The 63,365-nt window shown below is 36.2% G+C and overlaps 2 protein-coding genes across 2 annotated transcripts; both read right to left on the bottom strand.

The window, feature by feature from the left end:
* Positions 1 to 20,539: 20,539 nt before the first annotated feature.
* Positions 20,540 to 21,155, bottom strand: LOC123533339 (dynein light chain 2, cytoplasmic). Its single transcript, XM_045314985.2, has one exon. The coding sequence runs from the start codon at positions 21,149 to 21,151 to the stop codon at positions 20,882 to 20,884; it is 270 nt and encodes an 89-aa protein (XP_045170920.1). The 5' UTR covers positions 21,152 to 21,155; the 3' UTR covers positions 20,540 to 20,881.
* Positions 21,156 to 27,919: 6,764 nt separating this feature from the next.
* Positions 27,920 to 54,498, bottom strand: LOC128559585 (uncharacterized). Its single transcript, XM_053551726.1, has 12 exons — positions 54,394 to 54,498; positions 52,685 to 52,811; positions 46,259 to 46,530; positions 34,787 to 34,930; positions 34,179 to 34,309; positions 33,398 to 33,533; positions 32,412 to 32,566; positions 31,581 to 31,731; positions 30,517 to 30,651; positions 29,973 to 30,152; positions 28,678 to 28,785; positions 27,920 to 28,137 (listed from the first exon to the last, which is right to left on the bottom strand). Exons 1-12 carry the CDS (start codon positions 54,394 to 54,396, stop codon positions 27,994 to 27,996), a joined length of 1,686 nt encoding a protein of 561 aa, XP_053407701.1. The 5' UTR covers positions 54,397 to 54,498; the 3' UTR covers positions 27,920 to 27,993.
* Positions 54,499 to 63,365: the final 8,867 nt, after the last annotated feature.

Here is a 63,365-nt window from a genome sequence, read left to right as displayed (position 1 = left end):
GCATATATACCAGTTATAGTCTTATAATTCAAGAAAATCTGGGCACAGACAAAACAAACTAACAAGGACTGGGTTACTCGCTGCAATATTCAAACAGAATCAAAAGCCTGGTTACTGTTTCTGATCCCAGAATGAGTAAATTTATGGCATTTCCTTTGAAAGCAAAATAAAGCCTCTGTCTAGATTTGACTTAGAGACCTAGTTTTAACCCCAAGCTACTCACATGTAAACTTAACCTAGAGTTCCTTGAACTAGTTTTGACCAATTTTTTCATGAGTGTGTGAAGACAGTGTTAATCTTCAGACATACAGAGCTATCAATGCATTATACTGTATCAACAGCAAAGAATGAGACAGACAGGTCACATGAAGATTGGATTCAAAGGCGGTTACTGATATGAAAAATTTCTACTGATGTTCTTTACAACCCTTTAAGAAACATGATGTTTAAATTGAGAAGAAAATATCACTCGGTATTCATACAGATTCAGCTCTAAAATCTAGCACTTTTGGACATGGATTGTGAATTTCACAACAAAATTACAGCATCGACACATCTGTATTTCTGAAGATTAACACTGTCCCATTCAATATAGCATAGGAAAACACTATCATCAACAATGAACTTTTTTGCTACACATTAAAGTATTAAATCAAAGTTTAAATTTCCAATACACATTCGTCATGGCCCCCCAGTCTGGAGTAGTTTTTTAATCCTTCTGCACAGAAATGTAGTCCTGAAAAACACAGACAAAACAACTGTTACTGACATCAGAAATGATACAAAATGTACACAGTATAAACAGATACATTTGGAATTCAACAAGTCAAAGCAGGAATGGCTTCAACTTGGGGACTTCAAAAATTCAAAGAACTACTTCATACGGTACACCGACCGTGAATACTTCAGTACAGGGTTGACACCTAAATATTACCAAATTTTAAAATTTGACATCAAAATCTTGTAATTTAGGGTCTTTCGAGAACAAGCCATTCTCATCGCAAACAAAATTATATACCGCAGAAATATTTCAAACATTAGACCTACTTTGCAGATAAATTGGCTCGGAAACTGGAATTTTGAAGGAAAAAGGCATATAACAAAAGTAGCCTTTCTTCTGAAAATTTCAATCAGATTTTCATAAAATCAACTGTGATGTCACAAGTTTATCTTATACAATGTTTTATGTAATTTTAAGCCTATTTCTTTTGTAAATTGAAGTATCAAGATGAGCATTTACTTAAAAACATGCAATTTTAAGTAAAAAAATCACAATTTGCCCTCCACAATTGCAGAAAAATGGACATTTTAATAACTTAAAGACCAGACTCCACAAGCAAAGACAAATATTTGATTATATCATACACAGTTACATCCATACATCACAGCCCATGTCAAAATGAACTAGATTGTAACAGAAGTGACAAATCATACCCCACAATCCGGCCTTGTTATGTCAAAGTTGAACTTGCTTGACCTTTGACCTATTGACCTTAAATCAATAGGGGTTATTTGCTAGTCATTATTAACATCCCTATGAAATTTCATGATCCTCGGCAACAGCGTTTTCAAGTCATTGTCCGGAAAAGGTTACAATGTTCCAGGTCACTCTGAAATTTGACCTTTGAACTCAAAATCAAAAGGGGTCATCTGCTGGTCATGACCAACCTCCCTATTACAGTTCGTGATCCTAGGCCCAAACGATCTGAAGTTATCATCCGAAAACCGTTTAACTGTTCCGGGACACTGTATAATTGACCTCTGACCTACTGACCTCAAAATCAATAGGGGTCATTTGCTGGTCAAGTACAAGTTCCTTGCCAATTTTCATGATCCCTCAAATTATCATCCAGAAACCGTTTAAATGCTTCGGGTCATTGTGACCTTGACCTTTGACCTACTGACCTCAAAGTCGAACTTGACCTGTATTTTGTCATGTTACACATGTGTACCAAAATTTATGATCCTAGGCCCAAGCATTCTCAGTAATCATCCGGGAAACGTTTAACTGTCCCAGGTTATTGTATACTTGACCTTTGACTTACTAAACTCAAAGTCAAACTTGTCCTGTATTTTCTGATATTACACCGGTGTACAAAAATTTATCATCCAGAAACCGTTTAACTGTGCAGAGTCACTGTGATCTTGACATTTGACCTACTGACCCCAAAGACGTACTTTACCTGTATTTTCTGATGTTACACCTGTGTACCAAAAATCATTTAAATCTGTCATGCCTTTCATGAGTTAATGTCCGGAAACCATGAAAACCAAGACCGACCGACAAGCTCACTCCTATATACCCCCAAACTTTGTCCAGAAAGAATACGCCTGTTTAACTAAATCATTGAAATTATGGCAGATTGTTAAAAAAAGCAAAAACATTGGCGTAAAATAGGCTTTAATTTTTTCTTCACTACAATTCAATGAAGACAAAACGAGTTAGTAAATCTAGTTCTAACATGTTCACTAAAATTATGTCACAGCTGACACGTAATTATGTCTAAATACACTCCACCTCTAATATGATCAAATGCTTTTTAATCTTTCCTGTGATATTTTTTAACCTTTACGGGTTCGTTTTCTTAGTTTTATAACAATCTTACTCTTCACTTTGATAAAAACATTGCACGGCCATAATTTTAAGATTGATTGATTTATAGATACTACCCATTTTATACGAAATAAGAAACAAATCAATAAATTAGAAACCAGAGAAAAACAAACTTACACAAAGTATGCAAAGCAAACTGAAAAAAAAATGGGGATCGAAATCCCGACGAACAGGTACAATACAAATACATAATGTACCGTAACCGCTCGGCTAACGAGGAATCACTGACTAAATCGTAAACTTAGTGTAATGGCTTAATTTTATGTTATTATTTTGTTTTCACTTCTAAACGCCATAATACTGTGCGGTACTAAAAAGCTTTGATAATGTGGCAATTGATTTCAATAAGTCTAGGGGTGTTCAAAGATAATCCGTCATAGATCCATTGTAAAGCAAATATTGGAAAATAAATAGTGTCGATTGTATGATTGTATGAGGTCAACTGCCACATTATCAAAGTTTATTAGTAGCTATGGTGAGCGATGTTTGTGTTCTTTTATAAAGTTGGCTAATGGTACTTGTTCCGTTCCGTTCCGTTCCGCAAAGTACCATTAGCCATAAAGTTTTATTAATGGAATGGTCCGTATTTAGGTAGTGCTATTTGGTATATACGATAGTTACGGAATCCTGTTCGTGCCACTTAAATTGTCGCTTCGCCAACACGCGACAACGCGATAATTATCGCGTTGTCGCTTGCCCGGGAAACATATTTTACATGCGAGATTTAACAATCTCGCGAGGTTAAGAGGGCGACATTATCGTCTTTAATTTGGGTCGCTTGCCCTTTTAAACCTCGCATCTTTGAAATTGAAATCCAATAGACATAGTTGCGGAATTAGTAAAACCTCGCATTGTCGCATTGTCGCACTGTCGCTTGGGGTTATATTTCTGGACAATTGATCGATATAATTCTTCTTGGGTATTATTTATCAATACACCAAAAACAATTTTTTAATGACAGTCTCTGCTGGGCTGAACACCACTAAATCCGACTGTATTTATATTTCACATAAAATAAGTTTTCGACATTTTCTAGCATATCAGATTTTCAGGAGGACTTATCGCTATTAATATTGAACGTTTGTGACAAAAAAGACAACATCTGTTCGTCCGTATGTACTTTAATTTAGGGAAAAATACGGATCCTGTTCGTCCCACTTAAATTGTCGCTTCGCCAACACGCGACATACGCGATATTTATCGCGTTGTCCCCTTGTCCGAAAAAATACTTACATGCGAGATTTAAACAATCCTCGCGAGGTTAAGAGGGCGACAATTATCGTCTTATTGGGTCGCTTGCCCTTTTTAAACCTCGCATCGTGAAATTGAAATCAATAGACATAGTTGCGAGAATTAGTAAAACCTCGCATTGTCGCATTGTCGCACTGTCTTGGGTTTTATATTTCTGGACAATTGATCGATATAAATCTTCTTGGGTATTATTTTATCAATACACCGAAAAAAATTTCTAATGACGTCTTGCTGGTGAACCCACTAAATCCGACTGTACTATATTTCACAAAAAATAAAGTTTTCGCCCATTTTCTAGCATATCAGATTTTCAGAGGACTTATCGCTTTTATAATATCTGAACGTTTGTGACAAAAAAGACACATCTGTTCGTCCGTATGTACGAAATTTTAGGGTAAAAGCTGTATTTCTGTACTTTCCATACGGAAAAGTTCGTGTTTTTCATTAACTTCAATAAAATTTGTAGAATGTTCCAAGAAACAGCTATTTTAATGAATATTTTTATAAAAAAATTAACATGGTCTCTAAACAGATACGAAATTTTTATAGCTTTTTACCCCCAAAAGGGTTTTTCGTCGGGGGACCGTCTAAAAGTGTCCCATTTTTGGTGAAAATATGCATATTTCTTCATATACTAAATAGGGGGTGGGCCCTTTGCAGGAAGTTTATATCTTCATAACTTGATGTCTGATTTTAATAAATGCAAAGAGCAAGCCAGTACTCGAGGAAAAAGGTTTCAGTCAGGTTCGACCCGGTCGGCTAGGGGTCAAAGTCATGGGTCAAAGTTTCGGTAATATTCTCAAATATGACGTTTTCGCAGCAGTCAAGGCAGTCTGAAAACAAATACAATTTTCACTAAGTCCAAAAAAACACCATTGGAACAATTTCTCTCGGCTCCCCCGGCGGGCCAGCTTAGTCTTGGTCTGCCCCTACTGCTATATAAAAAGTTGGTAATTTTCTGATACCTGTCCGAGGCTCTGTTTGGCATCATATTGACTTGTAAGTAGCTTAGAATCTACCAACATATCTATATATGGTATAGGTAGGTACCCAGGATGTAGAGATCGATCACCCAAACCCAACGGCTATCCGAGGTACTGTACTTGGGCTCAATCGATAGCCAGGAAACTTTATCGAAACCTTTCGTCGTGTCAAAATAAGCAGTTTTTCAAAGTTCGAACACTGCCTGGTGACCTTTTTACAACCTGTCCTGACTCTTCGGGCTACATAGGTACCTGAACGTGGTCTCAATTTTTTAGCTAGGACTATACTTACACGAGCATGTCTAATATATGTACTATGTCATGGTCACAGGGGTTCAGACCGGGTCTAAAGCCGTACAGACATGATCAAATTGTATTTCCTAATTTTTCAACACTCCCCCGGTACCTTATAGGACCTGCCATGCCCTTTATGTGTATGTCAAATACTCAAATTAATATTATTCGATAAAAAGGACCCTATACCTATCTTATGATATAACATAGTAGTATATACCGGGTCACAGGGCATCCAACCGGGTTGAAAACCGTCAATATGATAAAAAAAATGCTGTTTGACTCCAACTTTCCCTCCATAATTTTATTATATGTCTGACCTCAGATGGTATCCAGTATCCCCAAATTGGATTTTGAACAGTAGCTATGATCCATTCGATTCAATCATATGTAGAAAGGGTAAAAGTGATGAAAAGAGGCTCGAACGGGTTTCTAAACTGTTCGTTAGGTCAAAAAACTGATGTTTCATTGTTTTTGCTGTAGTTGATTTCCATATTTATCTCTGTGACTCTAGGGGTTATCCTTGCACCTTCGACCTACCTTAAAATTTTTAGATTTTGTTATTTAGGTACTTTATTAAGTACCATTTATGTGTTAAAGGGGGCTGTTTGCCTTCTCATCAGATGAAATATCAATCAAATAGGCCCTTTTTTATGAATTATTTCTTTCCCGGAAAATCCTTTTTTTCATTTCTGTACCCATGTGCGCGTGAAGTTATCAGCCTAGCAGTCTAGCGGCCTAGTAGCCTATACATTATCTTGTCCACTTTTTTAAGTCACTGGCGCATAAAGAGTTGTATAAAAAAATCTTTGGATTTAGTTCGGGCTGCACGACTGTTATCTTTTGTTTCAAATAATAATTATTTAGAACATGTATAGGGTTAGCTTTGTAAAACCCAAATTGATAATGGGCCGACCATTAGAATTTCTTGGAGTGTTTTTTTTTTTTTTTTTTTTTTTTACATTTGATATTTTCACTGTCAATATACTAGTATATCTCAAAATATTTTCGATAATTAGGGAAATCATGTAATTAAAAGAGTTTAAGTTATGAATTTCTTTATTTCACTTTCCTTTTTTTGTCCTTTGTTTATTCAATGAAGTGTTTACCTTATTTTTAGGCTTGTTGTATTTCTGCAGGAGAGGGTTTGGGCGGGGGGTTTGGTGGGGAGGGGGGGGGGGGGGGGGGGGGGCGGGTGCGGTACAGGGCCTGAATATTTGTAATTTCTAGATGGTTTAAACCCACTGATAATATGGTTGTCGGTTACTCTGTTTTCTTGTTTGCAAGCTTTTTTATAGTCGCACTGGATATCCCTCCAGAAGACTGTTCAAAATGTTGCTGGGAAAATTTAGTGCAAGCCCACTTCCATTCCAGAATTATGTTAGGCAAATTGCGTGTATTTAAATTTATATATATGCTCAATAATTCTATCTTGGCTGCACAATCGGGATTCTAGAATTTGAGGAAAAACCCTAATAAAAAATATGGACATGTATAAAGTGTGGCCCGTTAATTTTTCGACACACCGTTAATCGTTAAATCTTTTAAAAATGGCATACTGTTCTGGAACTACATGTTTTGCTTTTCAATGGTGCTACACTATACTACGTTATTGATTGAATATTTCAGGGTTGAGCTCGACGCGGTATGCGGGGACAGAACTTGAATTATTTAAGGTCCTTATTACGGAGTTTGTTCAGGTAATGGACATTCGCGTGTCTTGCAACCCTGTATGTAGATGAAAAATGGGTTCTGAACCCAAAAACGAAACCCCTTAGTTTTAAGTTGAAAAATACTTTGCATATCTTTTTATATGGGGGTTTTGTTTAGGACACTTTTTTTAGATTAAGTTATTCGAGCTCGTGCGCTCGAGAAAAGATGTCTTTGCTCTCGAGATAAACTGTCGTGCGATCGAAATAAGATTTTGCACTCGAGATACGATTTTGAGCGCCAGAGATAAGATGCCAATCTAGCGTTCGAGATATATTTTTTGAAAAAAAATAGGTATGAGGGTCTCTAGATCGATCACCGGGTTTTCACCGCTCGACAGATATTATTTACTACAACATGTTCTAGCAAGTCACGGCCACCAGCGGCCATCACTTTTTACAATCATAGTGTCAACAGTTCCTGAAATATCTTTTTTCGTTAAATTGTTTTGAAAGGCATTTAGAGAAAAAAAGTCATAGCGACCATGTTTTTACCATATCAATGTGCCAAAAACAGTCGATGTATAAAATTTGGGAGCGGTCGAATGAGTTCTCTCCTCACTGTAGAGAACTACTTCTGCCGCTAAATGCGCCTTGCTAACTTCCGGCGAATTTCTCAAATTCATCACTGTGTAGAAATACCTTTTCACGTTACCGTAAAGATGGCTTCTAAGAAATTTCATCGGCTAATTTCTTTCAGCTCGCTGATAACCTGGCTCCGCTTTGAATGCTAAGTGGTTTAAAAATTATGATGAAACAATGATAAAGTTACCTGGGGGAACGCTTTTCAATGTTATTGCGTTACATACATCACAAAACGAAAGGGAAGAAGTAAGCCACCATATAATATACTGTATGTTATTTGTTTATATGTTTTGTTATTAAATACGTTGTCCGCAAAGCGGGGCAATATACGTTAGTTTAAAAAGGGAGGAAGAAGAAGAAAAATTTAAAGAAACATTTTTTCGGGATGTGTGTCGAGGGGTGTTAGGGGGGTGGCGGAGTGTGTTATGTCTCGGTTGGTTGGGGTTGGGGTTTTTTGTACGGCAGAGGTGATGGAAAGATAAGGCACAAGAAATGAAGAAATTTGGGTTTCGGATGGGGAGGTTTAATTTGTATGTTGAGGGTTACGTGCATTGTTGCACTGCTTAAATCTTCGACAAATCACAATCCAACTATAGTCCGGTAGAAGTTGAATGAACCCTTTGTAATAGGGTATATACAAGGTATTTTTGCGTTTCTGTTCTTTTGACTTCAGTAAATGAGAATCCACCGGATGAATCTTTGGGAAAGCTTTTTATTTAAGAAATTTCGAAATGGCCGCCATCGTCAAATGTCAATACTATTTACACTTGCAAAAAATATGAAATCTTTGTAGTGGGGTTTATTAAAAGTTCTGTTGCTTTATGCTGTTCATTAGATTGGGCATTCACAGTATCACAGTATCGCATGACTTTCGCTCGGAGATCCTTGGGCTTTTTCCCTATTTATGAAACATCAGAACCATTAACATTATGTATTTCATTTGTTGTTAGTAATGATAAAGGTGCTGTTGTATTTGCAATATCATTTTTGTATATAACAAGCACTTGTAATAAAATTAGTTAGAGAAAAGAAACAAAATTTAAATATGTAACAAAACAGATAGGTACAGCAGAATCACCACCAACAACAACATTCTAAACTTAAAAATGAAAAAATATGAAACAGACAAGCGCAATATGAATATGTACTTTAAACAAGAAACTTTGTTTAAACTGTAAACTCATGTTTTGACCTGTTGTTATATCCGTAACCAGACACATGTATATACGTTACCAAATTCAAATTACATGAACTTGAATTACACAGAATTGAATAATTACCGATGCCGCTTTGTGATGTTTTCGATATCATAACACTACTTTTAAAGCAAGAAATGATATCCAATCATTAGGAAAAATGTCAAGAAAAATAAGGAGACAATTAACATTCTTTTGTCCGCCCCTACCTAGTAAAATTTAATGGTTACCGGTATGTCTGCAACATGAATTAGTGTTTCCCAATGAAAAATGCTTTTATTAAATCATCCCTCTTACTGTATTTTACAAAATCAAATTGAACCTAGTCATGTATCCAACGTAATTGGAATTCAAAATTTAAGCACTTTGTACTTCTCAAATTCTTTATGAAGAACAATCTAAATCCGGAAAGCCCTCCTCGTCTATGTACAGTTCAGCTCGGTCTGTCTGCAACCGATGGGCCACTGTGCCTTTTAATTAGCTCTTTATGTCCTATTTCACTGTTCCAGTGTAAACCCTTTTAAACCATATAAACTGGAGACTCACTGCACCAAAGAGATAACTTTTTAATAGCTGCCAAAATTTACTTTTGGCTTCATAATGTTATCAGTTACGGTTACTTTCGAATCCCACATGTGACAGATTTTTAAAAGATTTTGTAATAAATTTATGTTTTAAGAAATATCTATGAAAACTAACACTGAATTATGAATAGCAGGTTGACTTTTCCTATATTTACATAATTTTTAGTTTGTGACATTATAGGAAACACCCAAAACGACCGCTGTACCATTTACATTACTCCTTATACCCAAAATGCAGTTTGGCTATATGTCATAGTATTATCATGATATCTGGACAATGACAACAGAACTAAAAGCATATTATAGATGTTAGATAATGTTATTTTCAGTTTTACAAAATTCAAGTCCCTTTTAACTTTTACTCTCAGTTAGTTACAACTGGATCATGATAGTTGGTAAGGCTGAAGATGAGGGAAAGAAAAAAAAACTAACAGAAGTAAACAATGCTGTGACCTTAATTGAAAGTTACACATTTTTGTTTCGGTTAGAACACATATTATAAAACATTTTTTTTTTATGCTAGTTTGAAATTTGGTCAATATTTTAAACTCCCAAAACTGCATATCTTTGTTTAAATTTAATTACGCAAATTTAGAACAACGTGCTTTCTCTAACATATTGCAATTTCAGTAATACGAAACAAAGTTAATATTTCATAATATAAATTATAGTCAATAAGTTAAGAAAGTCACTTTTGAAAATGAGAGATTAGATGTGGAATGAGTAAAAACCTCAAATTTACTAGATACTTTGTATGTTGAAATTCAGAAAATAGTTTTAAGACATTTTCAAATTTTATAGTACTGCCAAACATTAAATTTGTAAAGTGGATAGAAAAAATAGCTTTGTTTTATATTATTGCCCCAAATTTTGCTAAATTCAGACTAAAATGGATGTTCCTGCTTTTTTTAAAGTATAAAGGAGTATACTCAAGATACGGGGTAAGGCTATTATATTCAAGTTCATCTTTGAGGTTATCATCTTGAAGTAAACAATTATTACATGTAATAACATTTGAAATCGTTTGAATATGATCTTTTTGATGTAAAAACTTATGAGAGGGCACAGCAAAAACTGAATTGTGTGCAACTTTTGTGTATGAGGGTTTAATTTTAAAGTAACCTTTGACCTACACACATCTTCATCATTTTACTCAATTTAATCAAAGAATGACAATTCAATTCCATATTTTCCCTCCTGCTCTAAAGGAGCAAATGCAGACATTAACTGTTATGCAAAAGTTTTTCAGAAAACAACATCTTAGCAATGAATAAAAATTTCAACTCGACATTCGTACATTTTTAACTGTTTAGAAATTATATCATGGAAGTACTTCACCAGTCTCCTGTCATTTAATATCATTCATGCTTATTCACATGAATAAAATTAGTCTTTTAAGTTGTTTTAATGAAAATTTATTCATGTTTCAGACTTAATGGGTGTGCAGATTACAAGAAGTCCTACCTATGTAGATGTAGATGTTAAGGGTATGTCACTGTGAAATTCTGGTAAAAAAATATTACGTTACCGTTACGTTATGTAAATTTCTAATGGCCAGGGCAACTTGATTATAAGTTAAATACTTTCTAAAAAAAGGGAATGTCTCATATAAATATATATAAGAGAAACCCAAACCATTAAAATTCCATACCGCATCTAGCATGTAGCAAATACATAGTTGATGAATTTTTGATGCGCTTTTCAAACAAAGAAAAGATCTTTGTACTTTTCAATAGTTTAACTAAACTTTTGTTAAACTGCATAGCTTCTAAGTGTTTTTCACGTTTTAATTACGAAAAGTTCTGTAACTGGCCTCTTGCTTAAATTATTCAAAAAGGAAAAGAAAAGGTAAGAAACCAGTCGTGTTATGTATGCTACATGGCTAATTTTTGCGAAAAGCATTGACATTTTCAATTTATTTTACACAGTAAAACCATACTTGCGGGAAACGTTAGAAAATGACACGAAGTTTTCACATTGTTATCTTTTTACATAATTTATTTATCTTGAAATGAATTAAAGGTTTTATATTTGTAACATATTTTTATGGTTTTTGCATAAATGGAACACAGGTAAAATGTAGTAAAGCATTTTTAAAACTAAGAAAATTAATTTTACTTATTTTGATCAGATTATGATTGAAACACTCTGTCTCAGATGAAACGTCTTTAGAATTAAGGTATTGCAAGTGAAAACATTTTGAAACTATCGTGATGTAAATTCTACAGTACCTTATTATGAAAGGTCATTTATCATCAAATAAAGAGTTCTAAAGAAATATCACCATATTTTCCTTACATTTTTTATATCAGCTGAATCTTTGAAATTTCAGTTCATGTTAATGTTTTTTAGATCATATTTACAATGAAAGACAGAGAACTGCAAAAAAACCCCTGTATATACCCTACTGAAAGGGTTCGGTCTTTTTTCTCTGTTATTTTACTGGACTACTAAAGTTTTTCTCCGGGCATAAAATTACAAAGGACCTACTTTTTGGGGTGTGTGAGTCAGGAGGGTGCAAAGTGCAGTTTGGTTTTTAGTGGCGGCGGTGACTGGTGGTGTTTGTTTGTTTGTGTGGGGGGGAAAAAGGGACTAAAATGTATTTTGAGGAGGTGGTGTGGATTGTCACACTGCGCCAAAACGTCTTTTTATTACCTATCTATATCGAAGTTAAAAGTCAATACCTTGAATAGTTTTGAAGTTGTGATCTGGAAACAAAATACAAAGACGCTTTTGCCATTTGAACTAAGTTTGTGATATTGAAAATTTGACTACCAATCATGTTCATGGGCTCTGTAATCATCTCATCGCCTCCTATTCATATGGGGAGTTTGAAGTCAATATTTTTAACGGTTTTTGAAGTTATGCTCTGGACTCGAATATTTAAAAGATCTGACCTCTTGGGCGGTAACTCGGGCAGCCTCGTTATGCCCGATGCGTAGGTGCCCTCGGGACGGATATTTCTATCCGGGTTGTAAAAACATGACAGATATTATTATTCTGGTGATTTCACCGGTTGGGAAAAACTCCATCTCTGTCAGTAAATGACGTATTATGAACTACATCTGTACAGAAGATTTGTTTTGTAATAATATGTTTTACGTAAAAATCAAATACCTTGATAGTTTTTCGTTGTTCCCTTTTAACATATTTCTCTTTCAAAAAATGTCCCTTTTTCGGAAAAAACATAACGTTTACTGCAGATTGATAAAACTAAATCGGAAATTAATTCGTTGTTTTCGTGTTTGTAACGTCATGACGTACTTCTTGTTTATTGACGTAAGTTCAGCGCTTTGTTAATACGCTACTATAAGAAAAAAGTGGGTATAAAATATCTGTTTGAATTTTTTTTTCTACTATCTGTTGTGTGTAGCATGCAAGAAAAAGATTCAATCACTGGTGGTAGGTGCAATGGAAATTCCGGCTTTTTAGGTAACTGATTAAGCGGTAACTCGGCAAGAGCTCGTTATCGCCAGAAACACTTACCCTGGAGCCGGATATTCCCATCTGCACTACTAACAGTGAAAGAATTTTTATAATATGAACAAACGCAATCGAATTGATTAAAATAATAAAATAAAAAATAAATGAAGTTAGCAGTTTAAATGTTAAAACGTGAAAGTTCATTGTTATCACTACCCCCGTTTATTTATACTAAATTCTTACCGTTTTTTAGTGCTGTTTTAAAACGACTTGAGCGGTCACGTTCGGGAGACCCGGGGTTCTAAATTTTTGCGTAAAAGTTTGGAAACGGCACCCATCTATCATATCTTTACCCCAGTTCATTCTATCATCCGGATTTGTTTCAAGTAAAAATTGAAAATGACAGAGATTTTTGCATTTTATATCCAGTTTTTAATATTCACGTTATTCGAATTTGAAAAAAAAAGATACACATACTGATAAAAACGGTGGAAGTTTCCATCTGAGTGTTCATATTCATACGGTCAAATGCTAGATGGCGCTTGACCTTACGGTTCAACAAGTTGCAGCAGATGAGATTTTTGTATGTTTGTTATTGTTATTCAATGTCTTGTCATTCATATTCTAAAAGTCATTATTGTTATTCTATATTTCGTTATTCTTATTGTATCTTTGATATTGTTATTCAATGTCGTGTCTTTCATATTCGAAGTCTTACCAAATTTTTATTTTTATATGTCGTTATTCTTATTGTATGTTCGTTATTCTTATGGTAAACGCCATTATTGTTATTCTATATTTCGTTATTCTTATTGTTTTCTTTGATATTTTATTTAATGTCGTGTCATTCATATTCTAATATTACCCTTGTTATTGTTTTATGTCGTTATTCTTATTTTATGTTCGTTTTATTTGATAAAAGTCATCATTGTTGTTCAATATCTGACGTTTTTATTTACAAACGTGTTTATTCTTATTTTTTGTTATGTGATTGTATTTGTATAGCGTCGCTGTGCTATTTATATCGCGGGAAATCGCACATACAATAAAATTCAAGCTTTTAAAACAATAATGAATATACAACAACCATAACGTCTTTTACAATAAAAATTGTAAAAGTTTTTAGTAAAGTAATGTTATCAATGTTTTTTGCCATTCTAGGTGCCCCTAAATGCTTTGCTTTCTTTTTTTTAAATTTTAGTCCAGTTTTTCCTAAGTACAGTTTTTTTCTTTAATTTTATCAAACTACCCTTACCTTTTGACCAAATTTATGTATTTGATTTGATATCACCCTTTCATAAATTTAAATAGACAGTTAGGGTAAAGAAAAGGGGTAATCAGCGACGTCTGGGGGAACGCCAAAAGTTGCTCGCAACGTCGCGACATTACGTTCTATAAAGCTGTTGGAAAGAGCGATGAGGAGGGCGATACACCGGGGCATTTTTTTTTTTATTCTCGGCTGGTAATCTTGGTGGTTAAGCACTATATATTTCTGTGTATGTGCAAGTCTTTTCTATATGACAATGGGGGACATTTAAAGTTTTTAAAGGCATTTAAAATTCTATATATTTTGAAGACTGCTGATGTGTATAAATTTTATTTATCATTCAGATATTTTATAACATTTCTGTATTACATACAACCATAGAATTTACCAAGCGCATTGTCATAATAAACATGAAAAATTATGGAAACATTTGATGTTTGTGTTCTGTTTTTGTATTGTAGGTAGTAATTAAAAACTGACAATTTAACTGTTATTGTTTCCGAATTCGGAAATCCCTACCGGTATTAACTTGCTAACATTTGTTACTGACAACATTCAAAAAAGTAACAAAAGCGATATTCCAGTTGTCGATGTTCAAAAACGAAAACTTTAGTCTGACTGGTTCAATCTTTCTTACATTTTGTCTGAGTTTGTTTAGATGCAGTAGTTTCAAAAGATAAATTATAGCAAAACAAGTATTTGGCGGTAGCTCAACCCGAATAGTTACATTTCACATGCAGAATACTATTTTAAGATATATGCAACCAAAATCTTGAAGCACTTAATGAGATACATGCGACACAAACTTTTAAGTACATTTTCGACTACGTCAAGGGCCAAACACTGGTTCTGATTGTGTGAGATCAAATTAAAAATTTTATTAAACTCTCTTTTGTTACAATGATAAAATCCCCTTACCCGGGGAAAAACATATTTTGATATCAAAACATTTCAACCTTTCCTCTCTTTTGTATACAATGATAAAATCCATTACCTGGAAAGACATATTTGACTACAAAAACCCTTTTCAAACCTTTTTTGCACGTGACAAGCGAAGTGACTGTCAGGTCATGTGACCGCGCTGATATTAACCCGAGAGCAGAATGTCATCCGAAGCGAAATTATAATATACTCAAATGGAAGTGCTGATAACCCCCTGGGGGGTTTGATGATCTTGGTCAATACTTTCTGGATATGCCCGACACTAATTCGGACTGACGGACAGACGGACGGGTGGGCTAGGGCAATACTAATTGCCCCACCCAAACACAACATGGATGGAGGGTGGGGGAGGGGAGGGGGGAACCATAAAAGAAATTCATTCATATTGTAACATTCCCCTATGCAAAAGAAATTCAGTTACCGCCAGTTGCACCTTAATTTACTTAATAACACATCTTCTTAAAATATGTCCTAACATTTCATGCGAGAGAATACAATTACGGCTTTCTATTTACCGCGGAATAGCCTACAATCTTCTAAGTAAGTAACTTGAAAATTTCCACATATATTCACGTGATAAAGACAACTATGAAATGTAATGATTTGTAAATACAAGAATGAAAGTATGTTTCAGAAAGTTTTTAGATTTTTTAAGCGGGATGGCTAATATCTATTTGCAACAGCATTCGCCGTTTTAGCAATAAGACGTTTGCGTAACGTCAGAAAAAAGCGGGAAAATGCGCAACGCCAAACGCCGTCCATATCGCCATTTGAGACTTTATCATTTTTTTTTAGACTTCGTAGCTCGCAAATAAAGACGGTAGTCAAGGACTTTATGCGTTTTTTTTTTTGCTGAAAAATGCCTTTTAAGTAATTGGTTTTTTTTTAACTCTATGGACCAATAAATGCATGCTGCCAATTTATACAAAGAACGTCACTTCCGTAGAGTTCAGATTTGGAACAACACATGCTGAGATTTATGGCTACAACTTTATTAAACGAAAATGGGTCAGACTCAAAACTTATCAGTTAAAAACTCGTGTGCAAATCAATGCCGCTATGGGCTAAACAATTTCTGGTAAAGTGTATTTCATTGATTTGTCAAATGATTTTCTTATGGTTTTTATGTCAGAAAAATGCAGAGAAAAAGGGGGATAGGGGAAATTTATGACAAAACTGCAAAAACGAAATCGGTGACCCCTATTTTTGTTTGCTCATTTTACAGTAAAATAAATTTTTTAAGATATTATTAGTTTTTGACGTCATTTGCGTAAAAAGTGTGATTTGACCTTTCAATAATAATTGTAATCGTTTGAGGTCAACCCTTTTTCTGTTATTTACGTATGTTATCAACGATGCAACTTGTTTTTGAAATCCCGCTCATTAACCTTAGTCTTTTTGGCAGTATCCAGATTGTACATCGGGTGAAGGTCAACTTTTGCTGTTATTACGTATGTATCAACGATGCAACTTGTTTTTGAAAATCCGCTCATTACACCTTAGTCTTTTGGCAGTATCCAGAATTGATTTTCAAAATTTAGTAATGCTTTCAAGTATCCAAATTTTATTTCTTTATATGTCGAGCAAAAACAATATTATCTCCCGCTTTTAAATGGCACGGTATTGTTTCTGCCCGCTCCAGTTTTGTGCGTTTTACACAGGGATATTCTTGAGAGGCATTTTACGCGTTCATGTGTTTGCTGCAACGTTCTTTTACGACATTTCCGTATTTTGTTGTTTTGACGTTACGTCATTGTATTATTTAAGAAATGAAATGATTTTTTTCGGTGTTCATGCGAAATGAACGACAGAATAGGATCGGCAAATCCATGTTTAATTTGCCCATCTTTCTGTCGTTCATTCGTATGAACACCGAAAAAAAATAGTTTTATTTCTTTATTTACACTATATTTCATTTCCATTTGTAGACAAGATAATATTATAAGTGCACATATTTTGTGGCATTTAACATTAAAATCGCTTCCCCGGCATTTGTTTACCAGACGGAACAACCGCGACGTCATCTAAGAACATTCTCCCTGACTATACGCGGACTTCGATAACGAAAACGCGACCAAAAACGATGAAGATAACGCGATACACGATAACGGAAATGGTGAAAACGCGTATCACCATGTAGTATCGTATTATCGCGTTATCATCATCGTTTTTGTCGCGTTTTCGTTTTCGTAGTTGGTGATTTTGCGTTTTCAAAATTTGTACTACCAAGTATCGCATTTTCAGATCAACACATTCAAAGGCGATGGCCCTAACGGAATTCTATATTATTAGTAAGCGTTCGCGTGGTTATTGTATGATTTATAAGGTTCAGAATTCAAATTGCTTGAGCGCTAGGCTTTAAAAGTTTTATTCATTTTTACCGTTTGAACGTTAATTTCTGCATTAACCATCGGATATGGCGATTCATTCGATGACAGGTTGAGCAACGCTGTGCGATAAACAGCCCTGCGTTGATTTAAGTCTATGTTTGCTTATATTTTCTCTGACGTGCCAATGACTTCAATAAGTGTACAAAATAATGTATAGGCTGCTAGGCCGCCAACTTCACGCTGCTATGCCGCCGGGCTGCTAGACCGCCAACTTCACGTGCTAAGCTGCTAACTTATTTCCTGTGACTCATTTTGTGTTTTTGTTCTTATTTTGTAGCTTACGACATTTATCTACATTATATTGTAATTATAATGATATGTCTGCAGCACGGACTTAAAAAATATAAAACCCCACCAGAATTTGATTTTGTCCCCATGATTTTTGTATATATTCAATCAGGGGTCAAGGTCACTTCGTTGAGGGTCCAAATTTATTCATCACTCATTTGTTTTTTAAAGTTTGTGCCTAGCCTCCAATAATATATTTTTATTTTCACCAAAACTTTATTTTTTCGCATTTTTTTAAAGGTTTTTTTAAATACCCACCCCAAAAAACATTACCCTCCCCCCCCACCCCCCAGAATATTTGTTTAGGGTAGATATTTTATTTTTGAAGGGCAGTTCCGTCGATGAAATAGAAATTTAAACTCGTTTTCTTGCAAGAAAAAAAGAACAACAACAAAAATCGGAGACAAAAAATATTTTTTTCGAAAATATTCAACAAGGTACACTTTAATATAAAAAATGTTTTCCGATTTTTTCCCCGGAAATCCAAAATTTAATCCATTGATTGAGACCCTGTTAAAGTACTTGGGTGAGCCATATGTGTCAGGGGGAGGTAGTACATGGAAGTACGGTATTGTTATAATGACACTAGGTTAGATTTTAACCTGTTCGAGACTCTTAATCCCGGGTATCTACCTATACCTTATTGAATATGTTGGTAGTATCTAAGCTTTACATTTAAGTACTTACAAGTCCATTAATGCCATCAGAGCTCAGGACAGGTATCAGTAAATGAAACCCAAAATTGTTATATGCGGTAGGGTGCTGGCAAAGACTAAGCTGGTCCAACCGGGGAGCGTGAGAATGCTCCAATGGTGTCGTTGGACTCAGTGAAGATAGTGCCTTTCCTTGAATGCTCTAAAAGTTCATATTTTGAGAATATTACCGAACTTTAACCTATGACCTTGACCCTAGCCGACCGGATTTGAACCAAACTTGGCCTGTTTTCTCTGGTACTGGTTGCCTTTGCATTAAGGTATCATTTATTTATTAAAATAGGACGTTTAGGTTATGAAGATATGGATCCTCTGACAAGGCCAACCCTATATTTAATTATGAAGAAGTATGCTATTTTCACGAAAAATGGTACATGTTTGACTGTCCACGACGAAACCGTAGTTTGTCAAATATACAAATTACATGTCTGTTTAGAAATATTTACATTTAATTTATTTGAAGTTATTTCATGAAAATATCTTGTGTTTGGAATTTTAGAATTATTTGAAGTTAACACTTACCCTGCTAAATTTCTATAATGAACTTGTCATCCTTCAATTTGGGGCAGTTCATTAACTGTTAAAAAGGGGGCTATCCAAAAAAGATACTTATGAATAGCGAACAGTGTAGACATGACCAAACTGCACGGATATGGCCCGGGGATCATGATCTACACTGATCGTAAAGGCAGAATCAAACTTGTCCAGCAGGTTAAGGTTATTGAAAAACACGGACTTTTTCCCACGGAAAAGTACGGAAAATAAGCTGATATCCTAAATTACGTACAGCGAAGGAACATAAAATTGTCCTTTTGACACAGACTTTCAGTGTGCAAATTTTTATACAAAAAGTTTTATTGCAGTTATTTACCCCAAATAAATATTTCATAAGGCCTTTTTCCTTATTGTACGGCTAATACTTTAGCAAAAATTGGGAAAGTTCAGCAAATTTTCGACGGTCGGGGTAGAAAAATTTTTTTCATACTCGTTTTTAGTCAATATTTCGTCGGCATTCAATGGGACACTAACGGATTCCGTAGGGTTTTCCTTTTTCAACGGTGTTAGCAGAAAATTTCACAACGGTGCTGTTGTAAAAAATAATCCCTATCACCGGGCGACAAAGCGACAATGCGACAATGCGAGATTTTACTAAATTGTCGCAATATGTATATTGGATTTCAATTTCACGATGCGAGGTTTAAAAAGACAAGCGACAATTAAGACGATAATTGTCGCCCTCTTAAACCCCGCGAGGATTGTTAAATCTCGATGTAAGTATGTTTTGGGGCAAGGCGACAACACGATAATTATCGCGTTGTCGCGTGTTGGCGAGGCGACAATTTAAGTGGCACGAACAGGATTCCGTAGATAGTGGTTCTTACCTAAATAAGGAAACAGGCACTTTTGGTTTGCTGCCAACTTGATGATAGCGTCTAAAATACTGTCGGGTCTCGTTCTATAGTTATCAATGTTTACAAAATAAACCGTTGCAACGGTTTATAATAGTTCATGAGAAAAACTGCAAAATTTCGAATGTTCCCGTAATTCTGGAAACTATAAACTAGTCAACCATTATGTTTCATGTAAATATATGAAACACTGAGTGGGGCATTTTGCCTTCCGGTGATAAATTATTTAAAAAATTACAAATCACAATGTGTGGTTTAGTCGCTTAACTCCACGTTGGAGCGCAATTGTACTTTTTTTGCTGTAAACCTTGCATATATTGCTAAAATGTATGTACATTCTACTTCTCCTAACCTAAAAAGCAAAATGAATCTTTCTCTAGTAGTACTCCGCCATCGTATAAAGTTTAAAAGTCGTAATTATAATACTTATAAGTCCTGAAATGAAATGAACGGACGGAAACACAATGCCATTATATACTGCTTCCAGTTTACTTTTTCATAACGGGCGTACATAATTAAGAATTAATCCTGACAGGGCGTGTAAGTCATTACTTGAAGTAACTTGTTCAGTCATGCTTGTACAGTCATCGCGCATAAAGTAAACACTAGACATAACGTTTAAAAACACTACTATACAAACATAATTATACCTCTTTTTGTATTCAGGATTAAATATCACAACCGGTGTTTTTTGTTTTTTTGTTTTTTTGTTTTTTTTTGTTGTTTTTTTTATACAAATTTTAATGGGGTGGTTGACGTAGGGCTGCTTGGAGGTTCATTATTGGAGCATTGACTAAATGAGTAAAACTGGAATGTAACATATACAGGTGTCACATATTTAGAATTGCCTATATGTTTTATAATGTTGAGCTACAGAATAAGAACGAAGAATATAATTTCACATTTATAATAAATAAAGTGCATATTTCAAGAATATCGATATGCCAGCATATCTCCAAGGCTACAAAACTCCAAGGCTACACAAACAACGGAGGACAATACAAACAACGGCTTTTTAAAGATTGTGTGAAACACAGATTTATTACTTAAATATCATTGTATCAGATCAGGTAAAGAGGTCATTCAGTTAATAAAATTATTTAATCATGCGTGTTCTAATCGCCAATACTTTCAAGCCTTCAAATGTTATAGGTATATTGATTAATCCAACTGATCGTGGTTTATGGTCCAAGCTCGTTTTGACATGTTCCAACATAATCTTAAATAACAGGATCAACCAGACTTGAATAGGAGAATTGCTACTTGTCCGAGGTAGAAGTAGATGAAGTGTTTGGTTTCATGAGTGACGTAGCTTCCAAAGTTCCTTCCCACAATGCAATGCCAGGTGGGATTGTACTTTTTGTCAAACTCTTTCTTGATGTAGGCGGCAATGTCCTTTTCTATGTTATATTTTTCCAGAGCTTGTGTACTGCAGTCAACAGCATCCTGTTGCATATCTTCGGACATGTCCGCATTCTTAATTACAGCTTTTCTATCGGTCATTGTGACTGAAAAATAAAACATGCATGTTTTAAAGAAAACCCCTTTTATTTCATGGAATTTTCACCATTTTAATGTTGAGAGAATACCAGTCATCAAACGAGACCAGAAAATTTTTTTTGAAGGGGGTGGGGAGGGGGGAAGGGGGTTGCGATTGCCGGTATATAACCATGGTTTCATCTACGTGGGTTTGAGCCTCACTTGAGGAAGCCATCCAGCTGGCTGACGGAAGGTTGATGGCTCTACCCAGATGCCCGCTCGTAATGAAATAATGCCCGGAGGGGCCCTGGTGTCTTCCTCCACGTTGAAAAGCTGGGGAGTCGCAATATGGCCCATAATTGTGACCATGTGTCGTTATAGCCAACAAAAACACACATAAAACACACACACGCACACACAAACAAGACTGGTTTCACACAAAATGTATATTATCTTACACAGAAAAGAATCACTGCAGTGATGAAGTTAGCGTAATTACACATGCGTTCATTTTAAACCTCAGTGAGAAACTGATATAGCCGCTAAAACAAAATCGTATCATCACAACGAATTTTCAGTTTTCACCAAGCCAGTAAAAGAGTCTTTTAAAAGCTCGTAATACAGTTTTTAGACACGCATTTCAAGCATTTATAAAACAGTCAAACTTAAGCGTAAATGAGCCACACCATGAGAAAACCATTATAGTGCATTTGCGACTAGCATGGATCAAGACCAGTCTAGTCAGGATCCATGTTGTTCGCTAACGGTTTCTCTAATTGCAATAGGCTTTGAAAGCGAACAGCATGGATACTGACCAGACTGCACGGATGCGGATGCGCAGTCTGGTCTGGATCCATACTAGTCGCAAATGCGCTATGTTGGTTTTCACATGGTGCGGCTCAAATATTTTTGCTCCATAAGTAATAGGCCTTGGCACGTTTGACCATGTATACACACAAAATAATTCTATATAAATGCGGTGTATTAATAAAAAGTTTAAATTGTTAAAACCTGAAGCAAAGTGCTACGCTTATATTGAATATATTATAACACAAGTATTAGAATTCTAAAATACTTCAAGTACATTTACATTTAAGTACTGTAAGCCTTAATACACAAGTTTTTTTTTCTTCAGTTTAAAGAAATGTACATCATTTTCGTATATCTTTTGACTTTACTCAAATTACTTGATTAATTCTAACGCGCTCTGTAAATAGCACATATATATACTTTCACGCCTAAAAAACAAATAATCTCAAAAGTACTTCATCGCTTTATCATAAACTTGGCATACTCTCTAAAAAATCGAGCACTTTCTTTTTCGCTTCTTTTAAGTTTAATTGAAGGTTAGTCTTAATACAGTCATGATTACTGAATAAAACAAAATGAAATAAGAGTAACACATGTATTTATACATGAATATTTTCGGTAGACAAATTAACATAAAAATTATTTAAAACTTTACCTGATTGATCTTTTGTCTAGTCGCTTTTGAAATTTCTCTCCCAATTTAGTGGATTGTTTCGAGGGCTATTGACATTTTATATAGTATTGGAAACGTTATACTAAATTTTCATTGGCTATAGCGCTAACAACTTGTATTAGTTATTTCTATCATCGCGCAAATTCTATCCGGTGAACGTTTAATTTACATTTTGTACTTTACTGATTAAAAACCCGTTTACCTATTATGGTGTGGAAACATACGCTTAATACTTGTATGCCGAAAATTCCAAAACGTGGGGCGGAAGTAGGTGACAAGAGGAATGAAAGTATTGGTTTGATTACGGGGTTATGGAACAATATTACTAATTAGGTAATCAGTCAGCACTTCCACAGCTAGTGGTCATAAACAGGTAATTAGTTTTCCATATATATTCTATATAAAACTGACATTTCAAAGAGCTACCAAACATAGCTTGACCCATTTCAAAGAACAAATCCTTACCTCATTTTAAAGAGTTATGATAAAACCGATATAAAATGAAGAGAAAGGTACGGGTCATGTATCTCCTAAGAGAGATTTCTCTTGTCACATTTGCTTACAGTAAAATCACATCAAAATCAAACTGCTTTGATCTGGAAGTACTACTCATACTAAAATTGAGTTTCACTTCACCAAATACAACCTGCTCTCCTATTTTTCCTACCAAAATATCAAAAATACATCCACATTGACATTTAACCAGAAACTAGCTTTAATTCAGACCTCTGTTACCATACCAACTGAAAAATTAGTGTTCAAAAACCTGTCCGCCATTTCGCGACTACCCAGATGGCTCCAACGCTGGTTCCTTTACTATAGTTAGGCCTAGTCGGTGACGATGACGTGATCATAAGAGACAGTATCAAGAAAATAATAAATGTGACTTTGGAGTTTTGTAGAAAGTCATCGAAGGAACATTTGTATGCAATTATGGTAGCAGTTTCTGAGGAAGATTTTTTAAAAACGTTTTTCATATAACCATAAGAAAAAAGTGCCTGTCCACCCTAGGCAGCCATATTTTTTTAACAAGTCAGATGGCTTGTTAGAATTTGGTAGAAGGTCATCAAAAAACATTGCTGTCAAATTGTTTGAAATAAGACCAGCGGTTACAGAGAAGAAGCTTTTAAACGTTTTCCATTCTTGCACTTGGCGGTCGTGTATTTTAATAAAAAGAATAATTAAAAGGAATTTAGTAGATATTCTCTCACGGAACATTCCTGAGAAATTATTTTGACATTAGATCAGTGTTTTCAGAGGAGATGTTCAAAGATTTCTATACAGCCATATGAGGAAAACTAGTCATCTTGGTGGCCATGTCTATTAACAAAACATAATAATTTGAAAGAATTTGATAGAGGTACCCCAAGGAACATTTCTGTGAATTCGTTTTAGAAATCGGGCCTGAACGGTTATTCATTTTGTTTGTTTTGGCAACCAGAATCATTTAATGGGAGACCTAGGCTTGAAAAAATCTAAAAGGAAACCATCATGTGAAGTATGAAATTTGCCAATGGTTGCGAACGGACATACAACGATCCTAAAAGCACACCATGAGCACTTAATGCTCAAGTGAGCGAGCTTATTGAACTTAGAAGATTGAGGTGCTATGGTTGTATGACGAGTAAAGTAACAGTTTTGATGACGACATCAGTTTTTGTGTTCCGATTTGATAACAATTTTTCCTCGGTTCTAGATCACTTTGCAGAAAATATTAATGAAAAAAAAAAATGTATTCTCAAAATTTTTTTGCCTTTTATCAAATTTCAGGCTGTATCTTAAAAAAAAGAAAGTAAGTCAGCAGGTCAAGGTCACAGTCAAGTAACATCATATTACTTGGGGTCATCAGGTAATTATAATTAAACAGTTTTGGAAATAGGATCAGATAATTTTTTAAGTATTTTTTCCTATGTAACTCACATAATAACTGAGTGACCCCGGGGCAGAGCCTTTTTTAACCCCAGGGGCATAATTTGAACAATTTTGGTAGAGGACTACTAGGAAATGCATCATACCAAATATCAAAAGCCTAGGTCGTGTGGTTTCAGACAATGAGATTTTAAAAGTTTTTTCCTATATAAGTCTATATAAAACTTGGGACCCCCAGGGAAGGGCCTCTTTTCACCCAAGGGGTATAATTTGAACAATTTTGGTTGAGGACCATAAGACAATGCTACAAACCAAATATCAAAGGCCTAAGTCTTGTGGTTTCAGACAAGAAGATTTTTAAACTTTTTTTCCTATATAAGTCTATGTAAAACTTGGGACCCCCGGTGCAGGGCCATATTTGACCCTAGGGGGATAATTTGAACAATCTTGGTAGAGGACCACTACATGATGCTACATACCAAATATCAAAGCCCTAGGCCATGTGGTTTTGTACAAGAAGATTTTCAAAATTTTCCCTATATAAGTCGTTATAAACCATGTGACTCCCGGGACGGGGCCAGATTTGACCTATATGGGGATAATTTGAACAATTTTGGTAGAGGACCACTAGATGATGCTACACACCAGATATCGAAGCCCTAGGCCCTGGTTTTGGACAAGATATTTCTAAAGTTTTTCCTTTCGGTTGCCATGGCAACCAGAGTTCTGCATGAAATTCAATTCTTTGAACAATTTTGAAAGGGGGCCACCCAAGGATCATTCCTGTGAAGTTTGGTGTAATTCTGCCCAGTGGTTTTCAAAAAGAAGATTTTTTTAGAAAATGTTGACAGACACACGACACACGATGCAAGACGGACAGAGCGGTCACAAAAGCTCACCATAGGTCTTTGGCTCAGGTGAGCTAAAAATGAAAACAACAATTCAAATCTTATATTAACACAAGTTGATGTTCTCAAATGTGTTCTAATGCTGCACTGAAATCTTTGTATATGTTTGTATATTGCTTGGAAATGACATATTTTTACATTTTTAAACACTTCTCAAGAGTTAAAACCAAATTAAACAAGAGGGCCATGAAGGCCCTGTATTGCTCACCTGACCTATTGACCTAAAAGATCATCAAGATTAACAATCTGACCAAGTTTCATTAAGATATGGTCATAAATGTGGCCTCTAAAGTGTTAAATAGCTATTCCTTTGACTTGACCCTGTGACCTAGTTTCTGACCCCACATGACCCAGATTCGAACTTGAACTAAAGATCACCAAGATTAACATTCTGACTAAGTTTCATGAAGGTACAGTCAGAAATGTGGCCTCTAGAGTGTTAACAAGCTTTTCCTTTGAATTAACCTAGTGACCTAGTTTTTGACCCTACCTGACCCAGATATGAACCTGACCTATAGATAACCAAGATAAACATTCTGACCAAGTTTCATTAAGATATGGTCATAAATGTGGCCTCTACAGTGTAAACTAGCTTTCCCTTTGATTTGACCCAGTGACCTAGTTTTTAACCCCACATGACCCAGATTCGAACTTGACCTAAAGATCACCAAGATTAACATTCTGACTAAGTTTCATGAAGATACAGTCAAAAATGTGGCCTCTAGAGTGTTAACTAGCTTTTCCTTAGAAATGATCTAGTGACCTTGTTTTTGACCCCACCTAACCCAGATTTGAACTTGACCTATAAATAATCAAGATTAACATTCTGACTAAGTTTCATGAAGATACAGGCATAAATGTAGCCTCTACAGTGTTGACAAGTTTTTCCTTTGATTTGACCTGGTGACCTAGTTTTTGACCCCGGATGACCCAATATCAATCTCATCCAAGACTTTATAGAGGGTAACATTCTGACCAAGTTTTATTAAGATTGGGCCAAAATTGTGACCTCTAGAGTGTTAACAAGCCTTTCCTTTGATTTGACCTGGTGACCTAGTTTTTGACCCTAGATGACCCAATATCAAACTCATCCAAGATTTTATCAAGGGTAACATTCTGACTAATTTTTATTAAGATTAGGCCAAATATGTGACCTCTAGAGTGTTAACAAGATTTTCCTTTGATTTGACCTGGTGACCTAGTTTTTGACCCCAGATGACCCAATATCAAACTCATCCAAGATTTTATTGAGGGTAACATTCTGACCAAGTTTCATTAAGATTGGGCCAAAATTGTGACCTCTAGAGTGTTAACAAGCTTTTCCTTTGATTTGACCTGGTGACCTAGTTTTTGACCCCAGATGACCCAATATCGAACTCATCCAAGATTTTATTGAGGGTAACATTCTGACTAATTTTTATTAAGATTAGGCCAAATATGTGACCTCTAGAGTGTTAACAAGATTTTCCTTTGATTTGACCTGGTGACCTAGTTTTTGACCCCAGATGACCCAATATCAAACTCATCCAAGATTTTATTGAGGGTAACATTCTGACCAAGTTTCATTAAGATTGGGCCAAAATTGTGACCTCTAGAGTGTTAACAGTCAAATTGTTGACGACACCGCCGCCGCCGCAGACGCCGACGACGGACAACGGAAACAGGGCGATCACAAAAGCTCACCTTGAGCACTTTGTGCTCAGGTGAGCTAAAAAGACCACTTTACCCCTTGGAAAGTGGTTACAAGTTTGACTAGAGGTATGTCCATAGGACACATGTGCCCCCCAGCTCCTGTCACTGTACATGGTTTCATGACTCAATGTTAAACATTTTTAAGATGTTTGTAACACAATCTTTTAAAAACTTCATGTGTATTTTTCATTTAGTAAAGGACTATAACTCTGGCCTAGCTCAGTAAGATCCCAAACAGAACACCAGGTGCGCAGTTTCACATGCTATATTACAATCCCTTAATGTTTTATGACTCCAAGTCAAATACTTTTTGAGATACATGTGACACAACTTTGTATCCCATTTATGCATATTTTTGACAATCAAGGGCCAGAACTCTGTGGTCTGACTGATAAAAATCCAAAACAAAATCCCATGTGCACAATATCGTATGCTTAATAATACTCTTATGATGTTTCATGATCCTATGTCATATACTGTTTCAGTTATGTGCAACACAACTTTTATGCCTTTTTATGCATATTTTTTACAAAGTCAAGGGCCATAACTCTGGTCTGATGGAGTGATATCTCTAACGAAACCCAAGATGCACAACTTCACATGCTGAATAATATTCCTGTAATGTTTCATAATACTGGGTCAAATACTTTTTGAGATACCTGTGACACAAACTTAGGCTCTTTTTATACCTATTTTTGACTCAGTAAAGGGCCATTACTCTGATCTGACTGTGTGAGATCCAAATTAAAACCCCTGGTGCACTGCTTCCCATGCAGAATAACAATCCAGTGAGGTTTGATGACTCTGGGTCAAATACTATTTGAGATATGAACAACACAAACTTGGTTGGATGGAAGGACGGATGGATGGACAAGAGCAACTCTAAGTGCCCCCCTAAAATCTACTTATTAACTTTAAATACTACACACCTGACAAAATTCATTCCTACCCCACACCCATATCTGACGGTCTATATCCATGGCAACATTATACTCTCCTCCCGATGTCAGATGTATGATGTTACGATCGTTGATTGTAGTTACCATTTGTGGTATTCTCTGAAAACAGTAGAATAGCCTATTTAACATATCACTATATTTTAAATATAAACAGTTTGTCTGCATAATCTGCAGTTATAAATATTTCCAGGTCTGAACTCCTAACCCCTGTAGAAACATATTTGTTTATTTGTTTGTTTTGGATTTAATGCCATTTTTTCAACACTATTTCAGTTATGTAATGGCGGACAATTAATCTAACCAGTGTACCTGGATTCTGTACCAGTACAAACCTGTTCTCACAAGTAACTGCCAACTTCCCCACATGAATTAGAGGTAGAGGATAAATGATTTCAGACACAATGTCTTGTCACTGAGAGAATACACCACACCCGAGGATCAAACTCATGGCTTGTAGAAAGATGAGGCCATTGTATCACATAAGCATTATGATAAAAGAAGAACACCTTACATTAACTCATCACTAACTAGTTCCATTCCATTCCATATTTTCTAAGCATGCTTGTTATAAATATAACTTCTGTAAGGCAAATGTGTAGCAGTCTTTTTGACATAACTTAGTAGCATCCAAACATTTACCACATCTTGTCGTGTTCCATTTCCAAGTTGACCGTCAAGGTTCCTGCCCCATGTATACACATCACCATCCTTGGTTACAATACAACTGTGGAAACTACCACACACAACCTATAAATTGATATATACAACATCATACAGTCATATTTTTGTCCACTTGAACTTGATGATACCGGCAGGATTTGTTTGTGTTCTCAGAAGTTTGAGCCACTGAACAATAAACATTATACAGGGACATTACCGGAACCTGACAATGAGTTTGAAAGAGGGGCAGTACTCAAACTATCCGAATAGGAGTAACAAAGTTTGACTGTACAATAAAGCACCAAGCGCTCGCAGTCATGTGATGATGACCAAAATACACAAGTTGTCAAGGGCTTCAAGCGATCCAAGTATAGTAAATATAATGCAAACTGACTGATGACCACATGAACTGCCCCATGTGAGCCAGGATTCTTCAGCCATCACTGCTCAAGCGAGCAGTTTTTCACTGAATCATTTGCATATTCCACCTTATTCAATGTAGCATCATCTTATCCACATTTTTTTGTTGGATTAAATGTTGCACGAACACAACAATAGGCTGTATCGCAACTTTCCAGCATTTGATGGTGATGGAGACCCTAGGCATTATTTTATCACTGGTGGGTACATGTGTAGACCCATCAACCTTCCTGGCTACCTCACATGAAAGAATTCACCATCCCAAGCAAGTAACATCAACAACTCAGCCTGGGAGACCCTATCTGATCCATAAACTAGTATAATGGCCTATGCCCTTGCATATATGGCCTAGACTGTCATTAACTCTCACATATATTTACAATATTGTCCCGATACTGTGTTTAAAACAATATTACTATTTTAGAATACAATAAAAACTTGATCTTTATTCAGTACAATATAACAAATAATACATGAAACTTTATTCCATAAGCAGTTTATGGACTGGACAGTTAGATAAGATGTTTATGCAATATGAACCTTAGTTCTGTTTTCTCCATATGATATTTTTAGTATGGTTATTAAACAAACTAGTACTTTTAACCGTCAAATATTCTAATTATATGAACTCAAAATTATAGCTCTAAAGTATTGTGTAATTATGTTTTAATTGACATGAATTAAAAGTATACTTACTTTTCTAAAGATTTAAGAAGAATATCGTAAAGGTTAGGAATAACAGAATTCTATGTTTACACTGACATGCAAACTGCATGTCAGAAAAGAAGTAAATTAAATCAGACTTTCAGAACTTGAAGTGTCTGTGATTTGATATATATCAAACAAACAAATACCTGTTTGATTCTGCCATTCACATAAGTTGTATCAACTAATCTAGGTCTGAGATGACCGTCTGCTTGTTCAAAGTTACTCTGACCAGATTGTCGTGCCCGACGCTGACTATGGACAAAATGCCGCAAGCCATGTGGGTGACTTCCCCACTGATACACACGATTATGGTTGTCTACTGCTACCTAAGGAGTTACAAAAACATTTTTTAAGTTACCAGAAGATCCAGTAGGTAGATATAATGAATTATATTTGGATTTTGAAAACTGGAAGTTTTTCAAAACAAATAGGATTTACATAGTTACTTTACTTTGCATTAACACATAATATAAAAATTAAAAAACCTGAAGTCTGAAGTTTTAAAATGATGCCATTTTTAATACAGAATTTTCTTACAGTCACAAACTAGCGCTCTATTTTTGCTTTATGCTTGGTTACTGAAGCAAAGATCCTGTAGAGTAACTATTGCCTGTTTAATAAATGTATGAGGAGATGAAAATAAAGACAAAGTACTCTTGTACAATGAGTAAGACCAAAAACAAAACTCACACAATGAAAAAACTTGGTTGCCATGGTGATGATTTTTTCAGGTATGGCGCTGACTTTGACCGGAAGTGTATGTTTGATGCTTGTTCCCAAACCAAGCTGACCGAAGAAACCACAGCCAAAGGCATAAAGTTCTCCCTGAAAAGTTTAAACATGCAAAGAAAGGACTTGTAAATTCTAATCTAGGCAAACTGTATTCGAGGCCAATCTCATTACTCTTATCATCTGATTGGCCGATTCTGATAGGAACCTTGAAGCAGACCAATAGCATGGCCACATTCTGTGGCTGGTCTCCTAACCTTGAATTCTTTCCCCAAAAGTTAATTTGTTTCATATACAATGGCATAGGAGTGATTTCAAAGTTGTTGCATGTGTATGCTGGGGTGGGTGGGGAGGGAATCTATCAATATTTTCTTCGAAATCTTTAAAAAAACGTTTACCTTAACCACTGACAATAGACAACAGTCACTGTAATTTACTTTTCGAAAAAGAAAGAATATCAGTACATCTAAATGCTCTTTCAAATATGCTTCTTTCACCTGTCTTTAATGTTTTCTACAAAAATAAATATTTTGGGGCCAAAAGTTTAGGGATGGGGTGTTGGGCATAATCATCTTGGCCCACTCTTCACTCCTAAACCTATAACATATTCATACAATCATACCGTAAGTAGAACCAGTCAAAATATAAATTCAAAGTTAGATGCATAATTTTATTACCCCTGGATGTATTTATGTATTTGACTTAATATTCGTCAGCTCTGTTATGTTTTTTTCAGGGTTGCTCTTTCAAGTGCAGCAATTAATTAATCTAATGCTTTTTTGTATAGGACTGTAAGGGCTGAGCAAAGAAATGAAAATCACCAGAATTATAACTGTCAGTTTTCACCCTGATCAATTTATCAAATACATAGACACTTGATAAATAAATATTAAAGAAGCATCTTCTTTGACCAAAGAGATCTCATTTGCTTACCATGAGGTTTAAGGAAATTTCACTCTATGTTCTTATGAGAGTTTCAGATTCACTGTATTTTTAAATTATATATCTTTGGACTGAATACCTACTTGTAGGGTTAGAGCCAGAGTATGACAGTATCCAGCTGCTATCTTAATGATGGACTGGTTACTGAAACTAGTGATCAGTTTTGGCACCAGTCTCTCCTCTGTGTCACCATGACCTAACTGTCCATGCACACCCCAACCCCAGCTGTACACCCTGAAAACCAGGACATAGTTAATTATAGCAGACAGTCTCATTTGCAAGTATTAATGCAAATAAATTGCCACATTTATTCGTACCCTTCTCGCAGTAACTGCTGTGATATTGATCAATTACCTCTGCTTATCTATAAGGCAGTGGCTACGATTACGGTACCGTAAGCCTAGCCTCCGGTTCTAGGACTATGGAAGTTCCGTATTCCTAGACAACCTTTTGAGGATAGGCTAGGATTACGAAGTATTTAAGAGGCATCAAATGTATGTTAGCACAGGCATAAATGTTGTAAACTTACTTCACTTAAAATAGCGAAAACGAAATAAAAATAAGCGTATACGGATGTTGATTTCGCAAATTCTCTTTCTGATATAAACAGTTCGAGTGCAATTTCACCTTTAAATAAAGACTGCTTACAAATAAAGATCACTTTTTGTCTGTCTCAAGCACATCTCAAGCACAGTCTTAAGACAGGTTTGACTGTAATCAGAAGTCAATACAGTAGAACTTCATTAACTTGAACACGTCGGGACCGACAGAATCTGTTCGAGTTATAGGTAGTTCGAGTCAACGAATAATACACATTACAAAGAGTTTTTTTTCCGGGACCTGACCATGAGTTTGAGTGAAGGTTGGTGTTTAAATTATCCCAGTTCGAGCGAATGAAGTTTGACTGTACTTACTGGGCATCATCTGTAAGTGCTACAGTATGGTACTGTCCACAGTCAATGGCGATACACATCACCTTGGACATCTCCTCTATAGGCATGGGACGCATGTACAAGTGCTTCGTTCCTAAGCCAACCTGGCCATACTTTGATGATCCCCATCCATACAGCTAGGTATGACAACAGTAAAATGTAATATTGAATATCAAAACTTATAATTACACCAAAAAAATAACCATCAAGTAATTTTTAACACAGTTTATCATGCCTTAGCAACCAACTATATTAAGCAGCCACCTGCCTTAAGCAGTCGCTCATATAATTTCCTAAATTGATTAAGTGGACAGACTGTTGCTTCCTCGGCTGGATGCTTAATACAGGTTCGACTGATATGTAATCATATTTTTTCTGTCTTGTCTGTCATAATTTTAAGGGCTGTGACAGTGACACAGTTGGTACAGGCATATTACCTCAGTGTTGTGCACTGATATAATACAGAATACAGGTTCAAATTCAAGTAACAGACTGCACAGAAGTTTCTATTACATGTTATTGCTGATTTCTGAATTGATAACAAACAAAATCTTAACCCTTATTATGCTGAACACAACTGATTCAGACTTTATGACATCCATGCAGTCTGATCATGATCTTCACTGTTCGCCATTCAGTCAGTATCTTTTTAGTAAGCACCCACTTTAAGAGTAAATGGTACTGTCCAAATAGGAAGATGGACAAGTTCATTAATGAAATTTAGCAGGATAAGGTTAATCTTTCATGAGCACTTGTTGCTACAAAGAAATTGTTGTCGGTTTTGCTTTTATCTACCTTTCAATTTGGACAATACCATTAGCTGTTAAAAGGGGTGCTTACTAAAAATATACAGACTGAATGGCGACCAGTGCATATCATGATCAGATGATATACACTGGCTGCAAAGGCAGAATCAATCGTGTCCAGCATGATAAGACTAGTGCTAACAAAACCCCTGTCTGACTTACCCCTTGATTTGTAAGTGCTATTGTATGTTGCATTCCACATGCTACAGAGGTCACTTTGATCTGTAATGTGTGAAAATTTCCAACTTTACATGGCCCACATGATGCAGGACTGCCCTTCTGCTCACCATGGCCTAACCTGTCATATAGAAAGAGTTTGCTCATGTTTAACACAGACCTAATAAAAGGATATGCTTTTTCGGAAGTTGAAAAAAAAACTTATTTTTGACAGTCAAAAATTCTGCACATCGCGTAATCATTTCATTTTTTCAAGTTCTTTACGGATGGCAAAGTTATGGACAAGAATTAGGTAGACCTTATACACTATATCCTAAAATGTGATTATGACTTTACAGTCCTGAGTCTTCCCTTAAATAGGTCAACAAGTTATGGTTACTATTCATGTGAAGATTTTCTAAAAATTCCTTTGGCAATGACACATACAGGAAACTAAATCTTGAATACTAGCATTTGTAAATATTTCTGAAGCACAGATTTTTGTGGTTTTCTGGTTACATTTATCAATGAAAATCAATCCCAACGAACATATAAAATTACTGGGGATTTTTTTATCTTCAGAAGCTAAAATCCGAGATTTATATGGAAATAGCTGTTTTGGCAATTACCACAAAATTTTTTTATGTTTCAGGCTAACTAAACTGATTAACATGAAATAATACATCTCACCTCATAAGGCTTTTTTATGTCCAATGTATTGTTAAAGGAGGTTTTTCATTTTGATCATTTATTTACAATCTACATTACAAATAATGTTAAACCTGACCTGCCATGGTTGGACTTTCCCCATGTATAAAGGTCACCATTTTTCAAAGCTACTGCTGCATGGGTTTGTCCACACCCTACAGGATTTGATCTGCAAGATATCTTCTGTCTGCTGGACTGGGAACATTCCATCTGAATAAACATTACAGACAACATGATCATCTTTTAAGATATTTAAATTTGAATCATAGTCAGCAAAAATGTGTTACATGACCAAAGTATTTTGAGATTTTTTTTTTTGTTCATTCTGATTAATTCTTCAAACTCATTGTCTCAACTTTTGGCAATAAAATTATATGCCCACTAGATTTCAGGGCGGTGTATAGTGCATGTGCCCCAGCACTGCTCCGAATCCACCCTTGTCTACTGCATATTCATTTTGATCAAAATATCTGAAACAAAACAAAAGAGAAAATCTGTATCTGACTATAATTCCAAATGCTTTGACTTTAATCTCTGAGATTTTTTAAAATACAAATTTTCCTAACCATATTCTAACCAAATTTGACCCACCTCCCATACATTCTTAATAAATGGAAAGTTTTTTTAGCAATAATGTCAGTATAAATTATAAGAAGTTTTACAAGAAGGTAAGTGTTTAGTACTCACAATATTTTTCAAAATATCTTCTATATTTTCAAACAGGAAGTCAGTATTGACTGGTTCACCATCTAACGCTCTGCTGTTGTTCAAATGAAGCACTACCATAAGGAAACAGTGAACCATTCTGACAGCATCAACACTCTTCAAGTCCTAAAATGTAAGTTTCCATGTAACAGCTAAAAAGGCTTTACAACTGCTTCTCCTATAAAAACGAAACACATATCCCCACTCCCTAAAAGTCACAAACCTGACTGCATCACTGACCTTAACTTTGACCTTGACCTTGTTGAATACGGACAGTTACTAAACAAACTACTTTCTTGCATTCCAAAATTGTGCAGTAAAATGAAATACTGCAGCATGACTGACTCCAAACAAACAATTAAAGGTTTCATATCTCAACATTCATAAAAATATGTTTACTCTAAAAAGAAACAGAATTTAAAACAGCATGCCTCCAGATCGTTCGACAACAACAAAAATATTTTTTTTAGATGTCTTGAAATAAATGCTATATTTCTTAAGAAGGCTTTAAAACTTAATTACTGACAAAACTTTATATTACAGAAACACATGAGAATTTGCCGTTTTTATGATGAAAATCGAAAAGTGTTTGTCACGCTTTTACTCCAGGTAAACTGTCTCGATTATAAATATCTATATTTTGAAGTCATTATTCACTACTTCAGCTAAAGCGCTATTGTTTACGGCGACGGGAAAATGTCTTTATTGCCGCGGCGGTCCGGGGTTTGATTCCCGATGTGGTCATCTTTTTTTACTTGATTTGGAATTTCTAAAATATGTTAGAAACAAAAATTCATAATCTAATGTTCATAATATGACCAAAACTTCAATTTGAAAGAAAGATTATTTTTTAGCCAAATCTGGAGGCATGCTGCTTTAAAGAGCAAATTCCGTTATAAAACAAATTATATAAAGCATGTAAAACATATGAAAAAGCAAGTCTGTGTGAAAATATTCACCCACTTATTGTCCCTTACACAACTTTAACTGCCAATCTAAATATACTGACTTCTATACAGCTGATTTTCTGTAAATTTGAATTTACAAAAATCTTAAACCCAATTTATAACCTGAATAAAATTGAATTGAATTGAATTGAATTCAGATAAGGGTAGTTCATGATCAGGATCTCATGACAATTTTTTTTGGCTAAATATATTTACTAAAATATTTTGTCAATATTCACAAATATTGTAATTAGCATGTGATGTAATGCAATTTGCAACATGTATATTTTTTATATGTTGTAGATGAACTTTTCAATGAAATGCATTTATATTGTTAACACTTCAAAAACAACAACAAGAACAATATACTACTTTTGAAAAGTGCATGAACCCCTATACCCCTTCATATAAGGAAGCCAGAGGTAACTAATATGTAATATCTGGGTAAATGTTTGCCTGAATTACTTTGCATAAAACTTATCAATTACTGGTTTAGTTTTTTTAGGTTTAGTATATATTGGTATGGCTTTTAAAAAATCTTAAACCCAAGATGAAAACTACATTGTATAGAACTACAATATCTGAACTGCATCTAAGTAAATGTATATATATATATTACTAGTGTCAAATGTCCCACAAGTAGCCTGTGGAAACAGTTTTTGGGAGACAGTGGGTCTGTGAAAACAATAAGTATGATTTTATTGATGAAAGTCTGTGTATATTTATACCTTGTTGGAATGCTTCTTTATTTATTTTCAACAATTCAGCTGTACTGCCCAGTCATTTGAACTAGGGAATAAGGCTGTGCCCAATATTTTCTTTTCATCTTTTTTCGTTTACTGTCTTGATATATGAGCCGTGCCATGGGAAAACCAACATAGTGGCTTTGCGACCAGCATGGATCCAGACCAGCCTGCGCATCCGCGCAATCTGGTCAGGATCCATGCCGTTCGCTAACAGTTTCTCTAATTGCTATTGGCTTTGAAAGCGAACAGCATGGATCCTGACCAGACTATGCGGATGTGCAGGCTGGTCTGGATCCATGCTGGTCGCAAAGCCACTATGTTGGTTTTCCCATGGCACGGCTCATATTACATCAGTGTTATAAGTATGACACAGCAGTCATATTTAAACTGTGTCCAAGTGACATTATACTTCCTCTATCATTGTGTGCAATTTGCAAACATTTCTTACAGTAGTTTTAGGGTTATGCATTGGACAAGAACATTCAATAAAGGGAGATAACTCAAAAAGGAAGAAGGTAGAGTTATGGTTCTTCCACATGACACGTCATCATGTCATGCTGATCACTGTTGCCAAATTTTTTCTTAAAATCCATCCATAAATGACAAAGTTACAAACTGGAAAGGAAATCCTGATGGACAATCGATAAAGGGAGATAATAAAAATGTAAGCGGGGTTGATTTAAGGTTCTTACACACAACACATTGTAATATCATGCTATCGTGCTGACCATTGCTGGAAAGGTTTTTCAAAATCCATCAATGAACAACAAAGTTTAATACAGACCACATGAAATCAGAAAGGACATTCAACAAAGGGAGATAATTCAAAAATAATTCACTTGTGCTCCTGTTGTCTGTTAAGTAAAACTTTAAAAGTTAGAAGATTAAGATACATGGTCATTGAAACTTTTTAGATAATTGATAGGCAGTCACCATCTTACCTCCATGACTTAGTTAAAATAAAAAATATTTTTTATTCTTCTAGATACACCAACATGGCTCAAAAAAAAAAGCTCAAGATATTAATTGTCTCAACTCTCAACCCTTTCCGTTCTGCAGCTCCCAGACTATGGAACTCATTACCCTAGCATTTCAGAGATGTATCCACGGAGTCTGATTAGCTCGTGGGACGGGCAGAATTGTAGATGCTCTTGTTGCTCTAAATAAATTTTTTTTTTTGTTCAGTTCTTCCTTTTTTCCACCTTCTTTCAATCTTTGTATATTTCAGTGTGCTTAGTATTATGCATGTCCTAGTTGCTAACTGACTTGCTTCATATTTATTTTAGCTTGCAACAAGTACCTTCTACTATGATTTGCCTGTTCATAATTACTTCCTTTTCCTTTACTGACATCTGAACTGCTGATGTTTATCAGTCCATAACAAATCTGATTTGACATGGTAGATTTTTTAAACCATTTACAAAAAATGCAGGATTGTTCTTTTTCATGTCAGTGTTTTAACCTACATTTGCTTTTAACTAGTTTTTAGGCCAAGGCCAAGATTAACAGATGTATTTCAGGTTTAACCAAAAATTTCTATGTATAAATTGTATTACTTTGTTGTGCTAATATTGTTATTCTATTTATTACGTACACTTTTTGATATGTTATAAAATTAATGTATTTTTGTTTTTTGTTACTTATGTTGGTCAACAGCTATACATAGCTAATGTCTATTTATGTAACAATGACTTAAAATAAAATTTGCATCTGTGTATTTTGTATCTTGTATTTCCTGTACCCTTAAAGGCACATAATGCTTTCATTTAAAATCAGGCTGCCACATTTTTACATTATGAAAATAAAATTCAAATAAGTTTCTTGTTAAATCCTATTTCTGATAATTACTTACTTTAACATTTGTCAAAGGTTTGAATATTCCTGAATATACTAGAATGTTTTACTGAAATATATTTATTACCTTTCTTTATGGCTCTAACTATAACAGTTCATGTGCAATATTAAAAGCCATTACCATTAATAAATATACAGCTTATACAGGTGTTCAACCTTTAGCCTGCTGGCCGCAAGTGATTCTGCCTTTGCAACCTGAGCAGTCCAAGATCAGCATGCACATCCTAGCAGGATGATCATGGTCTGCTCAGTTTTCTATTCAGTCAGTAAAGTTTCACTGAATGCCCCCTGAAGCAATAAATTGTACTGCACAAACTGAATGATGGACCAGTCCATTTCAGAAATTAGCATGGTAATGATTAAATGTATAAAAAACAAGCAAATTCGATGAATTGGTATCCCCCGCCGAAAGGGTTTGTGGTGAGGAATGGCAAAAAGATATATCCGGCAAAAAGTTAAGGATGTTAATAAGAAGCAAATAATTTCATTAGTCAAAATCAATTTAACAGAAAACAAATGTTTAATTAAAGAGTACACAATAAATGTATGATACTTTGATCCGGACTAAAGAATTTATTTTGAATGGGATATGCTTACTGTAATAAGCTTAGCTTTTAAAATTAAATGCAGTTAATTGAAATGTGAGCTTGAAGTTTAACTGGAATGAAATATTGTCTTTGAGTGGTTTGGCACCAGGTGTTGCTGTTTTAGAAGTTCATTTGAACTTAAAAGATCAGATGTCCTTAAGAGAACACAGATAAGATATCTTGAACATGGCTGAGGGCAAGGTTTGTGCAGTCACAACTTAACATGTTGAAGGTTTGAACATTTAAAAAAAAAAAAAAAGGAATGGAAATATATTTATTTTTTTAGGGGGTGGGGGTGCAGGGGAACGGGAGAGGAAACAAAATTTCACATGCTGATTATAAATATTGATTGAAAATTAAAAATGAAAAAAAAAAAAAAAAGGTAAAAGGGTGAAGTTGGAGTGGGGGGGGGGGGGGAGAGGATGCATGATCAGTGGTGGGCATGACTGGGTGGAGAAGTGAGGTGGGGGAATAGTACAACTTGGAAGGTTTGAAAAAAATCTAAAGTAAGAAATGAAAAAAAAAAAAAAAAAAATTTGGGAGGTGGAGGGGGGGGGGGGGGGGGGGTTGGGGGGGGGAGGGGGTGTGACCAAGGCAAGTGGGTGACCAGGTGTGGGTGCGCAACTTCACATGTTTATAATAAATGTTCACAGAAAAGAATGAAAGAAATTTAATGAAATTCTGCCAAATGGTAAGTTTGTTATGTACAAATATGTGGATTTTTAGACAATTAAAGGGCAATAACTCTGAAGTTACAAAAAGAAATCCGTACAAAATTGTCTGTGCACAACCACATTATAGTGCTCTAAATTCTGTTAAAGTTTCATAGTTCTAGGTCAAATATATCAAAAGTTATGATGCAGAAATTGGCATATCTATAGATCTATAGTACCCTATATAGTTAACACTAGAAACTTCTAAGGGCCATAACCCTGGTGTTACTTGGGCAATCCGTCTGAAACTTGATGGGCCCCATAACCTCATAGTGGTGAACATGTATATGAAGTTTGTTTGAAAAAAATCTAAAATAAGGAATGATTTTTTTTTTTTTTTTTGGGGGGGGGGGGGGGGGGGGGGGGGGGGAGGTGTGTGATCAAGGTAAGGGGGTGACCAGGTGTGGGTACACAACTTCACATGTTTACAATAAATGTTCATGGAAAAGAATGAAAGAAATTTAATGAAATTCTACAAAATGGTAAGTTTGTTATGTACAAATATGTGGATTTTTATACAATTAAAGGGCAATAACTCTTAATTTACAAATAAATCCAAATGAAATTGTGTGTACACAACCACATTATGGTGATCTAAATTCTGTTTAAGTTTCATAGTTCTAGGTCAAATATATCAAAAGTTATGATGCAGAAATTGCCATATTTATAGTACCCTATATAGTTAACACTAGAAACTTCTAAGGGCCATAACTCTGGTGTTACTAGGGCAATCTGACTGAAACTTGACGGGCCGCAAGAACTCATTGTGGTAAACATGTATATGAAGTTTTAAATAAATATTCCCAACCATTTCCTAGATATGGCTCCGGACGGAAAGACGGAAGGACGGATGGACGGAAAGACGGACGGAAGGACGGACGGACGGACAACGCCAAAACTATATCTATTAATGATATTTATTTGATATATTTGACCTAGAACTATGTACAAATATGTGGATTTTTAGACAATTAAAGGGCAATAACTCTGAAGTTACAAAAAGAAATCCGTACAAAATTGTCTGTGCACAACCACATTATAGTGCTCTAAATTCTGTTAAAGTTTCATAGTTCTAGGTCAAATATATCAAAAGTTATGATGCAGAAATTGGCATATCTATAGATCTATAGTACCCTATATAGTTAACACTAGAAACTTCTAAGGGTCATAACCCTGGTGTTACTTGGGCAATCTGTCTGAAACTTGATGGGCCCCATAACCTCATAGTGGTGAACATGTATATGAAGTTTGTTTGAAAAAAATCTAAAATAAGGAATGATTTTTTTTTTTTTGGGGGGGGGGGGGGGTCGGGGGGATAGGGGGGGGGGGTGTGTGATCAAGGTAAGGGGGTGACCAGGTGTGGGTACACAACTTCACATGTTTACAATAAATGTTCATGGAAAAGAATGAAAGAAATTTAATGAAATTCTACAAAATGGTAAGTTTGTTATGTACAAATATGTGGATTTTTATACAATTAAAGGGCAATAACTCTTAATTTACAAATAAATCCAAATGAAATTGTGTGTACACAACCACATTATGGTGATCTAAATTCTGTTTAAGTTTCATAGTTCTAGGTCAAATATATCAAAAGTTATGATGCAGAAATTGCCATATTTATAGTACCCTATATAGTTAACACTAGAAACTTCTAAGGGCCATAACTCTGGTGTTACTTGGGCAATCTGACTGAAACTTGACGGGCCGCAAGAACTCATTGTGGTAAACATGTATATGAAGTTTTAAATAAATATTCCCAACCATTTCCTAGATATGGCTCCGGACGGACGGACGGACGGACGGACGGAAAGACGGAAGGACGGACGGACGGAAAGACGGACGGAAGGACGGACGGACGGACGGACAACGCCAAAACTATATCCCTCCGACTTTCGTCGGGGGATAAAAACAGGTTACTTCCCTTTGGCTCTAAGCCAATCAGAATGGGATATAGTGAAAATACATCAAAATTAACCTTAAATTCTAGGTAAAAGGGGACACAATTCAAGAAAAATTAGTGTCAGAGTTATGCATCTTGTGTCACATGATGTGGGTGATGAGGTGGAACATCTATTTTAAGTCTGAATCAAATCCATTCAGTAGTAACTGAGATAAAGTGAAAATACATCAAAATTAACCTTAAATTCTAAGTAAAAAGGGGCATTATTCATGAAAAACTGGTGTCAGAGTTATGCACCTTGTGTCACATGATGTGGGTGATGAGGTGGAACATCTATTTTAAGTCTGAATCAAATCCATTTTGTAATAATTGAGATATAGTGAAAATACATCAAAATCAACCTTAAATTTAAAGTTAAAGGGGACATAATTCATAAAAAAATGTGTGAGAGTTAAGCACCTTATGTCACATCATCTGGGTGATGAGGTGGAACAACTATTTTAAGTTTGAATCAAATCCATTTAGTAATAACTGAGATATAGTGAAAATACAACAAAATTAACCTTAAATTCTAAGTAAAAGGGGACATAATTCATGAAAACTTGGTGTCAGAGTTATGCACCTTGTGTCACATGATGTGGGTGATGAGGTGGAACATCTATTTTAAGTTTGAATCAAATCCATTCAGTAGTAACTGAGATATAGTGAAAATACATCAAAATCAACCTTAAATTCTAAGTAAAAAGGGGCATAATTCATAAAACAAGAGCTGTCGGAGGACAGCAACGCTCGACTATTCAACAGCCTTGTCAATTGAATGAATACAAAAGTTGAAAAAAGGGGCATAATTTTGTAAAATGCAAAGTAGAGGTATTGAACCTCTGTACTGCATGTCATATCACGACAGTGAACAAGTGTGTGAAGTTTCAATCCTTTCCAATTTGTGGATACTGAGATACCAGCTTACATACAAAAACTTAACCAAAAACTGCTAAGTCAAAGGGGCATAGTTTTGTAAAAATGCCAAGTAGAGTTATGGGACCTTCACAGTGCATGTTAGATCATGACAGTGAACAAGTGTGTGAAGTTTCAATCCATTCCAATTAGTGGATACTGAGATATCAGATTACATACAAAAATTTAACCAAAAACTACTAAGTCGAAAAAGGGGCATAATTTTGAAAAAAAAAAAGAGTAGAGTTATGGGACTTGCTTAGTGCATGTCAGATCATGACAGTGAACAAGTATGTGAAGTTTCAATCCATTCCCATTAGTAAGTACTGAGATACTAGCTTACATACAAAACCTTAACCAAAAATTTCTAAGTCGAAAAAGGGGCATAATTTTGTAAAAAAGCAAATAGAGTTATGGAACCTGTGCAATGTAGGTCAGTTCATCACAGTGAATAAGTGTGTGAAGTTTCAATCCATTCCCATAAGTGGTTACTGAGTTACCAGCTTACATACAAAACCTTAACCAAAAATTTCTAAGTCGAAAAAGGGGCATAATTTTGTAAAAAAGCAAAATAGAGTTATGGAACCTGTGCAATGTAAGTCAGTTTGTCACAGTGAATAAGTGTGTGAAGTTTCAATCCATTCCCACATGTGGTTACTGAGATACCAGCTTACATACAAAACCTTAACCAAAATCGGGACGCGGACGCCGACGCGGACGCCGACGCATGGGCGAGTCCAATAGCTCTACTATTCTATGAATAGTTGAGCTAAAAATGGTGTCAGAGTTATGCACCTTGTGTCACATGATGTGGGTGATGAGGTGGAACATCTATTTTAAGTTTGAATCAAATCCATTTAGTAATAACTGAGATATAGTGAAAATACAACAAAATTAACCTTAAATTCTAAGTAAAAGGGGACATAATTCATGAAAACTTGGTGTCAAGAGTTATGCACCTTGTGTCACATGATGTGGGTGATAAGGTGGAACATGTATTTTAAGTTTGAATCAAATCCATTTGGTAACAAGCAAATTCGATGAATTGGTATCCCCCGCCGAAAGGGTTTGTGGTGAGAAATGGCAAAAAGATATATCCGGCAAAAAGTTAAGGATGTTAATAAGAAGCAAATAATTTCATTAGTCAAAATCAATTTAACAGAAAACAAATGTTTAATTAAAGAGTACATAATAAATGTATGATACTTTGATCCTGACTTAAGAATTTATTTTGAATGGGATATGCTTACTGACATAAGCTTAGCTTTTAAAATTAAATGCAGTTAATTGAAATGTGAGCTTGAAGTTTAACTGGAATGAAATATTGTCTTTGAGTGGTTTGGCACCAGGTGTTGCTGTTTTACATGTACATTTGAACTTAAAAGATCAGATGTCCTTAAGAGAACACAGGTAAGATATCTTGAAACGGCTGAGGGCAAGGTTTGTGCAGTCACAACTTAACATGTTGAAGGTTTGAACATTTAAAAAAAAAAAAAAAAAGGAATGGAAATATATATATCTATATATAGATATATGTATATATTTATTTTTTTAGGGGGTGGGGGTGCAGGGGAATGGGAGAGGAAACAAAATTTCACATGTTGATTATAAATATTGATTGAAAATTAAAATTAAAAAAAAAAAAAAGGTAAAAGGGTGAAGTTGGAGTGGGGTGGGGGGGGGGGGGCAGAGGATGCATGATCAGTGGTGGGCATGACTGGACGGGGAAGTGAGGTGGGGGAATGGTACAACTTGGAAGGTTTGAAAAAAATCTAAAATAAGAAATGAAAAAAAAAAAAAAATTTTTTTTTTGGGGAGGGGGGGGGGGAGGGGGGGGGGGGGTGACCAAGGCAAGTGGGTGACCAGGTGTGGGTGCGCAACTTCACATGTTTATAATAAATGTTCACAGAAAAGAATGAAAGAAATTTGATAAAATTCTGCCAAATGGTAAGTTTGTAATGTACAAATATGTGGATTTTTAGACAATTAAAGGGCAATAACTCTGAAGTTACAAAAAGAAATCCTAACAAAATTGTCTGTGCACAACCACATTATAGTGCTCTAAATTCTGTTAAAGTTTCATAGTTCTAGGTCAAATATGTCAAAAGTTATGATGCAGAAATTGGCATATCTATAGATCTATAGTACCCTATATAGTTAACACTAGAAACTTCTAAGGGCCATAACTCTGGTGTTACTTGGGCAATCTGTCTGAAACTTGATGGGCCCCATAACCTCATAGTGGTGAACATGTATATGAGTTTGTTTGAAAAAAATCTAAAATAAGGAATGAATTTTTTTTTTTTTTTTTTTTGGTGTGGGGGGGGGGGGGGAGGGGGGAGGGGGATAAGGGGGGAGGTGTGTGATCAAGGTAAGGGGGTGACCAGGTGTGGGTACACAACTTCACATGTTTACAATAAATGTTCATGGAAAAGAATGAAAGAAATTTAATGAAATTGTACCAAATGGTAAGTTTGTTATGTACAAATATGTGGATTTTTATACAATTAAAGGGCAATAACTCTTAATTTACAAATAAATCCAAATGAAATTGTGTGTACACAACCACATTATGGTGATCTAAATTCTGTTTAAGTTTCATAGTTCTAGGTCAAATATATCAAAAGTTATGATGCAGAAATTGCCATATTTATAGTACCCTATATAGTTAACACTAGAAACTTCTAAGGGCCATAACTCTGGTGTTACTTGGGCAATCTGACTGAAACTTTACGGGCCGCAAGAACTCATTGTGGTGAACATGTATATGAAGTTTTAAATAAATATTCCCAACCATTTCCTAGGTATGGCTCCGGACGGACGGACGGACGGACGGACGGAAAGACGGAAGGACGGACGGACGGACGGACGGACGGACGGACGGAAGGACGGACGGACGGACGGACGACGCCAAAACTATATCCCTCCGACTTTCGTCGGGGGATAATAAATGCTGTTACCCACAAGGGGCCTCAAATGAAACAAGAGCTGTCTCCATAGGATGACACATGCCAATGTCTTACTGTGTCACACATTCATGCGTAGTTATTTTAAAATCCATGCATGAATGACAATGATATGGACCGGACACGCCCATCAATGCACTATCATGAAAAATGACCTTTAATGTCTAAGCGTGACCTTGACCTTTGAGCTACGGACCTGGGTCTTGCGGGTGACATGTTGTCTTACTGTGGTACACATTCATGCATAGTTATTTTAAAATCCATGCATGAATGACAATGATATGGACCGGACACGCCCATCAATGCACTATCATGAAAAATGACCTTTAATGTCTAAGCGTGACCTTGACCTTTGAGCTACGGACCTGGGTCTTGCGGGTGACATGTTGTCTTACTGTGGTACACATTCATGCCAAGTTATTTGAAAATCCATCCATCGATGACAAAGATATGGACCGGACACGCCCATCAATGCACTATCCTTTAACGTCTAAGTGTGACCTTGACCTTTGAGCTACAGACCTGGCTCTTGCGCGCGACACATCGTCTTACTGTGGTACACATTCATGCCAAGTTATTTGAAAATCCATCCATCGATGACAAAGATATGGACCGGACACGAAAATTGCGGACAGACCGACAGACGGTTCAAAAACTATATGCCTCCCTTCGGGGGCATAAAAAGAAAAAAAGATTAATAGTAAGGGAACATTAGAGTAATACTGCACCCATATTTTAATATGACACATCTTATGTAACCATTACACATTCATATCGTACATACCTTTCGGACACTAGTTGCACCATCTCCAAACTCCCCCGAACCTGTCAGTGAGGTCAATGAGCTGGTCCTTCTTCTAGAGTGAAGTTTCCTCTGCACAAAACCCCTTATAACAGGCTTTGAGGGATCTAGTACTTCCACTAACTGTAACAGTGCACTCAGGTCAAGGTCACTCAGGTTGCCTAGCAACAGATCAGGATGTTGGGCAACCAGTTGTGGTCGTTCACAGAATATCTTCACAAGTCTTTTTGGATCAAGAAGATTTAGGAATGCACCTGGAGTACAGATCAAACATTCTGAGAAATGATTACAAAATGTATATTTTTCATAATCCCAATAAGCAAAACTCACCAAAATTTATGATAAAGCCAACTGCTTTTAAAATACACCATTTTTGTTACAACCTGCATGGCTATTTTGGAATCATGTACTTGATTATAGCAAGCAAATAATAGCATATCAAAATAGATAACCACGGGCAACAAGTCGAGCCCTTCCTTTGACCCCTAACTGTGACCTTGACGTTTGAGATAAGAACCTGGTGTTTGCACACAGCACTCCGTCTCATCGAGTTAAACACCAAATGCCAAATATAAACAAGATTCCTCAAAGCATGTCAAAGTTATGGGCTGGACAAGGTCTGACATGACCTTTGACCTACAACTGTCACCTTGACCTTTGAGATAGAAATCTGGTGTTTGCACATGACACTCAGTCTCACTGAGGTAAATATTCATGCCAAATATAAACAAGATTGTTCCATGCATGTTAAAGTTATGGTCATGCACATACACTGTACAGGATGACTATGTCTTCGCTGCCTCAAGTGGACTCGACATGTGGACAGGAGTAGCAAGTATTCATGTTATAACAAGTTCTCATGAGACAAATGCCAACTAAGTCCAATTTTTACTATGCTTTGTTCATACCAGCCAACCTTGCCATTTCTGAAGTTTCAAACTTGCAAACTACCTTCACCATTACAAAAAAACAGGGCAATTTCTCCCCGATTGATCAAATTTAATGTCAAACTGATGATAAAATATTAAGAAAGTCAGTAGGTCACATTGTATGCAAAACTGTGTTACTATAATGTCATCAAAATTTCAAGGCTGTATCTTAAAGTAGATCAGTAGGTCAAGGTCACAGTCAAGTGACATCATATTACTTGGGGTCATCAGGTATTTATAATTAAACAGTCTTGGAAATAGGATCAGATGATTTTTTAAGTATTTTTCCTATATAACTCACATAATAACTAAGTGACCCCAGGGCGGGGCCTCTTTTAACCCCAGGGGCATAATTTGAACAATTATGGTAGAGGACTACTAGACAATGCATCATACCAAATATCAAAAGCCTAGGTCGTATGGTTTCAGACAAGAAGATTTTTAAAGCTTTTTCCTATATAAGTCTATACAAAACTTGGGACCCCCAGGGCAGGATTTCTTTTCACCCAAGGGGTACAATTTGAACAATTTTGGTTGAGGACCATAAGACAATGCTACAAACCAAATATCAAAGGTCTAAGTGTTGTGGTTTCAGACAAGAAGATTTTTAAACTTTTTTTCCTATATAAGTCTATGTAAAACTTTGGACCCCCGGGCCGGGGCCATATTTGACCCTAGGGGGATAATTTGAACAGTCTTGGTAGAGGACCACTACAGGATGCTACATACCAAATATCAAAGCCCTAGGCCATGTGGTTTTGTACAAGAAGATTTTCAAAGTTTTCCCTATATAAGTCCATATAAACCATGTGACCCCCGGGCGGGGACATATTTGACCCTAGGGGGATAATTTGAACAATCTTGGTAGAGGACCACTAGATGATGCTACATACCAAATATCAAAGCCCTAGGCCATGTGGTTTTGTACAAGAAGATTTTCAAAGTTTTCCCTATACAGTCAAACCTGTGAACAAAGACCACTCTTCGGAACAAGCAAAAGTGGTCTTTGTTCACAGGTGGTCTTTATTCGGGGGGAAGGGTCACTTCTCAGTTAGCCATTATCATGCTGATAAAAATATTTTTACAGCTTCTTGTATTCTTTATGTTCTATGTATTAATTCGGCTGGTGCAAACTTGCAAATTTTCAATCAAGCAGTAATTATTATGTTTGCTATAAGGCGAAGTCGTGAAAATTTGGCGGATTTCAAATATTTTTAAGCCGGAACAGTCCAGCTTGGTCGTTATTTGGGGCGCAAATATGACCCTTGGGAATCAATTTGGCCGGTAGCTGGTCGCGATCCCCAGGTGGTCGCTATTCACGGCCTTTTAATGAGCATTTTTCTATGGGGGGACCAGAGACTGGTCGTTGTCGACAGGTGGTCGCTATTGACGGGTGGTCGCTAGCACAAGTTTGACTGTATAAGTCTATATAAACCATGTGACCCCCGGGGTGACTTATTTGACCCTAGGGGGATAATTTGAACAATTTTGGTAGAGGACCACTAGATGATGCTACACACCAGATATCAAAGCCCTAGGCCCTGTGGTTTTGGACAAGAAGATTTTTAAAGTTTTTCCTTTTGGTTGCCATGGCAACCAGAGTTCTGCATGGAATTCAATTCTTTGAAAAATTTTGAAAGGGGGCCACCCAAGGATCATTCCTGTGAAGTTTGGTGTAATTCTGCCCAGTGGTTTTCAAGAAGATTTTTTTAGAAATTGTTGACGCACTATGCACGACGGACGACGGACATCAAGCGGTCACAATAGCTCACCTTGTCACTTATATATATACCTATATATATTTTTTTTCTGAGGGGGAGAGGGAAACGGGTGGGTGTGATGTAGACTGCTGCAGTCTGCACAACGTCTCATCATCACCTGCCTTTATTTCAAGTTTCAAGTCAAAACCTTTAATATTTTTTAAGTTATGCTCTGGACATGAAATATGATGGACAGATTTGACCTTGCTGTGACCTTGACCTTTGACCTACCACCCTGGTTCATGCACTCTGCAAATCGTCTCATCGCCACCTACCTACACCACAAGTTTGAAGTCAATACCTTGTTATGCTCCAGACACAAAATACAACAGAGTTGGTCTTTTAGCTCAATTTGTGACCTTTGCCATTGAACTAAAGACATAATTCTTGTGCTCTGCACATCGTCTTATCGCCACCTACCTACATGCCAAATATGAAGTCAATACATCGCACGGTTATTTAGTTAATATGCTCTGGACATAAAATATAATAGACAGTTTTGACCATTTAGCTGAATTTGTGACCTTGATCTTTGACCTACAGAGCCAGTTCAAGTGCTCTGCACATTGTCTCACCAACATCTACTTATATGCCAAGTTTAAAATCAACACCTTTTTATGCTCCCGCCACAAATTATGACAGACAGACAGTCGTATGGACAGAGAGACAGACACACGCTCCATCACATAATACATCCATTTTTTTCAAAACGGGCATATAATAAATGCTGTTAAAGAAAGCAGATCTTCATCCAATATTCCCCGATGACATGTGGTCAGAGTCAATATGTCGTAACTTGGTCTAAACCAAAGTGTTTTACAATGGGAGTTCTTGATAAACAATTATACAGAATGATATAGATGAGTTCAGGATCTTGCAGTGTCAGCATGCCAGCTTTCTAGAGAAGTTAACCACTTCTTTTTGTTTTCCAAGGTAAGCTGTTGTAACTGGGCTGAATATAACTAAAATGTTGAATATTGGTGTTTTGGGGCAAAGAGGCAGACAGGTGTAATTCACGATATTTTGGTCCCAGACGCGTCATATGGACTTATTATAGCATGGTATGGTAGATGATTTTGAATAAGTATTTTATGTTTGAAATCAAATCTGATTGATAACAATAAAGAACATTCAGACCAACTTTCATACAGATCCCATGAAAAATATGGCCTCTAGAGAGGTCACAAGGTTTTATTATTATTTGACCTACTGGCCTAGTTATTGATGGCACCTGACCCAGTTTCGAACCTGACCTAGAGATCATCAAGACTAACATTCTGACCAATTTTCATAAAGATCCATTCAACAGTATGGCCTCAGAGGTCACAAGGTTTTTCTATTTTTAGACCTACTGACCTAGTTTTTGACTGCAGTTGACCCAGTTTCGAACTTGACCTAGATATCATTAAGATGAACATTCAGACCAACTTTCATACAAATCCCATGAAAAATATGGCCTCTAGAGAGGTCACAAGGTTTTTTTATTATTTGACCTACTGACCTAGTTTTTCAGGGCACGTGACCCAGTTTAGAACTTGACCTAGATATCATCAAGGTGAACATTCTTTCATGAAGATGCATTGAAAAGTGTGGCCTCTAGAGAGGTCACAAGGTTTTTCTATTTTTAGACCTACTGACCTAGTTTTGGACCGCACGTGACCCAGTTTCGAACTTGACCTAGATATCATCAAGATGAACATTCTGACCAACTTTCATAAAGATCCCATGAAAAATGTGACCTCTAGAGTGGTCACAAGCAAAAGTTTACGGACGGATGGACGGACGCACGCACGGACGATGCACGATCACAAAAGCTCACCTTGTCACTTTGTGACATGTGAGCTAAAAAAACAAGAGGACCATGATGGTCCTGAATCGCTCACCTGTCCCCAAAGGACCCAGTTTTGAACTGAGTATGATGTCGTTTTTTCTATTATTTGACATAGTGACCTAGTTTTTGAGCTCATGTGACCCAGTTTTGAATTTGACCTAGATATCATCAAGATAAAAATTCTGACCAATTTTCATGAAGATCCTCTGAAAAATATGGGCCTCTAGAGAGGTCACAAGGTTTTTCTATTATTTGACCTAATGACCTAGTTTTTGAAGGCACACGACCCAGTTTTTGAACCTGACCTAGATATCATCAAGGTGAATATTCTCACCAATTTTCATGCAGATCTCATGAAAAATATGGCCTCTAGAGAGGTCGCAAGGTTTTTCTATTTTTATATCTACTGACCTAGTTTTTGATCACACGTGACCCACTTTCGACTTTTATCTAGTTATCATCAAGGTGAACATTCAGACCAATTTTCATGAAGATCCATTGAAAAATATGGCCTCTAGAGAGGTCAAAAGGTTTTTCTATTTTTAGATCTACTGACCTAGTTTTTAACCGCAGCTGACCCAGTTTTGAACTTGACCTAGATATTATCAAGATGAACATTCAGACCAACTTTCATACAGATCCCATGAAAAATATGGCCTCTACAGAGGTCACAAGGTTTTTTTATTATTTGACCTACTGACCTACTTTTTGCCGGCACATAACCCAGTTTCGAAACTGACCTAGGTATCATCAAGGTGAACATTCTGACCAATTTTCATGAAGATCCATTCAAAAGTATGGCCTCTAGAGAGGTCACAAGGTTTTTCTATTTTTATACCTACTGACCTAGTTTTTGAAGGCACGTGACCCAGATTTGAACTTGATCTAGATATCATCAAAATGAACATTCAGACCAATTTTCATACAGATCCCATGAAAAATATGGCCTCTAGAGAGGTCACAAGGTTTTTTTATTATTTGACCTACTGACCTAGTTTTTGTAGTAACATAACCCAGTTTCGAACTTGACCTATATATAATCAAGATGAACATTCAGACCAACTTTCATACAGATCCCATGAAAAATATGGCCTCTAGAGAGGTCACAAGGTTTTTTTTATTATTTGACCTACTGACCTAGTTATTGACGGCACGTGCCCCAGTTTCAAACTTCACCTAGATATCATCAAGGTGAACATTCTGACCAATTTTCATGAAGATCCATTCACAAGTATGGCCTCTAGAGAGGTCACAAGGTTTTTCTATTTTTAGACCTACTGACCTAGTTTTTGACCGCAGCTGGCCCAGTTTCAAACTTGACCTAGATATCATCAAGATGAACATTCAGACCAACTTCCATACAGATCCCATGAAAAATATGGCCTCTAGAGAGGTCACAAGTTTTTTTTATTATTTGACCTACTGACCTAGTTTTTGATGGCACTTGACCCAGTTTAGAACTTGACCTAGATATCATCAAGGTGAACATTCTAACTTTCAAGAACATCCATTGAAAAGTATGGCCTCTAGAGAGGTCACAAGGTTTTTCTATTTTTAGACCTACTGACCTAGTTTTGGACCGCACGTAACCCAGTTTCGAACTTGATCTAGATATCATTAAGATGAACATTCTGACCAACTTTCATAAAGATCCCATGAAAAATGTGACCTCTGGAGTGGTCACAAGCAAAAGTTTACGCACGGAAGGACGGATGGACTGACGGACGGACGACGGACGCTGCGCGATCACAAAAGCTCACCTTGTCACTTTGTGACATGTGAGCTAAAAAGGTAAACATGAGACTCATTATTCCATCCATCCATCCGCCCGGACGGACCTAATCTACAAGCCAGATTTTTCTTCGAAAACTCGGCCAAAAACATTTACCTGATGCAACTTGTGCAAGATGTCCACCATATCCTCGATTGATCAACAAGTCAAGTGATGTCTCCGACAATTGGTACTGTTCCTGTCTCGCCAACTCCTCTAGGGCCTCTATAACTAGACCTCTTGCCTGAAATCGAGGAACAGATTAACAAGAGATCCAGAGTTTTTGTATAGCCTATAACTGATAGGCTATCAGTTCTTTTTTGCATTTAATTTGATATTGTTCATAAGAAGAGAAGTGGCCATAACTTAGTTATCTTGAAACATGTATGCAAGCATGAAACAAAAGTATTCTTATTTTCAGCTCTGGCTCTGTGCTGCAGTGCAAAACCGTATTATAATTATTATATAATATGAAGAATTTTATTCTGGTGGAAGGGGGTGTGGGTGGGGTGGGGATTAACATTACACCAACACAATTATAGGTCATATAGCGACTTTCCAGCTTTTCATGGTGGAGGAAGACCCCAGGTGCCCCTCCAGACATTATTTCAGGCATGAGCTGGCACAGGAGTAAAACCAACAACCTTCAATAAGCCAGCTGGATGACTTCCCCACATGGAAAAAATCTACACCCCAAGCAAAATCTCCACCCCACAATGGTGGCAGGCAAGTGAATCCAAGTCACAGATCCATGTGGTAAAATCCATGTGGTTAATGAAGTTGTTCTAGTAAGCTTTGGCTGTGTGTAGTTGAGAAAAACCATTTTGTATGATGCAAGGTATCCATCATAAGGTTCATTTTCATTCAGACTCATTATTTTTAGGGCTTCTATTTTTACCTCTTGTTGTATGCAGCAAAACAATTTATTTTTAAAGATAATTTCAAGAGAGATCCTTCCAAGGACGTTTCAGACATAGCATGGGGAAGATCCGTCAGGTGGTTCATGAGACAAGTAGTTCAGTGTTTCTTCTGTTTTGAACTCTAGCTGAAGCAAGGAAACATTGCTAAAAAACCTTCTGATGACAGAAATATTACAATGACTTACCATAGCAAAGTCTACTAGTACAGCCTGGAGCCCAGCTTCTGTTACTGTTAAAATACCAGTCTGAGACAGTACAATGACTTACCATTGCAAAGTCTAGCAGTACAGCCTGAAGCCCGGCTTCTGTTACCAGTCTGAGACAGTACAATGACTTACCATAGCAAAGTCTAGAAGTACAGCCTGAAGCCTGGCTTCTGTTACCAGTCTGAGACAGTACAATGACTTACCATAGCAAAGTCTAGCAGTACAGCCTGAAGCCCGGCTTCTGTTACCAGTCTGAGACAGTACAATGACTTACCATAGCAAAGTCTAGTAGTATAGCCTGAAGCCCGGCTTCTGTTACCAGTCTGAGACAGTACAATGACTTACCATAGCAAAGTCTAGTAGTATAGCCTGAAGCCCGGCTTCTGTTACCAGTCTGATATGGTACAATGACTTACCATAGCAAAGTCTAGGAGTACAGCCTGAAGCCCGGCTTCTGTTACCAGTCTGAGATGGTACAATGACTTACCATGGCAAAGTCTAGTAGTACAGCCTGAAGCCCGGCTTCTGTTACCAGTCTGAGATGGTACAATGACTTACCATAGCAAAGTCTAGTAGTACAGCCTGAAGCCCGGCTTCTGTTACCAGTCTGAGATGGTACAATGACTTACCATAGCAAAGTCTAGTAGTACAGCCTGAAGCCCGGCTTCTGTTACCAGTCTGAGACAGTACAATGACTTACCATAGCAAAGTCTAGGAGTACATCCTGAAGCCCGGCTTCTGTTACCAGTCTGAGACAGGTTCTCTGCAGGTCTTCATTTTCCAAAAATTCTAGAACAAACTGTCTGAAAAACAGAAATTTAAAAGAACAGTTAGTTCAAAGTCTGTGACTCTTTCTGATAGATAACAAGAGCTGTCTCCATAGGATGACACATGCTCCCGATGGCACTTTGAATGAATAGTTATGGCCGATGTTAGAGTTTAGGACCTTTGACCTACAGAGCTGGGTCTTGCGCGCGACACGTCGTCTTACTGTGCCACACATTCAAGCGTAGTTATTTTAAAATCCATGCATGAATGACAAAGATATGGACCGGACACGCCCATCAATGCACTATCATGAAAAATGACCTTTAACATCTAAGTGTGACCTTGACCTTTGAGCTACAGACCTGGGTCTTGCGCGCGACACATCACCTTACTGTGGTACACATTCATGCCAAGTTATTTGAAAATCCATCCATGGATGACAAAGATATGGACCAGACACGCCCATCAATGCACTATCCTTTAAAGTCTAAGTGTGACCTTGACCTTTGAGCTACGGACCTGGGTCTTGCGCGCGACACGTCGTCTTACTGTGGTACACATTCCAAGTTATTTGAAAATCCATCCATGGATGACAAAGATATGGACCGGACACGCCCATCAATGCACTATCCTTTAACGTCTAAGTGTGACCTTGACCTTTGAGCTACGGACCTGGGTCTTGCGCGCGACACATCGTCTTACTGTGACAAAGATATGGTCCAGACACGAAAATTGCGGACAGACTGACAGACTGACAGACTGACAGACCGACAGACTGACTGTTCAAAAACTATATGCCTCCCTTCGGGGGCATAAAAAGTATCAAGTGTAGTCCCACCTCAGACTCATGCTCTGAAAGATGCAGAGTTGTTTAGAATAGAAAGACAAGTGGGCCGTGATGGGCCAAGATTGCTCACCTGAGATACACTGCTTGCTTGATGCAAGGAAAATGTGTATGAATTACTTTAAAATAGTGGCAGTGTTTTCTGACTATATAAGAAGTGTAAGCAATTGGGGGAATGATGATATAGGATACTAACAGACAATATCAAACAAGTAGATTATTAAAGTTTCCATTATGTATATACAGTGGAAAGTGTTTGTATATCCTAACAGTTCTTTTTTGCATTTCATTTGATACTGTTTATTAGAAGAGAAGTGGACAAAACTTAGTTATCTTGTAAGATGTATGCAAGGATGAAACAAAAGTAAAGTTCATGTGGGAGGGAAAAGTAGGTCACTAGGTTGTGATGGGTCTTTAAAAAGGGTTTTCTGAGTGTTAATATAATTCAAACTTTAAAGGACAAACTGTGAGACAACAAGAAAAAATAGTAAATATAAAAGGAAGGGCCATTGCTCTGTTAGTTCTGACCTGGTGTTGGACAAGCAGTATTTGTTACCACTTAGAAATGTTTCAGTTTTAAATAAAGTCAACTAGCTAATGCTAAAAACTGTTTTGTTTTCAAAAATAGTTTGCTATATTTATCTATCACAAATTTTGTAGCAAATTAAACTTTACAATATTCAACACATTATAGAATGTTTTTAATTATTAGACTTTGTCTAGATATTTGTGAGTAAATTCATTGCTGAAATAATTTCAAAATAGACCTTTGCTTCCTGGTATTGGGCAGATACACCCGAGACTCTTATATTGAACAGAATTTAACTCACAAAAATAACTTTAAGGACAACAAATAACAAAATGGCATGGTGGTAAGATCTATTAACAAAACTCCTTCCAATGATGCTACTGACCACTGCAAGTTTGATAAAAATCCATCAACTGGTTCTAGACAATGATCATACAGCAGCTTTTTTTAAATGCTTTTATAATTTTAGCTCTGACAAACTATTTGAACAAACATGACAGAAGACTTTACAATTAAGGATGCTACAAACCATTTTTGGTGATGTTATATCAAGCGTTTGACGAGATTTTTTTTTTTTAAGTTTTTTTTTTTCAATTTTTAGCTCAGATGGCCCCTAAATGGAACCAGACAAAAACCCTCTGATAAAATTGGAGAGAAGACTTTACATGCTACAGATCAAATTTGATGAAGATCCATCAAGTGGACCACTTGTGGGCATCTGATGGACTGACGACAGACATCCATCTGTCGGACATCAAAAATCCTACGAGCTAGGACCAGACGACAGACAAAAGATGCAACGCAACAGCTCAAAAGTAAAATATCTTGACATCTGTAAAAGACCTATTTATTAATGACAACCCTGTACTGTATAAATCTATGTTTTATTACATAATTTTACAAGAGCTCAATCTAACGCGGGGCATTACAGTTCACCCAAGTTGCTCTGCCAATGGAACTGCTCCATCCCATTCCCATTAAATTTAATTGTTAAATGATATGATTTAACCCTTACCATGCTAAATTTCTATAATGGACTGGTCCATCTTCCAATTTGGGCAGTACCATTTATCATTTGAAGGGGTGTTTACTAAAAATTTACTGACTGAATAGTGAACAGTGCAGACCATGATCAGACTGCACGGATGTGCAGGCTGATCTTGGTGTGCACTGGTCGCAAAGGCAGAATCACTTGCCACCAGCAGGCTAAGGGTTAATAGACTCCGCCCAGTAACACTGAACCTGTAACTGGGGCTAACTGTAAGACGGTTATAAGTTGAATACAGCAGTTTTAAAGTATTAACTCGCTTCGCTAACGATCACTCTAAATATTTATCTTAAAACTGTCACATGTTTTTAACCAGTACATATAAGCCCCATTCGCAAGCAGACCGAGATAGTGCATTAAAAGTAATTTTTTACTTTATTTTCAATTTACAAAATGCATAGCTGAATTTGAATTTAGTCTAGATATAAAATTCATGGTTGAAATAACTTCAAAATAGATCTCAATGTAAGCTGTAGTTTACAAGTATATATTTGACATTTCGGAGAATATTAGTAGATGTTCATAAGCCACAGAAATTTTATTTTGATTTTCTGGAGTGAATGCAAACCAACACAACTGCTCAAAACTAGGGAAAAAATCAGGTAAAATTCTTTTATTCTTTCAAATATATCCTGGAGACTGGACCTCAAACAATCATGCAAAAATATAGAATAGTATGGTAGATATTACCCTTTTGAATAAATTTCACCAGAATATTTTCTAGTTTATCCAGTAGACAAACTCCTGAGTCACTGTTTTTGGTATGAAGTGATGAACTGATGGGACATAGGCCTTTAAAGGAGCTAACCCACACATTTTAAGTGAAAAATAATTTCTCTCAAAAGTCCATAAAAAGTGAGTAGTCTGAAAGTGACTTGTGGTACAAACTTACTAGCATACTATTTTTGCAAGATATTCATATAAATAACCAAAAATATTATGCAGAAGGTAGTAAACCGTTGCAACGCTTTTGAAATAATGCAGAAAATTTACCAATATCTTAACTTTTATCATCACCCATTTTATCATTTTTCAATATCATATAATATTATACAGTCTATGCCAAATTGGTAGAAATGAACATGTTGAAAATCTTCACCCAAAATGTGGGCGAGTAGCTTTAAGCTTGACTCACTGCCACTACTCCTTTAAGAAACCAAAACTATTAATAATCTATGCTATATTTATCAAAGCATTTACAAATAAACAGAAGAAATGTCTTGGAGACAAATATTTGACTGGGTTCCATATGTACCAAGAAGAAAATATGGTTTCTAAAGCATTAAATTATTAAATAAGGTTTTTCTATGATTTTATCTTGTGACCTACGTTTTGATCCCAGATGACACAGTTTCAATCCAAAATCCAAAAATTCAAGCCAAATTTCAAACAGATCAGGTTGAAAAAAAATGTCATCTAAAGTGATAACAAGCAAATTCGATGAATTTGTATCCCCCACCGAAAGGGTTTGTGGTGAGGAATGGCAAAGAAATATATCAGGCAAAAAGTTATGGATGTTACTAAGTAGCAAATAATTTCATTACATTTTAATGAAATTCTACCAATTGGTTAGTTTGTTAAGTACAAATATGTGGATTTTTAAACAATTAAAGGGTAATAACTCTTAAGTTACTAAAGAGATCCTAACGAAATTGTGTGTGTACTACCACATTATGGTGATCTAAATTCAATTTTTAAGTTTCATAGTTCTAGGTCAAATATGTAACAAGTTATGAAGCAAAAATTGCCATATTTATAATACCATATATAGTTAACACTAGAAACTACTAAGGGCCATAACTCTGGTGTTACTCAGGCAATCTGACTGAAACTTGATGTGCCGCATTTCCCTGTAGTTGTGAACATATATATAAAGTTTTATTTAAATATTTCAAACCACTTCCTAGATATGGCTCTGGATAGACGGACAGCCAATGCCAAAACTATATCCCTTCACCTTCTGCGGGGGACAACAACATTGTTTCTGTGATTTTACCTAGTAACCAAGTTTCAATCTTGACCTAAACTTTATAAAGACAAATATTTTTACCATGTTTGTTCCATACAGATCAGGTAAAAAAAATATGACCTCTAGAGTTTAACAAGGCTTTTCTATGATTTGATTTATGATCTAGTTTATAACCTCTGATATGACCCAGTTTCAAAATCATCAAAGATGTAATTATGACAAGCATCCCGAGCAAGTTTCATTAAGATTGGGTCAAAAGTGTCCTCTTGTGTGTTAACAAGCTGTGGACACCAGACGCCAGATTATCCATCTAAACTTATGAAAGTTTTGCCATAAATGTTCATAAATTTTGAATTGCATGTATCTATGTAATATCTCAACACATGTTCATATATAACAACACAACATCTGTTACAACTGATTTGGTGTAATATTAATTTGAATGTTTATACAATCTGACTAAAGTACTTGATCTTCTAAACAAAGATCTGAGAATGACCCATTCACATTCGTCTTCTGTATATCTTTGATTTCTGATATTGCTATTTATTTTCGCAAATCTATTTTTATTTGAACCAATCAGACGACTTGTTTCAACAAGCATTTGGGTGAACCATCAAAATAGCGTCGAATGTTAAAGGGTGAGAAAAATGTGCAGTCAGTCCAGGGCTCGAACCCAGGACCTCTCGCTTACAGGGCGAGTGCCCTACCGACTGAGCTAACCTGCTGTCAGCTGTCAGACACCTTACGCGACCAAGTCCGTACCATGACATACAATACCTCTCAAAACATGAGGGCATAGTCACAATGTGGTCTTCATAAGAATTGTAAATATGAACTAGATGCTCGCTGGCAACATGTCGAGCCCACCAGCTGTCAAAAGGACTGGGAGTTGCACAAGACACTCCCTGTCCCATTGAGGCAAACATTTATGCCAAATAAAAAAAGAGATTGCAAGAAGTTACAATATAAGTTATTTAAAGTAACAACAAAAGGACGTAAATCTTTAAAAAAAAAAAAAAAAAAAATTCTAAGTCCACACAAAAATCCTCACCAGCAGAGATAGGTCAAAATTCACCTGAAAATTGGATGTTACATGCATGTTGTACTACAGAAAAGTGGTCTTGATTTTTCCCTACAACCAGTAATAAAAAAGTTACGATTAAGCTATTTATAGTAACAACAAGGGAAGTAATTCTAATATCTTGCGCATGACACTCCGTCTCATGATGATGAACAACTGTGCCAAGTTACATCAAAATCCCTCTATGCATCAAAAAGAAATGCTCCAGACAAAGTCATTCTTATATCTGACATTTGACCTCAAAGTGTGACCTTGACCTTAGACCTAGGGACCTGGTTCTTGCGCATAACACTCCGCCTCATGGTGGTGAACATTTGTGCCAAGCGACATCAAAATCCCTCCATGCATGAAGAAGAAATGCTCCGGACAAAGTTGTCATTCTTGTATCCTTTGACCTCTAGTGTGACTTTGACCTTAGACCTAGGGACCTGGTTCTTGCGCATGACACTCCGTCTCACGATGGTGAACAATTGTGCCAAGTTACATCAAAATCCCTCCATGCATGAAGAAGAAATGCTCCGGACAAGGTCATTTTTGAATTTGACCTTTGACCTGTAATTGTGACCTTGACGTTTGAGATAGGAACCTAGGGTTTGCGCACGACACTCAGTCTCACTGAGGTTAACATTCACGCCAAATATAAACAAGATTGCTCCATGCATGTCAAAGTTATGGTCCGGACAAACAAATCCGGACGGACACACTGACGCACGCACATACACCGAACAGCCATTTGGACAACTATGTCTTCACTTCCGCAAGCGGGCTCGACAAAAACCCAGGCTAAATATAGATTTTTTTAAACTTCTACTTTCACATACAAAATGTTGTAAGGCTCTGATTGACTAGCAGAAGGGTCATCAGAACCAGGCTATTAATAGCACGTCTTCAGATCCAATGTGCGTAGCGTTGATTGGAGATGTACTTTAGTCAGATTGAATGTTTATATATGTTGATCAAGACCAAAATTTGAATTGTTTGTATCTATGTAAATTATCAATACATTTTCATATACAACAACACAACATCTGTTACAACTGATTCAGCGTAATATTAATTTGCAACATCATTTGTACATGCATACCATACAAGTTTTCCTCATTTTATGTTCAGGTGCATACATATACATCACGAAAAACAGTCATAACAAAGGATGGAAGAAATTCTGTACCAAAGAAAAGTAGAGGCAGATGATAGTTCAGGTATTTTAGAAAAGCTTGGATATTCCAAAGAACTGGCTAAGAAAAGGGTTCAGATATATGAAAATGCTGGAAAAGGAATTGGTTTATATGAAACAGTTAAATTCCAGGTAGATTACAATGTAGTGATTGCAGGCAGCCGAGGGGATGGCACTGGGGTTTATGTGGACTGTGATGTTGACAAACTCTTAGTTCAAAATAATTTGAAATGCATTGAAAAGGGCTTTGATGCCAAAATATCCAATAATGACTCAACAGTGTTAGAACTTGATACAGAGGATGTTCCTAATGGATATACCAAACTAAAATTCATTTCAAAAGCAGATGACCAAAGAGACAAAATCCATACTAACATTCTGGAAGCTCTAGATCTGAAAAACGAAAATGGACAGCTGTATCATAGAAATGACTGCATTTTAAGCCCCGGCATTGGTAGAGTATACACTGAAGAAGACTGTGGCTGGATTGAACATACCCTTGTACATGCGGATACCAAATCTGGTCCATCAAAACCGTACAGAATTAGAACACCTTTTTTACCCAACTACATTCTCTTAGATGATGTATTAGCATTCCGGTGTGTTTTTCCAACCATCATTGAGGCCTGGTGCAATCGTGAAAGATCAAAAGACTGGCCATCAAAAGAGTTAGTAGAAAAAGTAAAAGAAATGGAAGTGTATGTGGTACCTGTAGGTGTTAAAGGAAGCAAAGATGAACATTTACAGTGGAGAATTTGTCTAACTCAAGCTGAACTTGCATTGGTACAGTCTTTTAATAATACACAAATCAAGGTGTACGGTGCTTTAAAAATGATCACAAAACACCATCTTACGCCAATATGTGAAAACATTACATCATATATCATTAAAACTATCCTATTTTGGCAAATGGAGCAGACATACTGCAGTGAATGGAATGCAGAACATTTTAAGGAAAGATTTGTTAACTCATTGGTATACTTGAAAACTTGTGTTGAAACTGAACAACTTCCAAATTATATGATACCAGCAAGGAACATGCTACAGGATAAAATATCTGCATCAAACAAACTGGATCTGACACAGAAAATCAACCTCTTAATAAATGGCTGTCCACACACATACATCAAAAGTAGAGTCATAAAAGAAATCTTCAATGCAGAACCTGATGATTTTGCATATGGGATCCAAGAGAAAATGCTTACTTCCATGTCAATAGATGAAAAAGAATCTGACCAATTAACAACAAAGTCTCTTCATCAACGAGTGGTTAGAGAACAACTTATACTGGCTATCTTTGCTCTACCACCAAACAATATTGCAGTTGTTTTAAAACAAGTCTTTGAAGTGAAAGAGCAAAGTGCAATCATTGAAATAATAGCCAAAAAGGTATTACCCTACATAAGACAACATAACCCATATGGTTTCTTCAATGAGATCAAATCTATGGATGATGCTGATATTTATTCTGTTTGTGGTGGTACAAATGTATCAATCGAGGAAAGTTGCATTTTACTGTAGGAAACCATGACAACTCTAACCTAACAAAGACAGAAAAGGACAGCAGAGGCAAGGTGATGATCATCTTGGCAAGATTTCTTTGTTGTGTGTTTTGGTTTTGTTGGATTTAACAAAATTCTTAACTGAAATATAGTGACAGTCAGTGCAATAATTATCATGCTAGAAAAGCATCAAAAGCTCCACAAATATATACTCATGGAAACTTTTGTCCTTATCAAATGACATCAGTACTTGAACTAAATATGTAATATGATCTTAACGCCTTCAGATGACCACATTAAAATAACAAGAGGACCATGATGGTCCTGAATCGCTCACCTGTTCCCACATGACCCAGTTTTGAGTATGACGTCGTTTTTTCTATTATTTGACAAAGTGACCTAGTTTTTGAGCTCATGTGACCCAGTTTTGAGCTTGACCTAGATTCTGACCAATTTTCATGAAGATCCATTGAAAAATATGGCCTCTAGAGAGGTCACAAGGTTTTTTTATTATTTGACCTACTGACCTAGTTTTTGACGGCACGTGACCCAGTTTCAAATTTGACCTAGATATCACCAAGGTGAACATTCTGACCAATTTTCATGAAGATCCATTCAAGGGTATGGCCTCTAGAGAGGTCACAAGGTTTTTCGATTTTAAGACCTACTGACCTAGTTTTTGATCGCAGTTGACCCAGTTTCAAACCTGATCTATATATCATCAAGATAAACATTCAGACCAACTTTCATA

Source organism: Mercenaria mercenaria, chromosome 1 (assembly GCF_021730395.1).
Source record: "Mercenaria mercenaria strain notata chromosome 1, MADL_Memer_1, whole genome shotgun sequence".
In the NCBI taxonomy this organism is placed as follows: Eukaryota; Metazoa; Mollusca; class Bivalvia; order Venerida; family Veneridae; genus Mercenaria; species Mercenaria mercenaria.
This window is presented reverse-complemented; position numbering and strand designations above follow the sequence as displayed.

Excerpts from the sequence above, each read along its gene's own strand:
- LOC123533339 (XM_045314985.2), bottom strand. The coding sequence starts at position 21,151 with ATGACCGATAGAAAAGCTGTAATTAAGAATGCGGACATGTCCGAAGAT.
- LOC128559585 (XM_053551726.1), bottom strand. Across the intron at positions 31,732-32,411 it reads GCACTTACAGATGATGCCCA|GGTGTACAGCTGGGGTTGGG; the intron begins GTAAGTACAGTC and ends CCTGGTTTTCAG. Across the intron at positions 28,786-29,972 it reads TGAATGGCAGAATCAAACAG|GTTGTGTGTGGTAGTTTCCA; the intron begins GTATTTGTTTGT and ends ATCAATTTATAG.